The following is a 72089-nucleotide window of genomic DNA, read 5'->3' on the forward strand; positions in this document are numbered from 1 at the left end:
TCTCTCTCTCTCTCTCTCTCTCTCTCTGTCTATCTGTCTAACTATTTATGCACTACTCAAACTTATTCTGTTCCTGGGAGAACAATACATGATAACCTCCATTTAATAAGAGATCTCATCCACATCGCAAACAGCCAAAATGAAGACCTTGCACTCGTCAGCCTTGATCAGGAGAAGGCTTTCGACAGGGTAGAGCACGAGTACCTTTATGAAGTGCTAAAGGCATTCGGCTATGGCCCTCTCATCATTTAAACAGTGCAATTGTTATACAGAGATGCACTCTTCTGTTTAAAAATTAACAACAGGCTCACCCGCACTTTGCCATACTCCAGAGGGATCAAGCAAGGATGTCCTCTCTCTGGACAGTTATACACACTGGCCATAGAACTCTTCTTAAAAAGAGTACACGACACCATCATCTCCAAACGAACCAGCATAATAGAATCACTTCAAAAAAATAACCCTATCAGCATATGCTGATGACGTCACAGTAATAATCCGTAATGACAAAGAAACGACAGTAACCAAGGTAGCACACAGACTATGCACAAGCCTCAGAGTCCAAATTAAACTCTGCAAAAACCACTGGTTTGTGGTCAGGTAGATGGAAAGCCAGAACTGATTTTCCGATTGAATGTACCTGGTCAAATAAAGGACAAATATATTTAGGTGTACACCTTGGCAACACCAATATATACAATGCACTAAACTGGACACAGCTACACAACTGATTTAAACAAGTGCTAGGAAAATGGAACAACAGCATTCGTTCAATGTCTTCACGTAGAGGAAGAATCCTAATAATCAACCAGATGGCTGAGAGTGTGCTATGGCATACCCTCAAATTAGTAACACCCCCTGAAGACTTTTTCATCATATTAAAAAGGCAATGAAACGTTTCCTGTGGAACAATACTAACTGGACAACATACTCTGAACTCTGCAAGTCACTCAATAAGGGAGGTCAAGGCCTGATTTCCCTTGAAAACAAGATCACATCCTTCAGGATAATCCTTCTGCTAAAGACACTTCAGTCCAATCATGCTTATGTAACCACCTTCGATTACATCATGAAATCATCCACCCGAGGACTTACACTTTCAACAATTCTCCGAATGGCCAGTTCTGTGCCACCACCTCCTAAACTACCTCATTTTTACAAAGATGCTCTACAGCGGTGGAAAAATGCAGAACTTCATCACACACTGACAGGATCAACAGAATCAGCTGTACTAACAGAACCACTGTTTTCGAACAGAAACATAACAAGTCTCACAACTGGCCAGCCCTTCCTTTTCCATACATGGAACTGGGCAGGAATAAGAATCATAGGGGACCTCCTGACCCAGACGCTAAACTGGAAAACACTAACATGCCTACCATTAAAAACACCAAAATTGAAAGGCAATATCAATTGATGCACGTTGCCATTATAAAAGCCTTCCCAGATATTGCTGCGCCTCAGGGAATCCGTATTTCTTCTAGAAACTGCGGGGAGCCTACCTTTCATCTTGCATCATCTGAAGCCTCACTTCCAATTCTTCCCTCCAACTCCAACTACAAGAAAATATACCACTTCCTCATATCAGTGCCTCCAACTGCGGCCTTCGTATATTCATCCTTAACTCTCTCATTCACTAAGCTGCACATGCCACCCAGTTTTCAGTGGGATCTTCCATATAAATCCAGGTGTGCCAAACCAGATTCAGACATACAGGAGAGGCTATGGCATAACATCTTGCCAACTCCTACTAAGCTCCACAAATTTCAGCTAAGACAATCGGATCAGTGTCTATTCTGCGAAGTTTCAGGCACCTTGGAACACATATCTAATCTGTCCTGCAAACAAATCGATGATCACCTACGCCTGAATACATTCTCTAGCACCTGTAACTATGCACACAGCCAAGAAGACTACTGGAATTTAGTCCATACAGAAGAGAACAAACACAGAATATGCAATTTCCTCTTCATCTGCGCCAATGCCGTCATTTACGGTTTCTACCTTAAGCACACAAGAAATAACCAGCACCCATCCATCACTGAATCGGAACAAACCCTCATGTGTAACCTACGTCGGAAATTACAGAGAAGGCTTTCACTGGAATTTGATTATCACAAAGAAACAGGAACTGTCGCAAAATTCAGAGAGGAGTGGAATCCAACTGGTACCCTGCTCTGGATTGCCGACGACAATACACTTCAGTTGGAAAATAACTAAAAGTGATACTGAACTGTAATATTGACTCTTACTGAAAAGACACATCCTGCCTACCACTAATGTACTTTTTCCCCTCTTTTCTATTGTATATCTAAAAAGAAAATCTTTTTTTCTCTGTAATATACATTCTTATAATATGTAAATAGTCCTTTTTTGTTATCTATCTTCCAATGTATATTTTATCAAGTTTAATAAAATAAAAATATCTATGCACTACTCTCTGATATCTGTCAAGACAGCCATGCTTTAAACTATGGCTTATTATCATCCCTCTACTGCACTAATTCATCTGACAACTTACAGTGTAGTATTGGTCAAAAGCCTTTCCAAGTTCAGCAAAGCAGTTTAGTTACTGATATTCAACTCAATTTTCATTTGATTATAAAATGTAAGTAGATTAACAAGAGGTCATTCCATTATGAAACCATCAAATTAAAAATAAAATTGAAGATGTATAAATTTGCATTTTGATGAATGTTAGTTATTTGGTTACGCAATCCTTTAGATGGAAAGAAGTATTTTTTAAAAGATTTTTCCTGGCGGGTTTTAAAATTAATTACATCTAATTTCCAGTGGTCCAATTTTGATTGTGATTGTGATTGTGTGTGTGTGTGTGTGTGTGTGTGTGTGTGTGTGTGTGTGTGTGTGTGTGTGTGTGTGTGTGTGTGTGTGTGTGTGTGTGTGTGTGTGTGTGTGTGTGTGTGTGTGTGTGTGTGTGTGTGTGTGTGTGTGTGTGTGTGTGTGTGTGTGTGTGTGAAAAATTGCCCCATTCTGTTATTTTCAATCCTTCAGACATAAAGCGTCGAACGTCTAATCAAAAGAAGTATAATTTAATTTTTTTTCTATACAATTCACTTTATCTCATATTTTCAAGGTTTGTCAAACGCAAGCATGCAAAGGACTAGAAATGTCTCCGCAAACCCTGGTTTCGATTTCTGTTCTGGAAATATTGTGTGTCAAAATCTTTATGAGTATCCAAGTGAAGACAATGAACATGAAAACATGATGCTTACACAAAGACTTCAAAAAAAAAAAAGCAAAGAAAATTGATGATAGAAGAATCTACACATACGGGATAATGAATTAGAAATCTTTATGCAAATATACGTAAACGTCACTTACGCAGCGTATATGCAAAATACTTGGTCAAGTGGGTCACCACGTGTTGTTCTTCTAGACAACTATTTTAAGAATGTTGCTGGTCAGTAATCGTCAATAATGTTGATCACAATGGGAAAAAACAAAGGATCTTTCGGAGATCGATAAAAATGCTTACTGTGGGTGCTCGTCTGGCTGGAGCCAAGATTTTAAACACAGCAGAGCTGACTGGTTTTTCAAAAAGATGACATATCCTGATTGTTTACTCATTCGAAAAACCCGCATTGCTTGTTCAAAAAGGGTAACTGTGGTCGTAAGACAATGTCAACAACAAAATCACCGTGGTATGAAAAGGCTGGTATGAACAAACAGAACTTCCTATGTATTAGCAATTGACCGAAGCATTTAATGAAGGCTGTTCCCGACCCATGTCTACCGAACTATGCGCAAGAAATTGAAGATCGGTATTTGTAGTCGCATGCCAGTACGGAAACCACTGATTTAAATGAAAATTTATAATTCATTAGCAGGTATACGTATCACAACTATGTCCCAGTCAATGAGAAAACTGTTCTTTTGACTATTCTACTTTGAGAGCTTTGAAGTTTTTACAGTCAATGGAGCAGCAGAGATTATTTCACCACCACTCAAGGATTATCTGTTGTGTTTACGATGATAACTATTGAAAGTAAAATTTACTTATTTTGGAACGGCTCTTAAAATTAACAACAAAATAAAATGCATTTAAATGTAATAACTAGTACGCACTGATGTTTCCATCCTTAACAAGTGATGGCCAATTACTAAATATAATGGATGAGTAACTCTCACATTATCGTAGCTAAGTTACTGATATAAAAGTATCTACTTTTACATTATTGCTAATGACATAGAAACTTTCATCATCTGATCTGCTTACTTTCCCCCCATTCAGGAAGTCATATCTTGATAAGAGGATGTGTTAAATATTCTGAAAGATGCAACAAAAAACAGTTTCTTCAATGCCGAAAAAACTATCGGCGGAACCAAGTAAAATAAAACGGGATTTAACATCTCCCCAATAGTTTCTTCAATTTTAAAAGAGAGCTGAAGAGAGTGGGTAATTTTATTTATTTACGTTTTTTATTCTTTACTTGGAACACAACGAAAGAACTCTGGGATTAACAAAGTCCGATTTCGCATTCCTTTCAATATCTTTCACATTTCTAGCCAGCGCTTTGTACTGCTGAAACGAGTAACTTTTCGCTTTTTTTAAGTAGCTCCTGTTTAATGATGCTATTCATCTATAATGTTAATAATAATGGATGTCATGTAGGTCTGTGAAAAGAATGTTTCCATCCTTAGTCCCTGGCCGCCAGAAGAAATACCAGTATAAATTTAGTTCTAGTAGTTAAGTTAGTAGTTAAGTTAGGAACCACTCCAAGAAAGGATTAGAGGAACGTTTTTAAGACTTACTTGTAGCCGTTCCCGAGCTAATCGATCACTGGTAAGAGCTAGTAGGTTATTCTTCCGGAAACTGGGTTTTCTTAATCCCGCTAGTTAAGTAAATTGAATGTAGAACTCACACTACCACGAGGTGGCAGAAGTTATTTGCCGTACACTTTTCCTTGGGATGCTTATTATGATCACTGATGGCCCTGGGCAGCTATTTGTGATGGCTAAGAGCGGAGTTGGCTTGCTACCAGTCTTCAAAAATTAGGGTTAAACGGCCTCGCCAACTCCATTTGGAAAATAAAATGCTTTAGCAGATTTATTTTATTTATGTTCTACAAGATTTACTCTTTTTAGTCCTGGAAATGCTGTCTAGCATTTCTCCTTTCAAACGTCCTTTGAATATTTCCGGTCAGGTATCCACAATTTTCCTTGCAGTTTTTTATGGATAAAGTAGTTGCATTCGAAGCTTACCATAATTTGTATCTATTTACTCATTCAGATTTTTATAAGAGCACTGTCTGATCTCATTTCATGTGACTACTTTATGATCTCTCTCTCTCTCTCTCTCTCTCTCTCTCTCTCTCTCTCTCTAAAATTTAATATGAATGGCATTTCATTTGCAGTCATATTCAGTGATGGTAACACTTTTACATAGTGTCCAAGATAATTATCCCTCAAGAGAGATAATTATCTTTGACAATTCTATACATTCAGTTTTTTTTCTTCTTATAAACTGATAGTCTATGTCTCATAATAATTACTTAGTTGTTGATTACTACATTTGATCAATCATTTTCACTTGTATCCGCAAGCTTGTAACGATACCTTAAAGCAGTGTTTCCCAACCGTTTTGATGTCGCGGACCCCCTGTAGCGAATATTAATTCATCGCGGCCCCCATAAAATCCAAAATGGAAATTTTTTATATTTTACATATCATAAAGATGAAGTAATAAGTTACAATTTCATAACACTAAATGTGTCATTTATAACAATGCAATACTGTTATAAATCGAGATACTCGGAAGAATTTGAACATATCAATTAGGCCTAATATTATGAATTTAACACTCACCTAATGTGATGGCTGGTGCTGTTTTTCAGACGTAAATTTTCGCATGTCATGATCAAAACTGGATAATTTCAGACGTAGATCTGGTTCCACGTTAGCTCTGTTCCTATATTTATTTTTCATATATACAAGATGAGAAAATGTTGTCTCGCACAGATATGTAGTGGCAAATGGCAACAGATGCCTTACAGCCCTTTTGAATCACAGGACAGCTCGATAAGTTGTTCTCCTTCGACAGAAGGAAGTTCATATTCCGAGTCTAGAAAGAGAGTTTTCATCGAGTTGTTTTTTCAGGACAAAGCAGAAAATACAGACGTTGTTGAGACGCCAATGACCTCATATGTTCAATCATACTTTCAGCAACATTACTAGAAAGGAGTTGTTCAACGAAATCGCTCAGCGTGTGAAAGGAATTGTATTTTCCTTTATCGATACGGTTGCCCCACAAATTTAACTTCTTGATTATTGCCTCTATCCTGTCTTACACAGAAAACACGGTGACAGGTGTACCTTGAAGGCTCGAGTTAAGAGTATTCAAGATGTTAAAAATGTCGACCAAGTAAGCAAGAGATGAGAGCCATCTGAAATCATTTAAATAGTGTTCATCCATCTCGTCGATTCTTCTTTTCACAGTATTGTCAGATAACGATATTAGAGACACCTCGTTGACATATTTTTCACTAAACAAGTTCTTTGTTATCGCTTTTGTCGCAGGAAAAATTAAATCTTTCCCAATTGTAGGGGTTGTCCATTTCTAGCGATCAGAAGGGCAACTTCGTAAGAGACTAGAACAGCCTTTTCAATTTTTGTTCCACACATAATGTCCTTAACTAAATTCTGTTAACCACAAAGTTGCAGTTTTTTATTTTGAAAATATTCTATTGGCTTATTAACTGATTCGCCATGTTTTGTTTCAAGGTGGCGTCCCAACTTCGACGGTTTCATAGATTCATTCGATAACACTTCGCAACAAATATAACACACTTGGTCTGTCTTCGCTGTCTTTATTCAGAACGGAAAATCCAATTTGCAAATAGGATGGACAATATTTGCGTGATGTTTTGAGGGAAGGAACTTTATCTGCACTAGTACTATTTTCAACAACACTAGATCCACTCGGATTATCGTCTGTCTTGCGTTTCAACGATCCACCGATCCATATCTAAATAAGATCGTGAACAAACTGAAAACAGAAGTTTCGTTGTGAACTCAATTATTTGACTAAAAGCAGAAAAACTGAATATTAAACCGAGAAAAACACATTTGTATAATATTATAAAATTTATTTATAATATAAATTATAATATTATAAATCTCAAACCCAATATAATATTATAAATTATAATTTATTATATTAAATTAAATGTATAATAATTTATTAAATTAAATTACAAAGGGTTGGTTATTCACCTCTGCTTTATAAAGGAAAGAAGTAACGGTACCAATATTCGTATTAATTTTTACTTAAGTCATGGGCCTCAAGAGCCAGAGATATATATTGCAAATATCCCAGGTGTGAGCAACATGATAAGATAAAGTTTGTGAAAATAAACTATCAGTGTTTCCCACAGGTTGGGAAACACTGCCCTAAAGTATATTTTGTATTTTTTAGCTACTGTCACACAAAAACATTGCGACCTTATCTCCTTTTTCTTGAGTTTCTACCTTTGCTCAATTTTATTCTTCTGTCATGATCAATCCTTCCTCATATGACATCTCTAAAATGACACATATTTCTGCCTGACGTAAGTCAATACTTTTCTAGCAATTTGTACTGAATCGATTCAAAGGAGATTTAGTTGTTTCGAATTACACAGAGGCATTAAGCCTGAGGTCAGGTTGTTTGTTAATTGGGTGTGTGGGTTCTTCTGACTGATTTGCTTCTTTTGTGGGGTGAAACATCCTAGTTTCTTGGAAGAAAAACTTCAATGAAAAGCTCTTATAAAGATTCATCATGAATTCATTCATTAATGAATAATAATAATAATAATAATAATAATATTATTATTATTATTATTATTATTATTATTATTATTATTATTATTATTATTATTAATATTATGTCGAAGAAGTCTTACAAACGGTAAAAGACATTAAAACCAGCATTAACGCATTATCTGACAGGCAGCACAAATTGATAAAAGACGCATCGGAACTCCGTCAAGAATTTAATTCCCTGAAACTACAGTACGAAGTTTTAAACCAACAACAACAACAACATAAAGAAGACCTTGTCATAAATGGTCTTCCAGAAACCGAATCCACAGAAAATCTCAGAGACGTAGTTTTAAAGTTAGGCCATGCAATTGACATCCCCCTAGAGCATAATGATATTCAAACCATAAATCGGTTTCCCAGGAAGAACAGAAAACAAGGCTCACCACGACCTACACTAGTCATAGTTCGTCTGACAAGCAAGGCTACAAGAGACAATCTCATAAAAGCCAGTAGACTGAAAAAACCAGTAGTCAAGGATTTAAATGCATCGCAAGACAATACGCCAATCTTTTCTATCTGAGTATTTAACACCTTTCAATCAGAATCTTTTGTACCAAGCAAGAAAAGAAAAAACAGGAAAAAAATAATCAATTTTTATGGATCAAAGACGGCAAAATATTCCTGAGAAAGTCACAGACTTCAAAGTCTATACAAATAAAAAGCTCGGAAGATATAGACAGGTTGCCAGAGTGAAACAAAAGACTCCAACTTAGTTCAATAAGAAGATCTCAACACAACAAAAATGAATGTGAACCATCAGATAGATGTAATTACACCAGAATATATCAGTAATTGTACTTTCGAATCGCTTGATGCATGGAAACAAAACACAGTACAAGCGAGAGGTCTCTCAATCTTGCATATTAACATCAGAAGCATCCGAAAACATTGGTCATTGTTACAAGCTTATCTGAGGAATTACACTGATATTATTGATATATTGGTTCTTACAGAAGTATCCATAACTAATGACGAAGCGACTGCTTTCCAAATTCCAGGCTTCCAACAACATAGATCATGCCGCCAAACAAAAAGAGGAGGTGGAATATTAATATTTATCAAACAAAAATTAATAGCAAAAGAAACGGCCAATCAGTTTGAGCATGCTGAAACCCTTTGCCTCGAAATCACTAATACACAGCATCCCATAATACCAAATGCTATTTACAAGCCACCAAACCAAAACATGATAAAATTCTTGAACGAACTCAATTGCTGGCTTTCAAGCCAAGAAATATGCTCAACCGAACACCTAATGATAATTGGCGACATAAACATAAATAATGCAAACGAAAACCAGAACAACACTGTACAATACCTAGACACACTATCAATGTATAATCTAATACCAACAATAACATCATGTACTAGAGAAGAAATATTCGGAAATACTATCACTGCCTCCTGTCTAGATCATATAAACGTCCGAGCACCACCAAATAGTTACACTGCATCAGTCATAAAGTGCAAAGTGGCAGACCATTACTTCACCGCTCTAAACTTGCACACCAAGACAATATCCATGCAATGTCCCACAGAAAAAAAAAGCGACAGAAAACAATAATAGACGAAGAAATATTCAACCACGAAATAAGAAAAACAAACTGGGAACACCTGACATCAGATTCAGCAGATATCTTGTACAACAACATTAAACTCACACTGGAGGAAATATATAAGAAATACAAAGAAAATCCGAATTCGTTCAAAAACAACACAAAATCCTTGGATAACACAGAACTTAATCCTGGAAATACACAGAAAGGACGCTTTATGGAAAGAATTAAAGCGATATTCAAATAACACAGCTTTAAAAACTGAATATAAGATAACAAGGAATCGCCTTACAACATAAATCAGAAATGCAAAAAGAAGCTACTACAGAGACAAACTAACCCCTGCACAAAACAACATGAAACAAACCTGGCATCTGATCAATGAGATGCTAGATTTTGTTCCCACACCACCGCCTTCGAAACCATAAAGCACAGCTTGATGAAAGACGCAAAACCTATCCAACAACTAGCAAATGACTTTAACCAATACTTTGAAGACTCCATCTAAGAACTACACAGAAATATTCCCCCAATCACAAAACGAGACCCTCCACTTGGACCACAATCAAAACAGGTATTATGGTTCCCAACCATAAAAGAAGCAGAACTTCTCTTTGCTATAAATCAAATCAAACCAAAGGCTCAGGAATAGATGGTATCAGACCTAAAGATATAAAGCAACATGCAACTAGTTTAAGTCCTATCCTACTAAAACTAATAAATAAAATATTTAAAACAGGACAGATACCAAGTCTGCTAAAGACCGCCATAATCACACCCATATACAAACATAGAAAAAGAAATTTAATCAGCAATTACAGACCCATAGCAACATTACCAATTATCAATCAAATTATGGAGCGGATCATACTGAAGAAACTCACAGCATACACTGAGATCTTTCATATTATCCCCAAAACACAATATGGTTTTCAGAAAAATAAGGGAACAACATCTCTCTTGGAAGACTTTACAGACGTAATTAATACCGCCTTAGACAAAAACAAAATTGCCATGGTAGTCTTTATTGATCTAACTAAAGCATTCGATACACTTACACATCAAACCTTGTTAGAAAAGCTGAGGCATGTTGGAATAGACGGGCCTCTTCACAGGTGGTTTACAAACTACCTTCACAATAGAAAGCATATCACACATATCGGGTCAAACCGAAGCAGAGAGCTACCAGTAACCTGTGGAGTACCACAGGGAGCTGTACTCTCCCCAACTCTATTCAACATTTACACGCACGATATTAATCAGCTACCACTCAAAGGTAAGATATTCCAATACGCAGACGATACAGCAATAATATCCATCCATAATAACGCAAGCATAGCCCAAACAAATATGCAACATGACATAAATCTGATCATAGACTGGCTCACGAAAAACTCCATACACCTAAACTCAGAAAAGACAAAATTAATGATATTCAGAAATCCACTGACTCGACCAGTTGATAACAAATATATAACCATCCACCATCCACTTTCCAACATACAAAACACACAGAACAGCAAAACCACTACAATCACTCAGGTTGGAACAATACGATACCTTGGAGTTTACTTCGATGCAGATATGAACTGGAATAGCCACATAAACCATCTACACAACAAACTCCGAACAATAAGTGGCAAACTCTACAGGTTAACAGACATAGTTCCCATATGCCTAAAAATACTAATATACAAAGCACTATGCCAAAATATACTAAGATACGCTATAACAACGTATGCTTTCTGCGCACCCTACAAATTAAATAGTTTAATGTCGCTACAATACAAAATGACAAAACTGATCTTTTGGGAACAAAGAGAAAATCACGACCTTATAAACATTGCAATGGCAGAACACAAAATACTGACAGCAAAACATTTATGTTACTATGCAGCTTTACTAAAACATTATTTCGATGCCAACTACAGGACAGTCAGAAATACTTACCGTATAACAAGACCTCAGACTACTAATTATATCACATATAAATACAATAATCACTACGGAAAGGCCACGCGAAACTTCTACATCCCAGACATGATAAACAAATTACCTTTTGAATACAGAAACCTTACAAATTACAATAGCCTGAAAAGAGCTCTAAGGACATACTATGAACAAGAAACACGCACCCAAAATACCATACAAATTTAATGAAACACAATATATTCGTTCAGGCTTCCAGTTCAGCGACGCATCAATGCATTCCAAGTTATTGTGCGTGCGTGCGTGCGTGTGTGTGTGTGTGTGTGTGTGAGTGCGCGCGCGCGAATTTCTCAATCACAGATTTCGCAGCTTCCCAACACAGCAAAAAAAAAACCAATTCATAATAACCAACTGGTGTCATCCTCAGATAAGCTTACATATAAGCTTCGACGATGAAAGCAAAGAAATTAGTTCTCATCCAAGATGTATCATATGTAACCAAATGCATGTAATGTACGTATCACATGAAAACCAATGTATGTATTATATGTAAACCAATGCACGTAATGTAACACATGTAAACAAATGTAAGTAATGTATCATATGTAATCAAATGTATGTAATGTATATAATAACTGTAACAAATGTATGCAATGTAATAAAAAAATTAATTATTAACATTATTATATTAGTCATTCATTATACAGAAAATTCTATACAATCTTCATTGTTAATATTCGAAGAACATGTGTTGTAAATACATAATATAGAGGCAAAAATTGAAATTTTTAATTGAAATCTAATGTAGAAAATTAATCATATATGCAGCACTTAGTGCTGAATTTTGTAAACATTATAAATTAGAATGTCACTCAAGATGATCATTGTATATGTGTAAATATTTTAGAAATCAATAAAATTATATATTATAAATTAAAAAAAAACAAAACTTTTTTCTCTGAAAATTATACTTTCGGAAACGAAAAGTGGTTCGTTTTCAGAAATCAAAATGGAACTGGAATATTTCAATATAATATTCAGTCATAGTATTGACAGATTTGTACTGATTTCTGTTTCATGAAAATACTTTTTCATTTGAACATGAGTCAGCCGATTTCATACAACAGTGACAGAATTTTCCATCCCACAAAATAGGCAAACTAGCTAGAAGATTACACAGCCTGGTTGGTCGAGTGGAGAGCTTACTTCTTATCTAACCAACTGGTTGTGGGTTTGAATCCCGTCACGAGCATGGATGTTTATGAATTTCTTTAGGTTAATATAGTAGATTAATGAGTATAAGAGAACAATTCATCAATAGGTATATGATCACTGGATGTCCTAGAGACAGGGTTTGCAGGAATTCGTCAACCATGCAGCCGACTTTTTTCAAGATCGAGTCATAAAATATCAATGGGACAAAGTGGAGTGCGATTTCTCCGTCTCCTTCTCAGGTCGACCCAAGAAATTTAGATTTAGCCGAACGGTATGTCCATGCAGGAATGGATATTCCTTGGCGGATCTTTTTCCCATCTCCTCTAGGATCATATCCTCTTCAAAAAAGTCATACCTAAACCTTAACAAAGGAATTGTTCATTCTTGATTACTTTCGTCTTCTTAGACTGTCATAAGGAGGTTAATGCTAGGTCAAGTCTCCCCTCTCTCCCCCTCCCTCTCTCTCTCTCTCCTCCTCCTCCTCCTCTCCTCCAGTATTGTGTTCCTGGATGCATGTAGCCGTTTGCTTAGTTGTTTTTTCTTGGTTATTGCTTCGCATGATGTGTAATTAGCATATCCCATGCCATTGTAAACCATGGAGGTCTTGGGATTCCCTCTCTGCGATAGTTAGTGGCGAGATCACATTCATCCAAATTAAAGAAATTTCCCCTCTCCACTTTGGAATTATGTCTTGCTACTTCTAGGACTTCATTTATGAAGGAAGATTATCTGCATACCTCTGGATAGGTGTTTGATGGAAGGACATTCAATTACGACTTCTACGAAGGCTGGATTTAATATTCTTCCATGTAGTCGATGGAGATGCATTATAAGAATCCAAACATGTTTCCTCCCAACATCAATGGAGACATGGGACTCTCTTCTCCTCTGGATTTTCATATAGAGTATAGATTTAATCAAGACAACAGTCAATGCTCTGCCAACTCGAGCTCGTACAACTCGGGGAAGATATGCTGACAAGACGTGGAGCAGACTGTTAGAATATAGAAACTTTGTTGATGTCATGCAGTATTGTTACCACGCATGGAATACGCACAGAAAACACAATGCAACAGTGAGTGTTCCAAGGAATAGGTTAGATGACTTCAGTAGAACCCCATCGGACTAACAAGAGAAGAAATGAATTAGTCGTTATCGACGTACAAGTTACGGGTGCTGGGCGAGTACTCACGTCCAGTCAATCATTAGAAAGTTGCTTTCGAATCGCAGCTCTGGAGACACAGGATATCCTGTGAAAGGAACCATCACAGTTAAAGGACTTAGGCCCAAGACCTTTCGTTGAGAAGGTATTTTTTATAAAATAAAAATAATAAAAAATAAAAATAGAAACGTTGTACGTGAGATTTATATATATATCTTATATCCAAAGATTTTAATAAAATCTCTAGTTGTTTTGAGAACACTGTAGTCATAAAAATGTAAAAACTTCATTCATATTGTCAGATATAGTGTTTTCATATTTACAGTAAATCGAAGTGTTTAGTCTAAAGGCAATCATGAAAAAAGAAACGCAACGATAGATATGGTTGGGAGAGGAAGGGGGAAAGAACGACACTGATATACCCAAATAAACAAAACACACCGTGTTGTGAATAGAACTAAAGAAATAGCAACTATCAATTAGGATTGTAAAACGTTCATTAAAATTATAATCCGAAAAATAACAAATAAATTCACACATACTGAGATTTAGAAATGAATGTCTGAAAAGCAAATGGAGAATGTTCTTAGTAGAGACAAAATAACGTAATCTTGCATTAGCTGGCTATGTTATCTTGCTGTATATAATTCCACTGTGGACTGTCTGTGAACTGAAGGTTTTTGGGTAGTAATGATTTTATCTTTTGGTGAAAGACTACCATTTTGCTTACCGAGGACCGAAGTGAATAGAAAAAAGTTTTATGTCTGGTCTCTAGAAAGGGACTTGCAGTTTATCTAATTCTTAGTCCACCCATTGTACAAAAGTGTGCTGTGGGTTTATCAAACTTTCGCGGGTGAGATTCACATTTTCATTTTCTTCATTCAAAAATATTCATTTACGAATCTCCACTCTTCGTGTTGCTGACGTGATACAACATGTGCAATTGTACTGTGAACTAAGAAAAGCTTCAGTTAAAGGAGTAGCTTAAAACTTAGAAAGAAAGAAATATCGTGCATATATATTATATGAGTACTTCAAAGTGTTCACACACACACACAGAGAGAGAGAGAGAGAGAGAGAGAGAGAGAGAGAGAGCTGCACGGCTGGTATAGAAATGAACAGTTCTGACCGCTATTTAAATTTTTATTTTCTAGGTCAGAATATAAGAACCCATTCCCATTAAACTGAGTTTTTGTTGCTCGGTTTATGAGATGGAAAAATGAAAGATTTCCATATATCAAACTAGCACGTTGCATTTTTCTGGGCAGATGGCATTTGCGTATATTTTCAGAAGAGATAAATAAAGATAATCTTCATGCAAATATTTTATTGTCTGAGAAAGATAACGTACAGTAACCTTCTGAATTATAAAGCACTATCCTATTCTATGCTATTCTCTCAGCCATACGGCTGGTGGGGATAGCTATATGCTACCATACTAGGGAGATGAGTATGAGCAAGGTGGTTTCCCGTTGCTTTCTTTGCCGTGGTATATTTTATGACTGTAGCCGTGTGTGGGTTCACGGAACCGGTTTGCCTGTTTCGAGGGATGAAAAACCAGAGTTACCGGGATGACCTGCCACCTCCATATGAGACCGGTTAACTCACCATTAGTCGAAAGAGACCAGGTAAAGGTTCCTCCCGTCACTGACGAGAATCGAACTCAGGTCTTTATAATCAAAGGGCTTCGTATATACTGACTGAGCTACGGAGGCTCCCTAATAAGTATAGTTGCAGTCTTATATTGGATGGTGAAAGTCTTTTTTTTTTGATTGATGGAAAATTAAACAGTGGAAAATGTTACAAATGTAACGTTGAGAGGTATGAAATTTTAGCCGGATGCGATTGTGTCAGTTATTCAAATAGACTTACTGCTTCAGGATATCACTGCAGACCTACTAATTAAGCTGTCTCTTAGAACGAATTTTTCGTCATAATTTGGTATTATGTGTATCGTTCCCGCTTTCTCTGACAATCACGTACGTTATATCACGGACTTTCACTGTATTATGACGTAATCTATAGGTTTACACTAAAGATGGTGAAATTTTACAAATAAGCCCTGATCTCAATGGCCTACTAATGCAAGAGCCTATAGAAAGCTCATAACATTTAAAATTATCCATTTAATTGAGAACTTATTTCTGTTTTAAGAATTAAATGACACATTCCAAGATCTTGAAATATACGTGGGTGGTCTAAAAAATTCTCGGCCCAACAATAAAAAACGAATTTATAATTTCAAAATTATTTTTATTTTTCAACATATTTCCCTTAAGACTGATACATTTATTCCAGCGATGCTCCAGCGCCATTATCCCGTCCCTGTAGTGGTTCTCAGTAAGATCTCCAAAATATCCCTCATCAACTGCAATCACCTCTTGATTCGAAGAAAAACGCTGACCAGCGAGGAAGTGTTTTAGTTTTGGGAAGAGACAGAAGTGAGATGGAGCCAAATCTGGGGAACAGGGTGGATGTTCCAACAATTCATAGTGCAGATCCCATAATTTTCCCATTGCCAAAACACCTTTGTGGGCAGGTGCATTGTCCTGATGAAAGACGATTTTTTTTCTTCTTCAAACCGGATCTTTTCTCACGAAGTTTTTCGTCCGGTCTGGTTAAAAGATCGGAATAATATTCCCTAGTTATTGCTTTACCCTTTTAAAGATAATTAATAAACAAAATGCCTTTACATTCCCAAAACACAGATGCCATGACCTTTCCTGCTGATGGAACCGACTTGTCTTCTTTGGCGCTGAACAACCGGCTTCTGTCCACTGTTTTGACTGCTGTTTGGATTCTGGTCTGTAATGGTGAATCGAAATCTCATCCATAGTAATAAATCGGCGCACAAAAAAATCAGTTTTATTCTTGTTAGAACGCTCTGAGCACTGTTCAGAGATTTTCATGCGAGTGTATTTTTGATCTGCTGTGAGCAAGCGAGGCACCCATCTTGCGCAAAGCTTTTTCATTTGCAATTCTTCATGCAAAATATATCCTACACGTTCTTTTGAAATGCCTATGGTCTCAGCAATTTCACGCACTTTGACTCGCCGGTCATCCAATACCATATTGTGCACTTGATCAATGATTTCCTGGTGTTGTTACACTTTTTGGACGTCCTTCACGTGGATCATCTTCAAGGCTGGTACGGCCAAGTAGGTGCCCTCCCTTTAAACTCAAGTTTAAAGGGAGGGCACCTACTTGGCAACTCTCCGTCTCCACCATTCAACCTCATCCACCAACTGCATCATCTACACAAATGCCATCTACTCTCCACCACCACCACTAGTATTTTCACAGACAATTACAAACATCCATTCCCACGGCGGGATTCGAACCCACAGTCTTTTGGCTGGAGAGCGGATTCGCTACCACTCATCTAATCAGGCGGCCTGATATACCAACTTAGGGAAAAAAATCGTGCCGATAGTGTTGCCATGTATGGTCGAGGCCGACAACTTTTCAGCCCACCCTCGTAAATGAGTCTCTTTGTTCTAGTAGGATGAACTGATGACTTATAAATTATTTCTTCCTGATAGGATAGAGAAACACAAAATACTTTTCCATTAAGTTCAGCATGGAAATTGCTGCCTTCCACAAAAGGATTGTTTGTACTTTTCATTTTTGTTAATCATTGTCCGAGATTGTTTCGGCTTCATCAACTATGCGAATCACTGGCTGAAATATAATGTGCTAGGCAGCAGTTGTTCCTTGTGACAAATAACTTTATACCTCTTCATATGTTTTCACATATTCTAATTACGATTCAAATCTTGAGTAGGAAATTACAAATTTATGCAATCATTGTGTATCGATTTATCTGTTATGTGCAAAGAATATCACCTAAAAACACCAACCCTTATCATAGAATAGGTCACACACACTAAGACTAGGATATATGAGTTTGAAAGATCTTATAAAATGCAGTTGCAGGCAATTGCAATCAAGATTTCATTCACCTATACTACAATCCATAGACGAAAATTTGCTGCCATATATAACTTCATACCAGTACTGCTATTGGATATTTCCATGCCTGAATCGAATCCCCTTATTTAGAATATATTAAGCCACCTGGTGCGTGAAATTTAAATATCTGAATTCAAGTAAATACAATTGGAAATTCAAAATCATAATTTCTGATTGATAGGGCGGCCTGAGATGAGTGCATACATACAGTAGTCGATTCTTCCACATAGTGTATGGGGACTGATTTCTTGCTCTCCCAATATGTAAACGGCGAAACCTTGTCGATAACGAAGGGTCATCAAGTTCTTCAAGTATGGCTCTTATAAATGACTTGCACCATTTATATGTGCTATGATTGGTTATTTGAATTTACGGCTAAAACAACTCAGTCTACGAGGCTAGTGTTATTATGTCTGTTAATTGCGTGTGTTCTAATGGCCGGAGTTTCCGGGAGAAAAAATCCTGCCACCTCCGTATGAGACCGGCTATCTCACCTTCGGTTGAAAAGCTCTGATAAAGGTTCTTCGAGTCCTATACGGGTTCGAACCCAGGTCTTTCCAACAAAAGCGCATTGTCGAAACCAACTGAGCTACGGAGGCTACTTATGTGTTATGATGTGGTCCACAGGAAGAATACTTCTGATTGGAAATCCAAGTTCAAATTCATTCTATGACGAGAATAAATTTTAGATACATTTTGAAGTGAGTCTAAATTAGCCAGATCAGAGCAGCAGATAAATCTGCCTAATTTCTGCAATTAAATCATCATAAACGCTGGAAATTACAGACCTTGACGGCCCAAAGTGGCCAAGTGTCCTTAGCTTTCCTAACCTTAATTTATTAGGATAAGATGGTTTGTTTTATGTCCTATAATTAAGTCAACGTTCTATAAAGTGGAACAAACACAAAATGTTCTTTATACATGAAACCCCATTCCGCCCCGCAGACAGATAAAATACCCTAAGAAAAAACAACTGAGCGAGACAATGTACAAGACACAGCACGGCTTCAGTTACTTCTTCACTATTCAGACTTTTCGTCTTCCTCTTATACTAAATCATCGCAAAGAAATATTTTTTATTTCAGTTTCGAAGCTTGTGTTATTTTACACTCCAAAAACTATCATAAATGTTAAATAATTTTTGTTAGGTGACAAAGTATTAGGTCAAGTCTATTCATTATTTTTAAAAACATTCAAGCAAGTGTAAAGTGAAATGAAATGGTTTTAAAATATTTGATGAATTACTAATAGTTCAAAAACATTCTTAAAAGTCAATAAGCTTTTTAACATCTTCCCACCCATATATTCTAGTTTCACTAATCTATACACTCCCTTCTTCTACCCTTTCATCACGAATAATTTTATTCTATTGTTGTGGACTGAAATTATCCCACACCAGTACAGTAATATTCCATTTATTTAAGAAAAACCACACATTATCATGATGTATTAATTACTCTGAAGTTATAGTACAAAATATCATTATGAAGTAAAACATGTGAGACAGGAGTTATTACCAGCTTGTGTAAAAGTATGACGCACATTTCAAGAGCTGAGCTCTGACGCAACTTATAAGACTTCCTTCTCAGATAAATACGTTTTGAATCCAAGGTTTAGCCTCCTCCCTCCGCGTTCCATTCTTGGTACTTTATCTAAAGATTCTGTCCACGTGACAGCAAATATCCTATAAACAAAAGTAAAATGAACGCTTGCTTTAATTTAATTAGCCTAATTTAATATAACTACTCTTCGAAATCTCTGGAGAACTTGTAATTTAGTAGTGTATGATATATCCGCCTAACTTTCTTACGTCAATAATTGCATGTAAGTTGGCTTTTTTTATGGAGGAAGCACTGATTTAATTTTTTTTCGGTTTTTTAATTTTATTTTCTATTAAATTCACATATATATGGTCTTCCTCTCTGGCAGTTTGCTAGAGATATAATTTCAGGCTACATATTGCCTGAATGTACAATTCTTGGTACATATGTTGTTAAGAATTTATATTTCAATTTAATTGTAAATATAATTTGCTCTAAAGAAATTTTGTATAGCGTATATTTACAATTGAAATTGTCTCACGTTCTGTAATTAGTGTTGCAGCGCCCCACTGCGGCTACACTGATTTATATATAAGCCGGCGTTTCCCGTCAATCCTTCACCACGGATCTTGCAGCCATTGATAAAATGGACAAAGACACACTGAGAAAGCAGATAGAAAATATGAGATATCAAGCTCAGATGGAGAGGTGGCCACTATCGAAGTCAATCCAGGCGTAAGTAATATTGATTTTATTCATTTGATTTATATTACTTTTAACGGGATAAACGAGGTTAGCAGTTAATTGTTATGAACACACTAACCCTGCTGCAGTGAGTTTTTTTTTTTTTTTTTATGTATTTATTATCCACACGTACCAGAAAGAGCGCAACACTGCAGTTGCCTTGGCAACTGCGGCAGAGGCGACTACAGAGGTGGGTTGTAAATATTTATAATAGCGTGAGTGTTCGTCTCTGCGATACTATAGTAAAGAGAACGATAGCAGCGAGTCATGTTTCTATGAGTTATGCTTGTCAATTTGTAAATAAATTTTTGTACCATAAGAAATCGGATAAGTGTGGCGCAGTGACCTTGAATATATCGTTGCATAGTGATTTTGCTGTTCTTTCTTTCTCGCTGTCATTGCAGCTTTCATGAGTTTGTCTGCACTCGGGATTTTAATAATTAGGGGAAATTATAAGGTAATTTGTGATGAATTTTTCTTTCTCATTAAAAAGAACCTCGGTTTTAATTAACTTGTAATTTCGATTGAATACACATGATCACTTAAACCTTATATTTTTAATATTAGTTAGTTGAATCAATTAACTTAAAAGAAATGCTACATTAACTCTTAGAATTAATGTAGTTAATGAGAGTTAATGCTTCATTAACTCTACATTAATACTCATCAGTTTAAGGTAATTTTATTCATTAAATTCATCTCTCGGATTGTTAGTAAGTATATGCAGTAAGCTTTTTTTTTTATTTTTTGCATGATATGGTTTTCATGCTACATGAGATAGACCTCTTTAGCACCTTCTACTAAAGTGCTTCCTAATCAGTTTAGATTTGTCTCTTTAATAAATTGCTAGAATGGTTTTTCAGTAAAATGTTCAGCGTAAAATATATATAAAACTTAAAAAAATAAAAAAATCCTTAACCCACCCACGGTACAAAATGTTCTGTAGGTTTGCAAATAACCTTTCGTTGGTGGGAGCAGCATTAAAAAAAAAAAATCCAATAATTTTGGTATCGCACTCCTCAAGATAAAGGTTTTGTCAACTATGAAGTAGATCTGCAATTATTTATCTGAGCAGTTTAGTTATCCCCTTTTCATACTAATATTTTACATATACTAAATATATGCAATACAGTGTTAAGCTGCTCTACAATATACTGTACTGTGGTGGCACCTGTTCTCATACAATTATTTCAAAATTCAGTAATATGCTCTTTGTGTGTGTTACTTTCATGCCTGTTTCGATAGTTTTTTAGAAGAATAAAAAAAATCTTAAATTTTAAAACTTTTCATTTTAAACTTGTTCGTTTTATTAATACATAATATTATAAATTAATTTTAATATTAATTCAAAATTACCGTGCATTGAAGGAACCCCCCCCCCTTCACTAAATCTACCATGATCAGAGATGAGATCAAAAGCATTTCCTGCGTATTGAACTATATACACACACCATTGTGTGTTAACGAGAGCAACATATATCAGCTCCGTACTTAGGGGTGGGATGACTTCTCCTTGAGAAGAGTGTGCATCTCTGTAAAGATCAGTACACCAAAATGACGAATCGGGTACTAAATTTCAGTGGCATTTTAACATATTTGATCACTGATTGGATTGGTCTAAATTTCTGTTGCTAGCTGATTACCACACCAGCAGTACAAAGTCAATTAAAAGAAAGTAGGGTCTCCCCGATTTTGATGGAATCTCAGGTGGCATGGATTATGTTTTGCATATAAATTGTTTCTTAATAAACAGTTTATTTAAATTTATGAATTTTATTTAATTTTAGTCCCCGTTTAAGAAAATGTACCTGACGATAATATATAGTAATATCCTGACTTGGTTCTGAAATTATCACCGAAGTACCTGAAGTTATGAAGTTTCGGTGTAGTATATTTGCCACTTGCACTTGTTCTCAAGAAGGTTTCTCTTTTGTAGGAATCGCTGATTCTCAGGATGAAAATATCCCTTTCAGAAAACATCCTCTATTTCCGACTAGATAACTTAACTTAATTTAGTTTTCGGCAGACAAAAAGAAAATGTGATATCTGTTAACTATTATACCAAATATCTACTACGCCTACTCTTTTACAATTTTTATTGTATTGAATGAATAAGAACTGCCCTCTATTCCAAAAGTTTGGCGAACTAAATCGTAAAGTTTTTTGTTTTTATATATTTAAAAGCAGTCTTTCTGATTCACCAGAGTTGACTCAAACTTTTCTCGAGATTTTAAATATTACCGCAATGGGTTTATCAACAAAAAAGAAGGGAGTGAGGGAGAAAATGCAAGTTCTTTCAAGAAGAAAATTAGAATATTTAAGTTTTTCCTCTTTTTTTTTCCCTAGAGAATTGAATGTCATAATTTTCTTCTATTGTGAATGAGTGTCTTTTATCTGGAGTATTTACAATGGTATGAACTAATTCAAAATACACAAATAAAAAATTTTAATTAAGATATTTTTATTTCTCTTTATATTTTGTCAGTCGATAGCACGGCACTGGCAAGTACACATTCCAAATGTGATGCCTCTTTTCTCCATGCCCCATGTAAAGAATCAGAAAAGGGTGTCTAACTTTTGTGGTCACAAACTAATACCGCATTTGTTGTCAGATAGGTAATCAAAACATTCATCCCAAAGGATGATAAATTGAGGGTGCTAGATGTTGACATTGTTTGAACGATTTAGAAAGGCCCATGGTCCAGCCGGCCGAAAACTTCCAAACTGCAACTACCACTGGAGTGCTCTTTTGTTGTTGTGGCTCCAACGCACGAAAGGCTTCTGTAAACTTATATGCATTCGTACAGTAGGCGAGCTAAGGATATGTTTGGCAGCAAAATTGTGAAAATCAAGGGCACTGATCTTCACATTTCGTGTATAACAGTTTGACATGAGCTCCATCAAGAAAAGATGGCTTCGTGTTCAGCTAGTCGCATTCTACGATAGTATTAAATTTATGAGCAATGAAATAGATATTCACGTTCAGATGTTACTGAAAAACGATTTAAGGGTTACTCTTACATATTTTTCATGTTCATAGCAGTAACATATATAAAAATATTAGCAAAAGCATTTCGATTTCCGGCTTGCACTTGAATATCCTTTTTTTTTTATAGATATTGGATATGGAATATGTGGGTAAGCACGCGATTGCAAATATTCGAAATGTTAGGAAACATTTATCTGCAAGTTTGTTTACCTGGGTGCTGTGGTTAGGTGCGGGTATCTCGATTCTCTACGTTTTCTACCATCTAAAAATGGAAATCCATGTGCAATGGAAAGCTAAAGGATATACCACTGAACTGGTTCATTTGTCTTTTATGAAAATATCGAACGATCTACGCAAACAGAATCGCACTTCTAACTATAATAAATCTTAACCAACATGCAAAGTCACATTGATGGGAACTTAATGTAGGAATGTCCAATTGATGGAATTTTTCAATTATGGAAGGTAGGGAAAGGACGAGAGGGCATCCTTGGAAGCTGAGATTGAAGGGTGTGAGGGCTAGATTTTTCTCTCAGAGGGTGGTGCGTGGTTGGAATGCCTTTTGAATGTTGTGAGTACAAGCAATGTGAACGAATTCAAGAATAAGTATGATAGCTGGGTGTGTGTAGTATGTGGCCTCCCTCGATGAGTTTGACTCCCTGGAGGTCTGTTATTAATAATAAATTGCCATTATACAGGGTGGCCATAAAATAGCTTTCCCTCTTTGGAGGCATCTGTAGCTAAAACCAATAAACGGAATGAGATCAAATTTTATATTAAGACTTCAAGACATGGGGAGATGATTTCTGCGAAAAAAAAATTTAGTACCAAAAGTCGTCGATAGGGGAAATTTTGGCGCTGGAAAGCCGAAAACAAGCGGATAATTACATTCAAGGCAGATAAAATGGAATAATAACATTTCGAAGGTGTAAGCGACAACCGCGTCACTCATTCCAGCTGGATATGTGGCGCGTTAGAATAATAATAATTAAACTAAAACAACTTGCGAGAGAGACAGAAATTAATGTAGTGATTAAACTCGCAGGAAATGTTTTTATTCATCAGAATCGGGGTTCCCAGGACCACATACACGATTTTCTACACGACGTCTGTTACTGTCTCTTCTTGCACTGATTTCCGTTCTCTGCCAGGTCCAACTCCTAGTGATCCAGTTTCTTCAAACTTCTTAATCTTAGTGCTACAGCTGACATAGGATCTGTACGCAGGTTATGAAGCCTTCTAAATTCCCGAAGGGCAGCTACGGCGTTGCACTGTTTAAGGTAAAACAACTTAACAAGTAAAAGCACACTGAGGCAATGTAGGACGGTGAAAGAGTAAAGGAAACTCATCATTGGCCTATGGAAAGTTAAAAGGGGTCAGAGTGCCCCTTAAGTGAAGAGAAAGTAGGGAGAGGCGATGACAGTGGGGGTGAGGTGGGGGAAGGGGTAGAGGAATAGGGGAGGTAAGGAATGTGATGGGAGGGGGAAGAAGAAGAAAATAGGCCTCAGCTAATAATTCTCATCTAGCAAGCTCAGAGCTCTCAGATGTTTAACTCTTTCACCGCTGGCTTCACAGGTCTGCTGTATGACCTGGGAATGGGTTGGTCACCCGGGAGCCGATTACTCCCACGAGAGTAATCGGCTCCCGGGTGATCAACCCATTCCGGGTCGACCGCCTAGAACTGGCCTTCCCTGACCGGGTTCGCATCCAAATTACCCTCCGTGGAACACTTAAGACGAGAACCTCAAATAGATAACCACAGATATGATGCACTCCATTTTAGATGTTATAATAAAAGGAGCGTAAACTTGAACCCCCCCCCCCTTAAGGTACACAAGAGAAGAGGAGAGCACCAGATGTTCTTGAATTTCTGCCCACCTAGAGTCTGTTTTTTAACCATCATGAAACGTCATGTTGTCCCTTAGAAGCAATACAACACGACCCGGGAGATATCTGTCCAGCTCCGAAGATTGATGTTGTTAGCGTGTTTTTTCCTCACCTTCCAGATGTGATACTTGATTTCATTGATCACGAAGATTAGTAACCTCTGCCTGTTTGGTGGTGTTAACTGCAGGAAGATGACTTGATCCTGTGTTAAGAGTGGAATGTGGAGCACGTCACTCAGCCTCCTCCAGATGTTATGGGAGACTAGGTACTAATAAAAAGCGTGCTCCACATTGTCCACACTCGGGCAGAAGTCACAAAAGGGGTTCCTGCTATTATGAAACCGCCAGATGTTGTAATTGACTAGAAGGTACGCTATCCTCCATGCCAGATCCTTTCTCGTCGGGGAGCCACGGTGGCTTGCTAGGTGACCGAAGATGTTGTTATCGACGGCCCCTAGATCCGGAGCTTCGGTACAAAGATGGTCAAAGATGATGTTGCACCATTTTTTACTGCTCGGATGTTGGCGATGTCTATACCCGAAGAGCGGACTTGCTGTAAGATCTGGCAGAGCTGGTTGTAGTATTCTGGAACAATTTCCGCCTTAGACCCTTGGTGGAATGGAATACCAAAGCGAGGAAGCTTGAAACTCAAATAATACCGAACAAGATAACTGCTTAGATTGCAGTATCCTGTTCAGATGGAAAGCAGTATTACTCAGGTATCGTACTTTGAGAACTGGGAGGCCAAAGCCTCCTCCTCGCTTCCCTGGAAGTTGAAGGATCTTGGTTTCAACCTCCGGACGTAAGTTTCCCCAGAAGAACTTTAAGGGTTTCCTGTACAGCGGATTCGCTTGTTGTTCCGAGATGTTCATGTTGACGACATGCTGGTACGCTGGGGGCACAATGGTTTTTATCACTGTGACCCGGGAGGAAAGTGACAGCAGTCCGATTTTCCAGTCTTTGAGACTGTCGACGACCCTGTTTATGAGATTATCTTCGTCGACTTCATGCTGGGCCGTAAAGAGTACTCCTAAGATGGTAATGGGGTCTTCCTTAGGAACTAGGCCCAGGGGGGGATGTTATCCTGGTCCAAGACTCCATATGTCTTTAGCTGTGTTTTATCGGGATTGGGTGTTAATCCCGATATTTTGAACTTGTCAAGGATGTTAAAAAGGTTCCTAATGGAGTCATTGTCCCTAAGGGTGCCCACCACGTCATCCGCATAGGCTATTATCTTGGATTCCTCGGTGGTGAGCGGGAGTGGTATTCCTCTGACGGCACGAGAGCTGTTGACTGCCTGAGGAAGAGGCTCAAGGACCAGAGCAAAAAGAAGAGGACTGAGCGGGAATCCTTGCTCGACTCCTTTTTGATGGTAATAGGGTCAGATGAATATCCATTGATTTGGAGGTGAATAGAGCTGTTATTATAGCCCCCCCCCCTGAAGAATGGAAAGACGGCCACTACTGACACCGACTTCTTTAAGGATGTGAAACAAATACGAATGACGGACGCTGTCAAACGCTCGGTTGAAGTCTATTGAAAACAATGCCATTGGATGTTTCTTGATGAATTCCAGACGGAGCCGATCTCTAATGAGGTACAGATTAAATTCTATCGATCGGCCTGGGATTCCATACACTTGGGTGATGTTGATGTATTTCATCCCCAATTTGAGTCTGATTACTCTTGCCAGGATCTTGTAGTCTATGTTGGTGAGACTAATTGGCCGCCAGTTCTTCACCAGAGAAAGGTCCCTGTTGGCCTTAGGGATGGATACCGTATGGCACTCCACGAACTCGAGTAGCACGTTTCTGGTGGTAAGGAAGATGTTAAAAAGTGCCAGTAGAGCCGGGAGGATAAAGTCCAATGCCTCACGATAGAACTCTGCCCCCAAGTCCGTCTGGACCAGGCGCTTTCTTGGCTCGGCATTGCTTAAAGGCTGTTGTTATTTCGGCCGCCGTGAAGGGAGAATCCAACACTGCTTGGATGTACGCAGGGAGGGTAGGGATGTTCCAGGAGGAGAAGCCCGTAGAGGCACTGTTGTCTGAGTAGAGTTCACTGTCGTGCCTCTGGAAGGCTTGCAGAATGTCAGGAGTGTTGTTAAAGATGTTGCCGCCTTTCGTGATGGACAAGATGGTTCTCTCTCTGAATTTAGTGAAGCGCCTGTTGTAAAAGGTGGCCGACGGCCTGTCTTCCGAGCGCAGATATGTTCTTATCTTAAAGTTCCTTTCCTCCTTTTGCTTTTCAGAGTCTATATCGATGTTAATTTCCCGGATGATGTTATCACATAGTGTTCCTTGGCGTTGGCTGGCTATGAACCAGCTCCTTTCTTTGTAGAGGTCTCGGAGTCGAGATCTATGGAGGTAGGCACGTTCTAGGTCCCATTCAATCATTTTGTTCTTGAACTGCGCCCAGGTGCCCCAATCCCACCCCGCATGCGTCCAGGTGGAGCAGAAATGTTGAAGCTGGGCTGAGAATGGGGACGGGAAGTCTGATGGTAACTTCCAGGGGCCCGGACCAATTTCCACTTTTTCTACATGGTGGTACCTGAGCGCTATAAGTTTATGGTCAGATGTTGTTGCTGATGTTAACGTGCCTTACCGTCTCGACTCTAGAAAGGAGCGATAGGTAAAATCGGTCTAACCGAGTACCAACACCCTGGCCAACCATGTGTGGTCACGGGTGTGGGGATTAAGATGTCATCAAACATCCGTGAGCTGAGCATTCCAAAGCTGAACTTCCAAGTGTCTGTAGCCAGATGTTCTTGATGTTGGGTTCCTCCTACTTTATCTAGGACCGGGTTTGCCACACAGTTGAAGTCACCCATCATGATGATGTGATGAGCGCCATAGCGGTAGTTAAGTGTCTGGAAGAACGCTGGTCTTAAAGGTGCGTTAGCCGGGGGCGTAGATGTTGAGAAACCGGGTGGTACAGCCTCGGTACTTCCACTCTATGGAGAGAACTCTTCCTTCTGCATCCCTTTGGTTGTTGTGAAAGGCTCCCAGGAGGGGGGGGGTAGCATAAGTACCCCGACTCCGGCACTGAATGGTGTTGGGCCGAAGTTCCAATAGGATGTTAAGGGGTACTTTTGACTAAGTTCCTGCATGTCTCTCTAATGATAGAAATGAGTTTCCTGCAGGAACAATAGTCTGATGTTGTAGGCTAGCATCAATTTCCATACCGCCTCCTGTTTGATTGGTGATCGGAGGCGATGCAAAAGGCTAGTGGCATCATTGGATGTTTATACCCGGTCTAGATCTTCTATTTTGAGGTCTTTAACGAGTCTAAGCAGTGATGCCTAGGGAGAAGTGGAATATCCAGCCCCCTGCAGGGTTGCTTCAAGTTTCGAACAAGAGTTCGCAAAAACTTTGAACTCGTGTCTGTTGTTCTTTATCTTGAAGCTTGTTAGCTTGTCTTCGGAGGTCTTGTAGGTGTTAAATTGCGACCCAGTATATCTTTTTATTCTCTCCGTGATATCTTCTCTTGAAGGAGGGGGGGATGGGAATCAAGCTCCATCTCTGATTCTGAAGTATCTGTCGCCTTCCTTGTTTTAGATTTACGTTTTTTGTCCTTTTTAGGAGCCGATTCCTCTTTGCGTTTTGTCGCCTTTGATGTTTCTGGTGGTGGGGGCGGCATGTCAGTTATTTCTCCCTCTTCAAGGAGCATGTCTTCTGCAGGAGAGGGGTCGCTTGGAGCAGTATTGTCCTCGGCTTTACCGGCTGGTGTTGCTGCCGGTAAGACGACGGCTTCGACGGAAGTTTCCGGTTTCATCTGTTGTTTCCGGCTGTTCTTCTATTTCCGGAGCCGATGTCGCGGCAGAAGTAGCTACGGGGATGGCAGTTGTAGCTACTTTATGTATCTTTCCGAGGACCGTCTGCTTGAAGATTTTCTTCCCGGTGGTTTCGGGGAGTTGCGGAAGTCATCTTGTTCTTTAGTCATGGTAGGGGATAGTGTCAGTGGATCTATGGATGCCCCCTGCTCTTTTCGCGAATGTGCATAACGGGAAGCTGGTGATCCGATGTTCTGGATTGTTGCCTTTGCGGCAGGGGTTAGGGCACTGGCTGGATATGTGCCCTACACTGACACAATTAAAGCATTTGGCTGGCTCTGGGGCACTCTTTGCCCAGATGTTCGACCGAGCCGCAACGCAAGCATTGTCTTTGAACTCCGGGGTAGTTAACCATGACCCGTGCAGTACCGATGTTCACTAAGTTGGGCACGGGTAATTTCGTGTCCATGGTGAAGGTTACCTCCCCGGAAAACCAAGTGGGATCTTCTTTGGAAATGCTCCGCTTGATGTTGCTCATCTTTCCTCACCTAGCAAAGGCTTGTACCAGAAGGTCGTCACTGGCTTGGATGTACTCCATAGGAAACCTGTCGATTTTGAGCGTCCTCACTTGGCTCCCTACCATGACTGGTGTTGTATGGTTCCCTTGTACAGAGAAACCCTCTAAAAGTTTATCTCTCGAATCGATCTTTCACCACTACGAGGTACTTTCCATCCCCATATGGAGTGAAGGAGTAGATGTTCTGCATACCGATGGTTTCCTTGAGGATCTTAGTTAGTACTCTAGGTTCCTCCAAACCTGGCACTTCAACATCAAGTGTTCTCCTCCTGGGGGGGGGGGGGGCTTGAACAAATTTACTCATTTTGAACTTTGCGTTTATAAAAAAAAAAAGGAAACAGAATAGGCGCTAAGTCAGCCGACTTAGAGTGTTAGTACATAACACTCTAATAATCCTGCTCTAGTGGGGAAGAGAAAAAAATCTCCACTAGAGCCAGCAAGTTAGTAACAATTATTAGCAAAGGAACAGAAACTAAATAACAACTAACAGAAAATTCAACATTTGCGAAGGGAAAACAAACTTGAAAGCAGACCTGCTATCCCGCTACTGACGAGTACAATTCGTCAGTCATTCAAAATAAATTGGTTGAACGTTCCCAATCCCTTTTTTAAATGGAATTGGTGGCACTGCTGTCACGTACGCACAGTAAAATTTGCATGATCCTTTTTACCTGCGTTTACTGCAAATATTTGACTGCTTTCGGCTCCGCCAGCGGCAAAAATTTTTCCTATCGGTGACTTTTGATACTAAATCTTTTTTTTTTTTTCGCGAAAATCATCCCCCCCCCATCCATGCCTTCAAAAGTCTCAATACAAAATTTGGTCTCATTCCGTTTATTGGTTTTAGCTACAGATGCCTATAAAGAGGGGGAGTTATTTTGTGGCCACCCTGTACTTAAAATGCTAAACTCTGGATGAATGGAAAAAGGCGCTATAGAGCAACGAATCTCATTGGTCCCTCTTTTATATGAATCTGACAGACCGCAAGCACCTCACTGGTTCGAATTCCATCTAAGATGTGAGGAACAGTTAAGGATTTTCCAAACGAAGTTCAGTTAGCCTGTCTCGTATGAGCACAGGGCTTCTCTCCTGATCCGTACAGAGAATAGATGCAATTAACGTGGAGTAATTCCTACGAGTCCACATAATTCCAAACAGGAATCCTTTGTCCCCATTCAGACGTTTAATGATGCAATGTTGATATGAGGATACTCACGTAATATTGTCACCTCAGTATTCATCTTGACCTGCAATGATGTAACCTCTGCCAGAATCTTTCATATTACAGATAAGTTCAAAGTTGTCGAAGGAAAAAATATTGACTACAATCTTAAATAGCCATCTTCTGCTGGCATAATATTTAAATATAGTGGCAAACTTGGCCTTGAGTACGTCTTAAATACATTTATCATTTAAAATAAACCTGCAGATTGCTAAAAGCATCCAATAAAAATATAAATGATGGTCATACATGAGTTGAAGCATATTTCAAACTATACTTTATAAGGTGTACTTTAATCAAATTTATCCTCTTTTTTGACAGATGAATATTGGGTTATATGTTAGCACAATTTATCTTATGTCGAGAATTATATGGTGGTTTAAGAGATAATCCAAAAAAAACCTTTTGTGGTGGTGTATAAGCACTTATATTTCAAAAGTCATCTTTAGTAAAGAAATTCTAATGAGAATGAACAGAAATCCATGTATGTATAAAATGACACTGTTAACAAGACTTGACTTCAACATTTGAAAATTTTAGTGGACCTACTGTGAAGTAGGATCATTCTACCCTACGTTCTGAGAAATATCATTCGATATTTCATATGTGCAAAAATTAATGAACCTGAGCCGAGAAATTTTATACTTAATGAATAATGTTCTGTTGTTGAACAGACTTGGAACAAGTACCGATGAAATTAGGACACCTGAGATACAAAAGTGTGAGTACATAAGATTGTTCCTATAGTTAGTCAACAGTAAAATTGTATTAAATCACACGAAATAAATAGCTGATTCTTCAGCGATGACCAAAATTCATCTTTATGTGCATCCCGCGACAAAATGCTGTAAACATATTGTGAATAGCCTAAGGGTTCCATAATCCGGAAACCTTGTCTAAACCAAATATGGAACTTCTCGAGCAACTTCAGACCTCCAATAAGCATGACGGTGATGAATTCATCTACCGCCTAAAGACATTAATTTTTGTATCGCAGTGGAAACAATGGAGAATGGAGATGCAATTCACTTACAGGCCCAAAAATATGCACGAACTTCAGCATACCATCCTTACTTTCACATTATCTTGAAAATGAGTACAGCAAACTTCAAATAAACTATTTGTGCACGGTTTTATTAATTTTAATGTATAAAACCGGCTAACTCAGCTTTAACTGAACGTCCTGATGAAGTTTTTCTCGTCACAGACGGGGTTGGAAAGATCCAGATCTTTCCAACCAAAGTATCTCCTCGAAACCAGCTGAACTACAGAGCTCTATTAAGAATAGCAATGTCTAAATTTTTAAATAAAAAGACTTGCATTTTAAGACCTGAATAGAATATTAGTCTCAATTCTAAGAATGCTTTAAATGGCTGGACAGTAAAGTAAATTATCCTATTATTGAATTTAAATCCTTCTTATTTGAGATGTTCCAACAAGTAACTATGTGCGAAATTTTATGTACTTGTATAAGAACCATTTGCTGAACTTTTATTCACATATTGCTCAAATTTAAGTCCAACAGTTCTAATTAGTAGGCACATCTATTTAATAGAGTAACATCTCTCTAGCCGAAAAATCTCGTCAGAACAGCAACTCGAAGGGATGCCAGAGTTTTTTCGGGATATTGACCTGCGAAGACTAGGATTGCCTCCCACATTTCGTCTCGGATTGGACACTGGCAGGTCGCACAAGGATTTATATGCAACTTCCATTCGATTGGATGTAGCTTAAATTCCAGTTGAGGAGACCTGAGTTCACATCTAGGATGCGAAAAAGATTTTTCGCATCCTAGATGTGAACGTTATTTTTTTGTGAACGAGAAATCTTTTTCGAATCCTAGTCGACTCACTTTCAGTTGAAAGTGAGTCGACTGGGATGCGAAACACGGAGATGCCCGAGTTTGTCCTCCAGAAAACTAACTTTTTATCCCTCAAAACAACTGATGGCCCGAGACTACATGCAGTTAGCAGAAATAATACGCTGAACTCGGCTTTAGTTTTCTTGCCTGTAATCCCAAGAAACGTAACATAACTTCTCCCTGATCTAATGTTAATTTCGGTTGATTTTGTGACTGACAAGACGCATGAACTATGATAATCATCTTCATAGTCGTAGAACCATTCCCAAGCATTTCTATACTGCTAGAAATAAACGTGATCTAATATATCAACGCTGAGAATGAAGAGATTTAATATTGATAATACTCAGGCTGTGGCATTCGGTCGTTCTTCGACCGGCAGAGGGACTAACTTTTGTTAAGAAAACTGCAGACGACTATCAGTCTGCTGTGTACTACCACCTAACTAATGAGTCCATCAATTCATGCTATTATGTCCATATCCTGCCCCTGGTGTAGCGTGGAACATTTGCACCTTTTAGATACAAGAAAAAAATCTGGCTAGTTTTTTCTCGCGCTTCTGAAGTTGTTCATTGTTCCTGTATCCACAGGCGTAATTACATTATCATTTTTTAAAATGATAGTGTGCGGTCATTTCATGTTACAGTTCCGTCCCCTATAAAAAAAAAAAAAAAATTAAATACACTAGCATTAGTACCATGGTAGAACAAGGTTCTACATACAAGAAATTGAATTTTCAAGCCAATTCTGGCTTCAACAGTATAGTAGTCTCGCACCGAGCAATGAAAATCGTCTACTGTCTATGGATATCTCCCTGATTATTGGTGAATGCACGTTTCCAAAGACTTGCAATAGCCAGCAAGTCTGGACGAACTCTCATAACGCGCTCAGTTTAGATCCCGCTTTTGATCTTAACGGGTTGAACTGAGTGCACACTATCCATAATGAGTATCTGCTTATTCTCTTTTTGGAGAGGAAGATTGACTTTTGTTGATGTATCTTGTTAAACTAAGGATTTTTATTTTTCCTACCCAGGAACGGTTGTAAACTTATGCACATTCCTACCAAGAGTAGGATGAAAATTAGATAATCTGGAGAACATGTTCTAGCGACGAAACATGGATCTTTATTTCCAAAGCCGCTTCGAGTTTCCAATAAACTTGGGATCTCAGATCAAGCGATGAAAATTATCTAAATATGCAAGAGTTGGAAAGCGGAGACGCCATTCAGTTGGCTAAGCAGTTCTGAAAGTACTGGGAAAACAATCTCGTCAGAACAGCAACTCGAAGAGATGCCAGAGTAACAGTAGGGCGAACATTCGCCATTATTCCTTGTCCTTTAAAGACCTTAGCGTTGGAACACTCGTTACCCACTCCAGCAACGCATTCTACTTATTCACCCCCGTGGTCGTGCAAAATATCTCCTTTTCACTTAAATGACTTCATTCAAGATTTTGTTTTCGCTCCTTTGTACAGTATCCAAGGATGAATTAACGTTCTTCTGTTACCCTATGCTTTAATTCCCTGTATCCATATGGTAGGCTCCTCTCATCACTTATACATCTCAGTAATATCGCCTATTTCCCAAGCTCTGCAGACGGCATTCTCTTAATTTCTCATGTCATGAGACCAAACATTGAACTTATTTAAGTACTTCAGGCCTCCAATAAGCACTTTCCAAAACTTCCTTATCGACGATAGTGAATGACTCGATATCTGCACACAAATACAAATGTAGCCTGATATTTTTCACTGGGGGCATTCAGAACGTGTATTTTACCAATGGCCTAAGACGGCGCCTACTTCATTCTTCATTTAATGTGGAGAATTGTCTCAATGAAATATTACGTTATGTTCACTCAGCAGCAAATTTACTTTTCTCTTCTATATTTTTTCTGTATCACTTCTTCTTCTTTCTTCTATTACTTACAATGGAAATTTATTAAAGGATTTTTTCCATATTTATCGAGTAAGAAGTCATCTGAGAATGTTAATGTTTATGTAGAGATTTACATACAAGTACTGTATTTGTATTCAGTTAATTGTCTTGCTGTTTTCTTGGCTATCTAATATATTCCTGATGTTCTCCGTCCATGCACACTGGCATTCTGATTTGTAAATGAACGTTGTTCCTCTCTCATTGTTTGTAGTTCATGTCCAACTAATTGTACAACGCATATCACTCTTGTACCAGCATATTTTATTCTTTTTCATACACAAACTCCTGAAACATGCCTTCTAAATACATCTAATCTTCGATTTTTGAGAGATCATTTTTGGTATTAATTTTAATACTCGATTGCATGAAACCTTACCTCTTTCACTGGCACAGATTATAAGACTAAATGCTGATCTATAGATAAGTATTTATGTTCAAAATACAAAAGTAATTTATTGCTACAGGTGTTAATTTTCTCCAGTTTACAATACCCTTAACTTAAGTGATCTTCTTTTATCCCGTCTTCAATGCAAGAATTATAATATTGTTTGTAATTCTTGCAATGGAGATGGGTTATAACCCATCTCCATTGCAAGGGAATGGGAAAACATCTTATGCCTACTGTTGCAGGAATAAGTTGCTTCCTTTTCAGATTTATCTAAGAGGTCTTTGCACTAAAGTCTTGATCCACTCATGAGCACACTAATATCACTTATTTATAAGGGTTTCGGAGATTACACAAATTTAGCATATCACAGTAGTGCGTGGACCATATTTCATCCCACAAGTTCTGTACAATGGTTGAATGCCAGTCTAGCCACATCCAAAATTTCCATTTCGTCTTGAAGATATTCTCTTCAGTTGAGATAGGAACTCAAATTTACCCAAGATTTCGGCTTAAGTGCTGGGTTACCCATGATACGCTTTAATGGAATAATTACCAGAAAGAGAAATAATTAAACAGCAGGTTTAATCGTTTCCGTTAAGTTTATCATTTTCCTCATACTATGTTGCAGCAGTACCTTCAGTATGGCATAGCCACGTTAAGAGACTCTAGTTCTGGCAGAACCAGCCAGTTTTCTGAAGTCTGCAATCTCTGTATAGGACTACCTAATCATTTTCTCTTAAAGCAAGTTCCCGATGTGCCACAACATTCGAACCCGGATCTTTTCAAGGAAATATGAAGGAAGCATAATTTCTGCAGAGGTGCTGTATATACCTAGATAATTCTTCATCCTTCCAGGAATAAGTCCAAGAGAAACTGTTCTGGACCATTTAAATTTCACGCGATGATACATTCTGGTATACGGTATTCAAATATCTACTATACCCAAAATCTCAAATTCGAATCGAAAAGCGTGTAGAATGATTCATAGCTTCATGTCTGACTTTTAATGACCAGTCACAATATTATTTTATCTGCTTATGTATTATGCGTAGTTTGTCAGTTTCTTTTCATAGAAATCTTGCAAGTTTGGACTCTTGATAGGTCAGTTAAACCAAAATTTCAGTATTGACCTTCCGAACGCTTTCGAGTCCTTTGGTATTGGCTGCTTTCTGGGCCTTTCTACGCGTTATTTGGCTCTGAACTAGTATCTTCATTTCATCTGAATTTCACGTACAGTTTTTGTTTTGAGTACTTTACCAATGTCGCGAATGGATAGGGTGCTTATGATGACACCTATTTCGAAACTCCTCGGTCTCCACGTGCTGTTTCAACAAATGTACAGTTGATTCTAAGGGTATATATATATTTTTGACTTTATAAAGCAGTATAGGGAAGTAAGGAAGCATAAGATGAGGATAAGAGGAAAAATGCTTCATCCTAAAACGAGAGGAGCAACTAGACTCGATGCTTTGTGACTTTAGTTGCTAGCAGTTTTTTTAATTCTGTCAGATCACCTTCAGTTAACGTTTTTTTGTAGTAGGTATACAAAACATTACTTAATTTTATAGTATTTTATACAGTTTAAAAGACTGTATACTTTCATATACCTAAAAGTATCCGAAACGAACAAGAATTGAAAATGAATTTCAGAGATTCAGTCTAAGATAGTATAATGCCCTCAAAATTCATAACTATTCCAATACATTTTATAGTCTTCATAGTTACAAGTGGTAGCGAAGAATTCCTTAGGAAATCTAACTCATCTTTCCACCCTATATTAATAAGAGGAGCATTTATAAGGAGCTTTTCAACTGACGATGAGTTGCTTTGATTTCGAGATGGGTGGAATGGTTCACTCCCAGGTACTTAAAAGAATTTTTCAACCTGAAAAAAAGGTAAACCAGCCATTAAAACACAGTACTTCAGCATTACTTAAACAACCAAGTTCGCTAAATGTCAGTATAATGCTTCTAAATGAAGCAAGTTATTCTTTCACAAATCTTGTATTTATTCTTCTGCTACTTGCTTTGCTTCTTCGCCGATAGAAGCAAATTGTCGTAAAATATCAACACGCTATAACAAATGAAGTCTAACCGCCGAATAGAATTATAGCACGCTATTAATAACATCGTAATTACTGCTGGCATAATGCCAACCGACTTGCTTGTAACTGAACTATACTGTTGCATGATATTGGAATAGAACTATTCCATTTTGTACATTTTATCTTCACCTTTATTTCATTAGTAATAATCATCTTTCACGACAATAAGCATGTCGAGGTGGTATAGGGGCCGTATTTTACGCTGATCAATTCCCTTCGCTAAAAACTACGTCGAAAGCAATCTCAAGCGAGTATTCTCCCCTCCTCCTTAGAAGGGTTCTTTTATGCTCTTAAGCAGATACCTGCCTAAAAGAACAAGAAACATGCTCTTAGGTAAACACCCGCCAAGAGCATGTTTCTTTGTTTCTTCAGCCACATTTTTCAATTCTCAGAAGACACTCTTTGGCCTAACACGTAGACGTTTCGTATATTGATTCGGGTTTGATCAGAGTGAAATGCTACACCTTCTCAATAACTGGAAACGATGTTCATCTACCTGCATTATTATTTTATTTTATTTTTTTAATTACAGTTCGCAGCGCGTGCTTTTCGTAAAACCGGAAATGTAACTACCGCGATTGGCATTGTGGTCATGCAAGGAAGCGTTTATAACGTTGAGCATTTCTCCCGCAGAAGAATATCGATCACAGCTGTAACAACGCCAGCGAAAAGCCATTTTGCATTTATACTATTTTCATGATGCTAATTAGCTATGTTTCACGCTACAAATGCAGACAGGTTGGTACACTCCCGGATGTTGAGAAATGGATGATTTTAATCAACCTGAGCCAGTTCTTTGCACTCTGTAAATCAAACCTTTCCTTTTACTGAGTATTCAGTCGCCGCAGGTTAGTGAACCAAAATGCCAGTTATTAATGTATGATCCATGGGAGGATTAAACCATCGGGAATACTTAACTGATTTGAAATAATTTAGCTAAGAGTAATTCCAATGCATCATATAAAAACTAGTTTTGTGCAATTTCTAACTCCTGCGGTATTATTTTTTGTAACCCCCCCACACACACGAAAGATGTTCTCCACAATATGTACTACACTAGTTTCCTCCAAATGTTTTCTGGCTTAATATTTAGTTTTCTACGTTCATAAGTATTCCCCAGTTGGTTGGTTTGTTTTGCGAGAATAAAAATCCTTTAATTTGTGATAGCGGATTTCCATTTCGTATGAAACCGAATAACTTTCTTTAAAGATTTCGTAAAGGTTTTTCCCATCCCGGCTGAGAAGCTAATCCAGTTCTTTCATCTGCATGACCGGTTCTTTCATCTGCATTACAGACCAAAAGGATATGACAGAATAGCAGAAGACAGATGTTATTTTTAAACTAACCCAAAGTGCAATGAAAAATGATCAGTTATGTGAATATTTTGACGATGGTTTTAGAAGTGCAATCAATTTAGATATTAAATTATGGGGCGTATGGGATAGTCTGTTTTTTTTATTGGGGGGGAGGGGGTTGGACGGTCTGAAACTTCTAAATTCTTTAACTTAAAAAAAAAAACTGTCTTAACGAGATATCAGACGACCAGATGTTTTGGAACGAATTGCAAATTTAATTTTTTTTTTTTGTCGTTGTCTTCCCTGTGCATAAATTACTAGGGGAAGCCATGCAAGGGACGGTTTATTCCATTATGCTGTTATCGATCTTTAAGATCAAGCCAATACTTGATTGGTTCTTTTTTTAACAAATACATGCATGAAATCGCGAATAAAAATCTCCAGAAATTCAAATTACTTCTTAAACTTTGGTTTCAAAATCTTCTCCTTTAGAAGGACGTGACTTACTCGTACACTATTGTTTCTTTTTGCTCTTTAGTTAAGTGTCTAATGTGAAATTGTATCTTTAGCGAATGTTCCTGGAAATATTTAAAAAAATCCACAGTTTCATTCTATCTGGATTTATCTTTATTCGAACCAAACTTTTGTAATTTGCAAATATTTTCACGTTTCGTACTTCTTAAGATGTGCTGAAGAAGAGAATTGTAATGTAAATACGGAGAACGAGCCAAAGAAAAAAGCAAAACAGCTAAAGTAGATGTAATTTATTGCTCGTTGCAACTGCCAAGTTAACATCGTCCTCACAAAGTGTCAACGCTGATCTGCATCGGTAAACATGGAAATGGTCCAGCTGTCGTTTTGCTGCCAACAGTCGACGTGTTATTGGCGGCGAGAAAATATTTCGAGTTCCAGAGCCGAGTTTCGAAAGTACTGCGTTTGTACTAAAGAATATTGACAGACGTGTGACCAGTACGGCATTGTCTGACAAGTCGCCTCATTCGCAGTCTGACGGGATGGTATAGTGTTGGAGAACTTTTTTTTTCTTGTACAAACGCTAAAATAGCCGCTAGTAAATATTAGGAATCTCAAAAGCTATAAGTAGCTCCCCTAGGGATTTTTTTAAAATCGCATGCGTTTTCTCAAGGAAAGGCATTACTGCACGTTTCAAGAACCAGTATGTTCTCCCACACATGCTGAGGTAGTCTGATTTCGTAAGTTACTTGAAATAAATCTTGCAAGGCTAATAAAGAAAATATTAATTATGAAAACGATGATTAACAGAGAAACAAGGAAATATCACGGTAACTGATTCGATTGAAAAAATAAATTTCAATGGAAAATCGAGAGGGTGAAGGATTACATTGGTGCTATCGAAATCTATTTTACTAATTTCCTTTCTCCTTAAACTTATTTTCATCCGCTATTTTCAGTATGCTTTATTTTCTTCCTCCATATTGTTCTCTGTTCTATGAGACAGAAATTCATGATTTTAAAAGTCGATTTCTCCAATTTCCACTTACAACAACAACTTCGTATAGTCACTTAAATTTACCCATCATCGATGAGTTAATTAGCGATTCAATCCCTCACCATATTTTATAACAACGTACATCGGTGCAATTCAGAATTCTGGAACTGAAGTAAAAAAAAAGACTACGAATATTTTAGAAATCTAATTTTCTAAATGTTCATTTAGATTTCTAATGACTCGTTTGAATAGTTAAATTCCCGATATATATGAAACAGTTAAATTTTTCCCTTGAATTTTCACACACAATTAATCGCATTTAGCTTGGCTAGCACATCACATACAAGGATACCATGAGAGGACACAGACAATTGAAATGGTAACATATAGCAGTTTATATTTCCATGTGGAATATCCAAATAACTTGTTTTACTTTTGCCCCGACAGCATCTAGAGCAGAAGTGACCCGGCAGTGCATGTCAAAATTATGTCTGCCAAAAAAAAAAAAAAGCTGGAAGAAAAACCAATCGCAATTATGGTTCAAACAGGAAATCGTTGGACATAAAGCAAAACCTAACAATAATGAATATCAAGTTTCGAAAAATGAATTTATAATACTGTACATTGCGCTTAAATATTGTAAGAAATTTCCCGTCTTTAAAACTATTATTAATACGGTTCTGTATTATCTGTATACAGTGTAGTATAAAGATGACCTACAGAATTTATGAATTAAATAAGCAAACAATACAGCATGAAGGTTTGAAATAATTATGACGTGTACAAGCAGAGAAAACAAGTTTTTTTTTTATTTGTATAATAGAATTTCAAATCTGTATAGTAGTTAAAAGAAAATTTAAATTAAAAATGAGAACCCAACTTAAATTTTATAGCGTAATGGCTACTCCCAATCTGTGGAAAGAGCATTTACGTAGAATGGAAAGACTGAAGCTGGAATAAGCAAATACCTAATCGTTGATAACTAGCAAGTGCAGTAATACCCCGCTTCGCTTTACGACATCCGCTCATATGACGCTTTTCAATTGTGAACATTACCATTTGCGACTCCGCATTCGCTCATACGATCGTTTTTACTTACGACATCGTTGCTCACTACATATGTGTTTGGTGTTTCGCTGTGATTATAAACAGTTTTATTTTATTGCTAATGATGACAAATGAAATTCGAAGTAAGGGTGCTGTTCCAATGTAATGAATGACGCGTTATATAAATAAAAAAACTAAGTGAAATGCATGAAAAGTGCTACACTAGATACTACTACGTCATCCGTAAGCGTGGCATTCTTATTGCCGAAATCGAAAAACTTAATGGTGTGAAAGGGTCTCAACCATAGGTGGCAAAACACTATTGGCAATTTTCTTCTAAGTTGGTGCATCTGTCATAAGTATCCATGTGAAACTGCAAGCCATTCTATCAAGTAGTTTGTTTTATACAGCTGTCTGAAGCAAAAGTGTTGTCTGTATCCCTTGAAATGGATAAAATTTGATTATCGTGCGGTTATAAAATTCTTTGTAAAAGGTTTAACGCCAAAAGAACCTCATTCAAAGTTCATAAACATTTATGGGCACTCTTCTCCTTCGTTGTTGACAATTCAGAAATGGGCTGCCGAGTTTAAACCTGGCCTTGAAGATGATCCACGTGAAGGACGTCCAAAAAGTGTAACACCAGACATCATTGATAGAGTACACGATATGGTATTGAATGACTGGCGAGTAAAAGTGCGTGAAATTGCTGAGACTACAGGCATTTCAAAAGAACATGCAGGATATATTTTTCATGAAGAATTGCAAACGAAAAAGCTTGGCGCAAGATGGGTGCCTCGCTTGCTCACAGCAGATCAAAAACACTCGCATGAAAATCTCTGAACAGTGCTTGGAGCTTTTAACAAGAATAAAACTGATTTTGTGCGTCGATTTATTGCTATGGATGAGACTTGGATTCACCATTACACACCAGAATCCAAACAGCAGTCAAAACTGTGGAGGAAGCCAGTTCTTCAGCGCCAAAGAAGACAAAGTTGGTTCCATCAGCAGGAAAGGTCATGGCATCGGTGTTTTGGAATGCTGACGACTTTTTATTTATTAATTATCTTGAAAAGGTAAAACAATAACCGGGGAATATTATTCCAATCTTTTGACCAGACGAAAACATTCGTGAGCAAAGACCCGGTTTGAAGAAGGAAAAAATCATGTTTCATCAGGACAATACTCCAACCCAGAATGGTGTTTTGGCAATGGGAAAATTAAGGTATCTGCACTATGAATTGTTGGAACATCCACCCTACTCCCCAGATTTGGCTCCCTCTGATTTCTTTCTCTTCCCAAAACTAAAACTCTTCCTCGCTGGTCAGCGTTTTTCTTCGAATCAAGAGGTGATTGCATCTGTAGAGGGATATTTTTCAGATTTTACTGAATACCACTACACGGACGGGATAATGGCGCTAGAGCATCGCTGGAATAACTATTAGTTTGAAGGGATTTTATGTTGAAAAATAAAAATAATTTTGAAATTATAAATTCGTTTTTTTATTGTTAGGCTGAGAACTTTTTCAGATCACCCTCGTAGACTGACAAAAGTGCTTGACTTAAACTAACCTTCTCTTAAAGTTAGTTTTCATAATAACTTTTTTCTGTTTGCGCAACTGACGTAAAAATGCTTCATATACGTCATTTAGTCACATATGACTGCTTAAGAACGTTGAAGCCATTGCATGCGTCTACAAATGGGGGTTGGAGGAAGCAGTGATTCGCTATACGATGGAGGTATCGAGACTAAATGGTCTTATAGCTTGACCAGGGAATGCATGTATGGAGAAAAATTGGCAATTTCTGATCTAAGTGAATCTTTCATCTAACTTCGCAAAATGAAAAATTCAGACAATTTTTCAATTTTAAAAAATAAAATAGAAGGTTGTGTCAACCAATTCTTGTTTACTTCAAATTGGACCGGTTTACATTTCGAGATCAGATCATAAGCGGAATATATTTAAACAGAATCAACTTTTAAAAATCCATTTTTTAATAAAACGGTGTCTGTTATATCAGAATAACCATATGAAAAGTCATACGTATTTCAGTTCTTGGTGTAATAGTTTTTTCTACGTACAACAAAATTAATACGGACATAACATGTGACCTTAGCTACAAACTTCTTTTGATCTTTCTTAGGTAGTTGACTGTGTTAACGGTTGGAGGTTTTTTTAGAAAAAAATCTCCGTAGCGCACATTTATAAAAACAAGTTATGAACTGAATTTAGTTAGAATACACACGTTTAATATTTAACCCATTTACATTAAAACTTAATTCTTGCACATAACGTATGGAAATCGACTAATAACCAGAAATGAAATTTTGTATGACGAAAGACCTAAGTTATTACAATAATCACCTCCTTACAAACTCAAGTTGTATCATTTCCTAGCTACGACTTACTTATTCATAAGAGCGCTTTATTTTGTGCTGACTTGGTCTTTCTAAATGTAGAATAGTTACCAAAGACGCTTTAGTCTTCAACGATGAACAGAAACTAGCCCTTGCTATGGTAGCAGAAAAATGTGCGACATCGTCGTTTAAGCTGCAGTTATTTGTTGCTATAATTAATGGTGCGTTGCAGAAGTGTTTCTGAAAAACTTTCTCATGAATGTGTGGATATTATACATTTTTAAAATTCTAGAAAATTTCAATGCTAAGGAAATTTTTCCACAATCGAATGCTGTGTAATTAAAATGTGAATGTCGCTTTTTCAAATTCAATAATAGTTCTGAAGGCAACTGTTAGAACGAGGTCATTAATTAGCTACATATAGAGGATGAAAGAATGTTTTACTATCGAAGTTCTCTAAATAAACGAAGTAGAAATGAAATGCAAAAAATGTTACGATTGAGCATGCGTTGTTTCAAAGACTTGACTCGGTTATTCACCCTCTGCTTCCCTCAATAATAAAAACTTAATCTGAAGTCGTTCAACCGGACAAAAATCTTTTATTCAGCTCCTTGAGATAAGTTTAATAGCCTGGCGCTTTGCTTAATATGAAAACGAGGGGAACAATGCTAGCCGATAGAAAAGGTTTTTCTGACAACGCCGCTTTCTTTCATTTAGTTTTCTAAATGTTAATTTTTTTTTTTTCAGTAAGATGTATGCCGACTATTTTCTGAGCTACTGAATCATACGAGAGCCAGCTGCTTTTCTTTATGCTTTTTATAACTTAATTACAAGTCTAAAAAGGAAATGGAATAAAGTTCGTTTTGTTAAGCTTAATATTCTCTTTTGAATGTTGTATTCCATTGAGCGGTTCACTGTTCGAGGTTCTTGTCATAAACCTGCTATCACTTTTTTGATCGCAGCATTACAAAGGAAACTTAAAAGCATCTTTTTTTTAAAGGTCCGTTTAGAAAGCAGCAGTTCAGATAATCAACAAATATGTAATTCCATCTTTTCGGACGATGGGAGGGGGGGGGGGAGACCTAACAAATGGAATAAAGTGGCAGAGGTCAGTAAACCATTTACAAATAACTTCCTTCCATCAAATATTTTAAATTGTTTTTAATGTTATAATTTGGATTAAGAACTCGACAGAATCACTAAATTGGGTTACTTTTTTCTCATTGTCGCAGCTAAACTGAGATTTTGGTGGACTCGGATTATCGCCTTGTATATATAAACTCAGTGGACCATGAATTCACTGATGTAAACTTGCTAAAACAAGTTTAATGGTTTCATTAATATGAACGTTTTTCTGATTTGAAAAATGATTTCACATGTCTTAATTTACAAAAAAAAATCTCGCAAATGAAAATTTAAAACAAAGCCGGTGATCAATTCTGTGAGACAGTCACGACAATTTGGATCCATCACACAGGGCATTGCAATGATTTGTTTTTATAGAGGAGGAGGAGGGTGTCATTCTTTCAAGTAGTAACACATCTTTGTTCTCTAGGACATTATCTGAGAGGGCTAGCAGTAATTTTGCACGCACAAATGTCGCCTATCAGGCGTTTAGTTGGGTTATTAATTACGGCAGAGGGCAACTAAGGCTATAAAGCCAGTGTGTTATTCTGGCCGGCTTGTCTATTTTGTAGAATGAAAAATTCGGGTTTCCGAAAGAAGACCCTGCCTCTTCCGTATTGAGATGTATGGCTCAGTCAGTTGATCATCCGCTATGCTGGAAATTTGTTTTGTTCCGTATAGATTTTCATAATTTGTTTTTGATCTTAGTGATCCACATTGTCGTGCTGGAAGCCCAGTATTCGAGGATACTCCGAAATAAACCACTTTCAGATTATCGCATTTAATTTTCTCATAAAAATTATCCCAATGAAACCAAAACTGAGTTTGTCCTGGAATTCAACCTATACTATATTAAATTCCGGCCAACAGGGAACAGTCATTATAATGCATAATTTCGAGAAAACTGTGTATGATGTCTATGTAATAACGACTCTTCAAGATTTTTAATGAAAAAATGTGAAAGATTCTCTTGTAAATATCTCAACCTTACTTTTAGTAATTCATCATTGATAATGAGCGAGTATCGCTATGTTTACGATTTAAAACCTGACATTTCTGGGGTCTTCATGATGATGCAGTCATAGAGATGCCCCCTTTTGATTAAACTGAGTTAGAATTCTATCTGCGGTGCAATGAATGCTTAATATTTTCGATTTGAGGCATGTTAACCTTAGCACAAATATTTGCTTTCTGGATAGAAGAATAGGAATTCGCACTTGGTATTGTTTTGTGCATATTTTATCTTAAGATCAGTATATGACGCACTTGCTAGTCTTTATTTCCCTCCTCGTTTCGATTATTTGCAATCTTTGGCGCTGATTTTTTTTTCTTACTATAGTTTTGCAGGGTCAGAGCAACATAACGCATCACAAACTTTGATCTACAATTAAACCGAATAGTCTTGACAATAAACATGATCGAAGACGACAGCGATGTCGTCCATTAAGTGAAAATTCAGCGTGACCATTACTTTTTTTTTTGCTTGGCCATGTGCTTAGCGTATCCAATTAGCAGGCTGTGGATTCGAATCCGGCCGTGAGCATGGATGTCTTCAGGTGACAGATTTATTTCATAGCCCTATGGAACACCAACTTTGCTTATTGGAGATCTGAAGACTCTAGTTTCCGGATTATCTAACCCTTCGCCCACCCATGATACTAATATGCTATATATAGTTTATAAAGTTCCCATGTATTTGTTTCAAATGAGCTAAGACCCTTTCGTGTGGGTGGGATTAACATTGAACACTTTCGGGTAGTGTTTACTCAATTCCTATTGCATTCTGAAGTAATTTATCGAATTAGTGTTGTCCATCCTAAGTGAAAAGTCTGAAATAATTTTCCCTCTACAAACTGACCAGAAACTCGATCGATAGACATAAGTTAAACTGGATTAGCCGTTCTATTGTAGCAGAAATTTAAATTTACAACAGCTGAGTTGGAGGAAACGCGAGAATTTTATCAACTGCATACTTATTTATATATCTCGAGAATTAATGGGAATTATTTTTATAGAAATTTGAATCGGGTATTAGCTTAATATTCACATATCAAGAACTGAACGTTTAAGGAGATAACTTACAGTTAATCTTCGAATATTTTTTTCGATTATTTTAGATATACAAGTACTCGGATTTCAGGTTTGGTAGTGATTTTTCAATATGTAAAAACTAACTTTTACAAGTGTAATCATTAAATTGATATTTTAATCGTAATTTTAGTAAATTTTCCATGTATCTTCCAGGTTACGAGAGTATGTCGAGGAGAACGAGAGAAATGATCCACTTATAAATGCCCCGGATAAGAAAAGCAATCCTTGGGCTGAGAAAGGGAAATGCTTGATTATGTAAATCTGTCATGACTACAGACAGAAACAAGAATAGCTCAATACAAAAATCATGTGTCCTTTTGATTAGTGGTGGTGTGTCTACGTCAACAGAGAAAGATAAGGGACCAAAACCCTTCATGCAACCAACGAAACACTCAAAGCAGAAGTGAAGGCAAAAGATGACTAAAGAAAACTTGTTCTCGGAATGTTTTTGTAGAACTGGCTCATCAATCTCTTTTGCTCTCTGTGTTAGTAATACAAAACCACTCTCACTTTAATACTAAATGGTGTTTCTCATTGTCCGCTTTTTCAAAGGTAAAGTATGTAATTAGTCGGACGTCCTATGTTAACGAGTTTTCTTTTCTTAAATTTTACATTCATGGCATTTCCGTAAATTTCTAGCTTATTAAATTGTCGTTACTTTACAGTTATGTGTTTTACTGAAAACATTTTGGTACCAAGTACATAATTTACGTACTTTTCTCAATAAATTTTTGCATGTGATCGTCTGCAATGTCTTATTTGATCCAACTAATTTCAAACACTATTGACACAAGACGGCCACAAAAATTATCCGTGAAAATTAAATATTTGCACAAATATGAAATTTCAATATACAAACCTTATCAGATTTCTAAGTACATTAATTATTGATTGTGAATTAGAAAAAACCTTGATATTAATTAATCATCAATGTAAGAATCCCTGAGGAAATGGCATTTTTGTTTTCCGTAGTTTCTAGGCCTCTAGAAGAAAAACCGTTCTAAGTCCGATTCCACTCGCCGACTTGTGGCACGGAAAAGGAGGGTATGCTCAGTTTTTTCGTCCCGCAAACCAAATCGACCTTGGAGCTCGCTATTCCAAACAATAATAGGATTGAGGACCACGAGTTAATAGCAATTATTCGCTGTGCTCGTCTTCTTGAATGCCCTTTAGATCACTGATAGTCTTGGGCCAGTTACGAGTGTAGGCTAAGGATGGAGACTGACTGGCCATCAACTTCAAAAAAAAAAGTGCTAAAGCAGCCTCATCTATTCGCTTTGTGGAAATAAAAGGTGTTTCGCGGATTTCTTAAAGGAGTATCATTCTCTCGCTGTAACATTTAGAATGATTCTACAAATTCTCAGTGGAGTCAATTTTTTTTCGTTAGATATCTGCCACATAAAATTACAGCCTGTAAAAATGTAACATTTTTTGTGAATTCCACCCGCAAAAAGTTGTAAATCTATTGTGCATCAGTACTGTTGGAAGGGGGAGGGGGAAGATCGACTAATTATATGAATAATTGCGTTACGTCTTAACAATACGTAACACAACTTCTGTTTTTTAAAGGAATTTTGAAATTTCAGACATTTTTGGCATATTAATTATGACTTTAAAAAAAACTCTTTTCGTCGAAAAAGAGCGAAAAGAAAAGGCGTTCTTAAATTTTCTCATTCCCACATACGAGAGGCTTCAGAACACATACAGGTGATGATTTGGTTTTAATGGCGCAAGGATCATACTACGCTATAACAGAAGTTATAGCAGTACATAACGTAAAACAAAACAATCACAAACATCCTTGCCCGCAAATGGATTCGAATTGCGACCTACTGGGTGGAGAGCTGCTACGCTAACCACTTAAGCAATCATGCCATCACACTCTACAGATATATTATGGTTGTTTGTCGACTAATATGTAAAGATTAGCCTGCCAGGCAGAATCTTCTTCCAGACTAGAAGTGTTTTGAATAAGTGTATCAGAAAAAGTTTTCTTCACTGCGTGATATTGAACTGGACTCCTTTAAATATTTTTTACAATACAAAAATAAGGACAGCGAAGAATAAACTGCTAGGGATAAGGGAAGCTAGAATAGAACTCATAAATACGAATAATTATGAAAAAGAGTTTGACAAAATGTAAACATAGTAGAAAAAACAGTGGTTAGCCTTAGTCCTTTCTAATCTTGTTGGTAATGTGAAGACTGACTATTGTTAGCATGAAGGAGATGATAAAATTTAAATCGATTGATTGTAATATGAAATGTGCTTTTCCTTGATTCATGTCTGGATAGAATCTAGACACGTTTTCTTAGTAAACGATGAGCACAGCAAACGGTTTAACTAGGATATGGCTATCAAAAAAAGCAGTTCTGGGGAAGATGGAATTCCAATACACTAGTTAATGTTGCAATTTCCTTATCTGGAGAAACTCCAGAAAGTGATTACAAATTTGGGAGGGGGGATAAATTGTTAAAATTCGTTTTTTTTTTATTAAATTGTTAAGAATTTTTATACTATTTTGGGGTACGCTGAATTGTTCACATTAACAATTCAGCGTACCCCAATCTATACAAAACTCCGCCTTGCATTACACTACACAAAAGCTAAGTTTGTGTAGTGTAATTGGAGAACAAAAATCAAATCGAGCGCTTGAAAGATACTTAATATTAAGGGTTTGTTTCATTCTCATTTAATCTGGAGAGCTGGCACGCTAACCATTTAACCTCATCCATTCACAGAATATTTCCACAGCCCTTAATGCTTTTATATATTTCGGTATAAATCTCATTTTAATTCCTATTTAATTGGTGTACATTTTATCGATTGTTCACCCCTAACATTATTAATGTTAGGAGTCGCACCAAAGCTCGAAAAACAAACGCGCTGAAGTGTTTTCATAAATTATTTTTCAAATAGCCAGGAATGAAAAGCCATGCACCAACTATTCAGATTTCGCAGAAAATGATTTTCACTTTTACCGGAAAAACAATGAAATTAATCTGTTCCTTCCCGAAACCGACATTACTTTAATTATTTTCATAAAATCCCGTTGATAGAACTCAGTTCTGTATTATGGCCATGAATCATATACCTGCTCTCCAACCAACAGGCTGCTGCTTGGAATACCAGCGTGGAAGTTTGTGAGTGACCTGAGGTGGAGATGAATTTCGTCGGCCTGTATAAGATCACTTCCCCACTTACTGGAGGTCAGAACTGGCTTAAAGTCTCCCATTTGTGGTAGTCTCTAATGCAGGATTTTCGGGTTATGTAAAACTTTTTAAAAAAAATATAATATTAAAACATTTTTAAAATATCCTTTGAGTACGAATCGCATAAAAATTAAGGGAATTCTTACAAAATATCTATTGGTTAAAAAAAAAAAAAACTACAAGGTTGGACTGCACTCTTTCAGCCTTGTAAACTTAGTTATTCACTTCATTATTTCAACCGCTTGCGCGCATTGTCTGCAGCCTACTACATGAAAGGCAGCAAGAACTTGGCTGACGCCAACTCCATCTGGTGTTCCTAATCCAAATGGTATGTATTCCTCAGTATGATCTACGATGTTTTTGCATGTGTCATTTCTTTTTTCAGTGGCTGTAGGAACTGAAATGTCTCTACCTAAAATAAATAATCCACACAAAGGAACTTAGTGTCTTTGTCCAAATGTTTTGTTAAATAAAAAAAATGCAAAACTGCAATAATTAATGGATTATAGAAAACATTCAGAATAAAGTCATCTATTTGCATTTGTCCCCTAGCGATAACATTTTTAGAATGCTTTGTCGAATACTGGATTTGATCAAAAATATCACGAGCAGTTTTTGTAGATGAAAACCACTAGGTTAATGAGTAATCCTAGATGAAGGTTCTGTTACTAGTTTTAACTGGAAAATATATATATCAAGCACTTACACGAAAATGCTTGATCTAATTCAAAACCATATATATATATATATATATATATATATAAATATAATAATCACAAGATGCAGCATATATTTCATTGATATTCTTCAGATTTTTTTCTATAAAAATATCTGACTTTAATATTAGACCATTTTAAATATTATACAAATTTGATTTATTAACATACTTAATAGAACGTTCTCTTAGGATATTCTTTTTAAAGTTTATCTATTAATAAAAATTCTAAACGGATACTTACCGTAATAATTATGGTCTTCATAAGCATAAAATTAAATTTAACAACTGTAGCTGTACAATTCGATAGAAAACAAAAATACAATTTTTTTTAAGCAGACGAAAAAAAATTTCTTGGCTTATTTCAAGCGGGAAAGTAAAACAGTTATATAATTGTAATATAATAGGCCTTTTTAGATAATGAGTACATCTAAAATGGTTGATCGAATTTTGCAGTCTAGATCAAAATGGAATTTGAAGATGAAGTTTAACAAATAAGGCGCCCTCTTAATGTTGGTTTCGTCTGCACAATTTGCGTAGAAAATGATTGGAATGTAAACCGAGGATTCTGATGATAATGCTAAACGAAATGTTTAGGAATTCATTTCTATTTGAAAGACCGATGCTACAGTAAGACAAATTAGATAGGAATGTTTCATCTGCAGTGAAGTGAACCTTTCGTTTAATTAGTCATCTTCTGGTGCGACAACTGAATAAACAGAGCAACTAGAAAGTCATTAATATTTCTATTTCGCGATGCGTTTAAGGCGCACCCAGAGAATTCTGTAAATTTGTGTTGCATAACTGGGAATTCTTCCATTCCATGCTTGAAATCTTAGTTATATAAGAGAGCTGCTATGTTATTTCGTAATATCCAGCATTTTGATGCTTCAGAGTGACTAAAAAGCAAATTAAATTTCTTAAGAATGTTAATGAATGGTGTCCCAATCCATTGAGCCACGTGGAGAAATTCTCAGGAACTTTTTTTTTTAGTTAAAGTACGTGTTGTGAGAATAATCATGGGTGACATGACAGCTTAGAAATATGAAAAACACTACAGTGGTTTACTCACGGGCTGCCACTATTCATGGGTTCAGAATTCCATCCCACTAACTGTAGAAAACCAGACTGCTTACTATGAAAGACAAAGTTATAAATAGAAAGAATACATGTTTAGAAATGAGTACTGTATATATATCTCATTTTATTTCTGAATAGTTTCGCCCTTTGCACATTAATTCATTTTTACACATTCCTGCTTAGAACTGAAATCTGAATATTTATGTATAAAAGAGTGGGTTCTTACAAAGGAAATTATAAGTCCCAGAAAGGGTAGTGTACATGGTTAGGAATTCCTTACACGATCTGAAGTCGTTCAGGTGGCAAAGAAAGTGGGCGCTGTTTGTGTGGATTATTGTTTTGGATTTACGGCCGAAGCAACTCAGGCTGTGAGGCCAGTGTATTATGGATGTTAATTGCGCGTCTTCTTATGGCCGGTTTTGCGAGATGAAAAATCGGAGATTCAGGAAGGAGAAACTCTGCCACTTCCGTATGAGTTGTTTCTGTAGATGATTTTCATCATACTTGACGAAGTTCATGTAAACCTGACATCGCATGCTCAATGGGTTTCGATGGATATTCCGCTGTTTTCGTTAGTATTTTTAGATATTATGTTACACCTCTCGGAGTCCAAGGACTCATCGAGAGAGGGCACCTTCTCCAAACTCAATCCACTAATTACAACGAACCGCAACTGCCTTCATCCACACCAACGCCATCTACCACCACTAGTATTTTCAAACATCAATGCTCACTGCGGGATTCAAACCCGTAGCCTTTTGGCTGGAGATCGGATACGCTAACCACTCGGCCAACCAGGCCAAGTGGTTAGCGTATTTACAGAAAAGCTAGTCAACCGAGGCAGCAAACTATCGCATATGCCTCACATCAGATTTATGAAATTTTACTTTTAAATATATGTTAAAGATACAAAGCTATTTTAAACCTCGTTTTTACTCCATTTCCCAAGTAAGCAAACAGACAAATACGTAAAGTTTGCGCCTGCACGTAATGCAAGTCTAAGTGATCCGTAAAGTAGTACAAGTCGAGGCAACTCGTGGTAAAGTCGGAATAAGCTCTGATCACTATTCTTAATATTTACCCTTAATGCAAAGCCCATCTCCTTGAGGAGATTATGATATGCATTAAAGGCAGGGGGGGGGGGCCACTACCCAGACAGGTTTCGACCTTTATTGAGGTCTCATCAGTGGGAGTCAGACTTATATACCAAGAAATATCAAGGTTAAGTAATACTCTGTATTTCTTAACCTTGGTATTTCTAAGCCTCGCTCCCACTGATGAGACCTCAATAAAGGTCGAAACCGGTCTGGGTAGTGGCCCCCTGCCTTTAATGCACAGTTTCGACCTTTATTGATCAGAATAGTGATCAGAGCTTATTCCGACTTTACCACGAGTTGCCTCGACTTGTACTACTTTACGGGTCACTTAGACTTCCATTACGTGCAGGCGCAAACTTGACTTATTTGTCTGTTTGCTTACTTAGGAAATGGAGTAAAAACCAGGTTTAAAATAGCTTGGTATCTTTAACATATATTATACCCAAGGTAAAAAAAAATTTCTCTCTCTCTCTCTCTCTCTCTCTCTCTCTCTATATATATATATATATATATATATATATATATTTATAAAAATAAATTTAACTGACTAGAACCCGAGAAAGTATAACAAAAACCTTTAATACATCACAACTAGTTTCATCGGTGATCCGACTTCTTCAGGTGAGAAATAAAAACATAAGACATAAAATAACACGGTAAAAAATGAACTTTACAGCTTAATAAAAAGCAGAATAATAACAGTCATATTTGAATAGGTGACCGCGTGCTACCGTTGGCATGAGTAGAATGTGTGCGACAGCTAATTTTTGAGCGCCAGTACTGGATTACTGCGCTATGGGAATCGGGTAAATTGTAGCTAAGATTATTGTTTAAATGTGAAGGGTCCAGAACTATTTCTTTTGATTCGATGATTCTTCTTTCGAATTCATCCTTGCAAATATATAAATTAGTAGTGCGTTCCCAATCAACTTGATGTGGCTGTTCTTCAAGGTTAGAGTTTGCCGAGAAAAGGACATGACTGGAAAGGGCGCTCGCTCGTGCTCTACTGTAGGAGATGTCACGTCTATGTTCCTCAAGACGAAGTGAAACAGATTTGTCTGTCTGGCCAAAATAAGGTCGACCACAGTTGCACAAAACTTTATAAACACCAGGAAAATGCAGATGGTTGTGTTTTGGTTTTGGTCGACTCAGAAAAGAACGAAGTTTTGGCAGCGTAGTATAGTCGGTCTTTATGTTGAATTTTTTCAGAATCTTAGCTAGTTTTGGGGTAAGAGTGCTGATAAAAGGCAACTGTATATGAGTGATTGGGTTGGAGTCATCTTCTTGTCGAGGATGTTGGCGTGGTCTCAAGCGTTTAGTGATGTTACGAGACGAATATCCATTATTTAAGAAGGTGTTTTTCAGGAAGTTAAGCTCTGTTTGAAGGTCTTCTTCTGTGGAAATGAGACATCTTGCTCGATGGGCGAGGGTGGAGATGATGCCCAGTTTCTGAGGTGGGAAGTGATGAGAAGAACCATGTAAATATCTATCAGTGTGGGTGGTTTTTCGAAAAATTGAAAATTTAAGACAGTCAGGAAATCTACTGATCTTTAGATCCAAGAAGGGGAGAACGCCGTTAACCTCTAGTTCAGATGTGAATTTAATGTTTTGATGTTGGTTATTTAAATGGTTTAGGAAGTTTTGCAGTTCCTCTAAACTATGTCCCCAAATAAGGAAGACGTCATCGATGTAACGTAACCACAGTTTAGGTTTCAAAGTAGCTGAGGAAATAGCTTTCTCTTCAAAATCTTCTAGAAAAAAATTAGCTAAGACTGGAGATAGAGGGCTGCCCATAGCTAAACCGCTAGTTTGTTTGTATATTTTCTCTTCGTAGCAGAAATAGCCGGAATTGATGCAGTGAGTTAGAAGAGCGAACACTTTTTTAGAAACCTTGTCCTTAAGAAGACTCAGAACTTCATCTGTAGGAAGAAGTATTTTTGTATATTTGTATATTTTGTTTGTATATTTTAGTTTGTATATTTTCTGCTACGAAGAGAAAATATACAAACAAACTAGCGGTTTAGCTATGGGCAGCCCTCTATCTCCAGTCTTAGCTAATTTTTTTCTAGAAGATTTTGAAGAGAAAGCTATTTCCTCAGCTACTTTGAAACCTAAACTGTGGTTACGTTACATCGATGACGTCTTCCTTATTTGGGGACATAGTTTAGAGGAACTGCAAAACTTCCTAAACCATTTAAATAACCAACATCAAAACATTAAATTCACATCTGAACTAGAGGTTAACGGCGTTCTCCCCTTCTTGGATCTAAAGATCAGTAGATTTCCTGACTGTCTTAAATTTTCAATTTTTCGAAAAACCACCCACACTGATAGATATTTACATGGTTCTTTCTCATCACTTCCCACCTCAGAAACTGGGCATCATCTCCACCCTCGCCCATCGAGCAAGATGTCTCATTTCCACAGAAGAAGACCTTCAAACAGAGCTTAACTTCCTGAAAAACACCTTCTTAAATAATGGATATTCGTCTCGTAACATCACTAAACGCTTGAGACCACGCCAACATCCTCGACAAGAAGATGACTCCAACCCAATCACTCATATACAGTTGCCTTTTATCAGCACTCTTACCCCAAAACTAGCTAAGATTCTGAAAAAATTCAACATAAAGACCGACTATACTACGCTGCCAAAACTTCGTTCTTTTCTGAGTCGACCAAAACCAAAACACAACCATCTGCATTTTCCTGGTGTTTATAAAGTTTTGTGCAACTGTGGTCGACCTTATTTTGGCCAGACAGACAAATCTGTTTCACTTCGTCTTGAGGAACATAGACGTGACATCTCCTACAGTAGAGCACGAGCGAGCGCCCTTTCCAGTCATGTCCTTTTCTCGGCAAACTCTAACCTTGAAGAACAGCCACATCAAGTTGATTGGGAACGCACTACTAATTTATATATTTGCAAGGATGAATTCGAAAGAAGAATCATCGAATCAAAAGAAATAGTTCTGGACCCTTCACATTTAAACAATAATCTTAGCTACAATTTACCCGATTCCCATAGCGCAGTAATCCAGTACTGGCGCTCAAAAATTAGCTGTCGCACACATTCTACTCATGCCAACGGTAGCACGCGGTCACCTATTCAAATATGACTGTTATTATTCTGCTTTTTATTAAGCTGTAAAGTTCATTTTTTACCGTGTTATTTTATGTCTTATGTTTTTATTTCTCACCTGAAGAAGTCGGATCACCGATGAAACTAGTTGTGATGTATTAAAGGTTTTTGTTATACTTTCTCGGGTTCTAGTCAGTTAAATTTATTTTTATAAATGTATACATCCCGAGTAAATCCTAATTTCAACAAATATATATATATATATATATATATATATATATAATATTCCTTCATCAGAACTTGAATGTTAAGCATATAAAACTAACCTGCCAAGCGCCCTCAGTTTTCGTAATCTTCATTTAATATTATATATATTTGATAAAGTGGTTAGTTTTATACCTGTAATTTGCATGCGTGTGTATTCTGGCTGGTTTGCCTGTGTTGAGGAATAAAAAAAAAGTTTTGTTTTGGATTCATTTTGAAGACGGAGGGAATCCTCCACCTGAGTATGAAACCGGCTCACTCACTTTCAGCTCAAAAGTCTCCATAAAAGTTCTTCGTGTCCTAGACAAGACTGAACCCAAGGCTTTCCAAACAAGAAACATAGTTGATACTAACATTGACCTACTGAGGCTCTAAATCACATATAGGCAACCCCCGTTCCGGATCCGGCCCTCTACTTCTTTTGATCCGGCTCTAATCCATTTCAGCGAAGTTTCTCTGATTCATGGTGGGAGAAAACATGGTGCTCTACTAACTCACATTAAGCTGACGTATAATGACTTGGGCAAAACACCCTATGTTTACTCCAATCAAGGTCTCTTTCTCACTTTGACTAGCGGCGTGTCTGAACGTGTTACAACGTGTCAGTTCGGTATATGCGTTGGTGTTGTGTTCTGTTCAGTGCCTGAGGTGTAGAAGACAGTTTTGTTTGACAGTTCTGAATATCTTATAAATTTGGGACAATGTCAAGGGCCATTGCAAAAAAAGAAATAAATTTGGGACAATGTCAGGGGCCATTGCAAAAAAAGAAAAGTAGATTCAGAGAATCGTCAATTTCAAGACAACTGGACGGAGGTTGTTATTTTATTCTGAATAAAGGTTTGCCTGTATGTTTGCTGTGTAACGAATCCGTATTCGTCAACAAAGAATAAAACTTGAAGAGACACTTTACTTCGAGGCATGCGGATCACCCTAACACTGATGGAAAACTACGAAAAGATGAAATACAGAAGTTGAAGAAGAACTTGGATACCCAGCAGCAAATGTTTAACAAGCAAAGAACGACCACAGCATTGTCAGAGCCAGCTTTGTGGTAAGCGAAAAAATCGCTAAGCATTCTAAGTTCATTTGGCGAAGGAGAATTTATCAAAGAATGTCTGCTGGATGTTGCAAGTATAATATGTCCTGAAAAGAAAAAAGACTAAGAGAATATTCGTTTGTCGAGACGTACTCTTGTCCGGCTGATAGAAATTATGGCTGATGATATCAAAAAAAGTTTAAAAGAGAAGATTGCCAATTGGAAGCATTTTCAATTGCTTTGGATGACAGCACCGCTGCCTCCGATACAGCACAACTAGCAATATTTATTCTAGGAGTTGATGCAGATTTCAACATCACAGAAGAATTATTGGCGCTTCGGACGTTAAAAGGAATAACTACTGGTGGAGATATATTTGAAACAGTCAATACAGTCTTCGAGAGATTTGGGTTAAATGGAGTTCACTATCTGGTATATGCACTGATGGAGCCCCTGCAATGGTTGGTGCACAGAAGGGATTTATTGGAATAGTTCATGGAAGAGCAATAGAACTACAGATCCATCTGGAAAATTTAACAAATTTTCACTGCATTATCCACTAACAAAATCTGTGTGCAAAATCGATTAAATTCACAAATGTTATGGAAGTTGTAGCAGCCAGTGTTAACTTTATTAAGTCACGTGCACTTAATCATCGCCAATATAAGGAGTATTTGGCAGACCTATTTTCCGATTATGAAGATGTGTCTTATTATTGTAAAGGTAAAATGTTAAAACGATTTTATGATCTGAGACAAGACATTGCCGATTTTATGGACATAAAAGGAAACGCAATTAACCAAGTAAAAGATGATGAGTGGGTGTGTGATTTAGCATTCCTTGTAGATGTCACTAGATACCTAAACGAATTGAATCTTAAATTGCAAAAACAAGGACAATTGGTTCATGAACTGCATGGACATGTCGAAGCTTTTTGTAAAAAACTAAGATTGTAGGAAAGTCAGATAAGAGCTAAAAATTGTTATTTTCTTACTCTAGCAACTCATAAAAATATCCCTTATAGTTGTTATGGCGTTGAACTGAAGGCACTAATAGAGCAATTTGATACAAGGTTTGCCGACTTCAAAAACAAAGACTCCCCATTCGCTATATTTGGTCGTCCGATGGATGCTGATGTAAACAATATGCCAGAAAACTTACAGATGGAACTCATTGAGCTTCAGGCGGATTTAGTGCTAAAATCATAATTTAGCAACATTGCTTTGACGGATTTTTATAAAATTTATTTGGTGGAAGAAAAATATACAAATTTACGCGCCTTTTCAAGAAAAATCATTTGTCTTTTCGGCCGCACATACATGTGTGAACAGTTTTTTTTTTGAGGATGAAATTCAATAAATCAAAAATTCAGACAAGAATAACGGACGAAAACTTCGAAAATTCTATGCGATTATCCTTAAGTAATTTTTTTTTAAATAACGAAACCTGTGGTGTGATCAAAATTAAAAGAAACACACGTATTAACCATAGTGAAAATTATTTAATTGTAAATATTTCATCCTGAGTATCTTAGGACATCATCAGTACAGTAGTTTAAAACAATAATAGGAATAACATACAGTTAGGGCGCATAATTACAATAGAATCTCATTAAACGTGCGTAACGTGTTACAGAAAAAAAATTATTTAACACAATTTTGTATGACAATTTCCCATACTTTAAGAATAGAAAGAACGTCGTTGCGGTTTAGGTTTGGTCTGTGTAGTAGGGCTTCAGAACTTTCTTTGTATAAATGTTCATGTTTATATAAAGATCTATGTAAAAGTTTAGACTTTTCCCAATGGATCCTATGGTTTGGATTTTCAATTCCGTGTTGAGAGAGGCCAGATTTCTGCGGTTTAAACAGACGAATGTGGTCTTGATGTTCCGAGATGCGTTTCTGAACAGACCTACCTGTCTGTCCAAAGTAAGGAAATTTGCATGAGCATGGAATCTCATAAACGCCAGGCAACATCAAATGTGAGAGTTTGTCCTTAGGAGAAGGTAACAAGTTGTAAATTTGGTTGATAGGTTTGTAAGTAGTGGCAAAATTTTATTTCGTCATAATTTTAGAAAGACGTTCGGAGATGCCTTTGATGTAAGGTATGGGAATTCTATTGACATCTTCCTGTCTAGTTTGATGTGTAGAGAAGTGACTGATGATTTTTTGAGTTGTTTTAGGATTATATCCATTTAAGATGGCTGTATTTTTGATTGCTTCTAATTCCTGGTTTAAAGATTCTTCAGAGGAGCAGAATTTGTGTGCTCTGGAAACTAGTGACTTTCTGTGTTCTTATGACACTACATTCTATTAGAGATTAGTAGTTCAGGGTTTTGGAACATGTGAACGAAATGTTTACAGATATCGATATATCCTACACCAGCTACTTAGGTGGTGCTTTTTTGGAATTGTCAGTTATTGTTTAATTTGAGCTTAATGTACTGAAGATGCCTGTGACAAACAGGCAAAAATTATACTATTAAATAATCTTTGTATGTGAGTTTTTTCCGTAATTAATTTTGTATCGATATGTCTACTCATGATATACCTCTTTTAAAACTTATTGTTTACAAATATCTCGAACAATGTCCATAGTTAGCATTAGACAATTTTCTAAAATATTAATTACAGGATATCACTTTCCCCACTTTTTTTCCCTTTTCTTTCCCTAATGGAATATTATGTGTTAAGTTTTGAAAAAAAAGTTTCGATTGTCTGTCACATGTTTTTAAACTTTTATTGGAAAACACAACAACAATAGCACACATGTTTGTTTATTAAGTTACAAATGTATATTTTATATTGCTCAAATATTAAATCATCAAATGCTTACAGTCACATTTTAATTCCAAAGTTCGTAACTTACTTATGTAACCTGAAATTTATTTATTTTTCTTTCTTTTTTATTAGAAGGATTTTTACATTACAAGGATTTTTTTCATTCCTAACTAAACAAAAATAAAGACATTAAACTTAACATGCGTCTGAAAGCAGAGTTACCATATTTCTTGAAAACAATATGCAACAATGTCAACCATCAAAAAAAAAAAGAAAGAAAAATTGTAAAGAAAAATAAAATGTTTACTTCAAATAAATATTTATGATCACAGCAAGCAACAAATTCATCAGCTTTTCAAAGTTTTGAAATTCATACCCACATTGTTTTCATCATTTGGTATCATTTAAAAGAAGAACGGGTCTGACTATAAAGTACTAAGTGATTCCTTGTTATCTGCATGATACAATACCTTTTTATTTTCTACAGCAATCTTTTAAAGAATTTTAGTAATGTGATGGGCTAAAATATCTGGTGTCTCTCTGTAAAATAATCAAATTGTAACAGTCGTATTGTTCGAATTTGGTAGACTGTTTTTCTAGTCTGGTGAAACTTTCTTAAATAACGAAACCTGTGGTGCGTTCATAATTAGAAGAAACACACGTATAAACCACAGTGAAAATTATTTAATTGTAAATATTTCATCCTAAGTATCTTAGGACATCATCAGTACAGTATTTAAACAAAATTTGGAATAACATAGTTAGGGCACATGATTACAATAGAATCTCATGAAAACGTGCATAACGTGCTAAAGTAGTAAAAAAAAAATGTTAATTATTTAACACAATTTTGTATGATAATTTCCCATACTTTAGGAATAGTAAGAACGTCATTATGGTTTAGGTTTGGTCTGTGTAGTAGGGCTTCAGAACTTTCTTTGTATAAACGTTCATGTTTAAATAAAGATCTATGTAAAAGTTTAGCCTTTTCCCAATGGATCCTATGGTTTGGATTTTCAATTCCGTTTAAGAAGATGAATGTGGTCTTGATGTTCCGAGATGCGTTTCTGAACAGACCTACCTGTCTGTCCAAAGTAAGATAATTTGCATGAGCATGGAATCTCATAAACACCAGGTAACATGAAGGGTGAGAATTTGTCCTTAGAAGAAGGTAATAAGTTGTAAATTTGGTTGATAGGTTTGTAAGTAATGACAAAATTGTATTTCTTCATAATTTTAGAAAGACGTTCTGAGGTAGGTAGGTCTGTTCAGAAACGCATCTCGGAACATCAAGACCACATTCGTCTTCTTAAACCGCAGAAATCTGGCCTCTCTCAACACGGAATTGAAAATCCAAACCATAGGATCCATTGGGAAAAGGCTAAACTTTTACATAGATCTTTATTTAAACATGAACGTTTATACAAAGAAAGTTCTGAAGCCCTACTACACAGACCAAACCTAAACCGCAATGACGTTCTTACTATTCCTAAAGTATGGGAAATTATCATACAAAATTGTGTTAAATAATTAACATTTTTTTTACTACTTTTAGCACGTTTTCATGAGATTCTATTGTAATCATGTGCCCTAACTGTATGTTATTCCTAATTTTGTTTAAATACTGTACTGATGATGTCCTAAGATACTTGGGATGAAATACAGGGTGTTCGGGATAAATTTGACATATTTATAATTAATTATATTTTTCCGTAAGTTACATGTATTAACACACACTTCTCTTCATTTAAAAGTTTGGACCCTTCTTCATTCATATACAAGATGTCAGAAAGGATGGATAGCTGGAACCCACCTGAATCATGGAAGAGAATAACTTGTATCATGATGATTCGTGCCCGCCATCAAAATAAGGATATTACGACTGCTGCCCAATGCTCCCTGAATACAGTAAAAACAATCAGGCATGAACTAGAGACTTGCAATGGTGACTACGAGGATGTAGCAAGAAGAAAGATCCCTAGCAGACGATCTGATTGCGTTCGTACAGCAGAATTCCTCGCAAATCTGCAGGAACAGGTGTTGAAGAACCCTGGCATTGGAATTCGGGCTTTGTTCGTGGAGTTGCTAACTGTAGTCAAGCCCTGGATAACAAGGGTAGCCAATGGTAGGCCGTATGTATGGCAGCAGGATTCGGCCCCTTGCCACACCTCTGGGAAAAGTCAAAAATGGTTGTCTGAAAATTTCTACGACTTCACCAGTCCAAATGTTTGGCCTCCAAACTCCCCAGACCTTAACCCCATGGATTATTTTGTATGGGGCGCAGTTGAAAAAGACACCAATCGCACTTCCAGTAATACAAAAGCCCAGTTAATGGATAAAATTAAAACAGTTTTTGCGGCCCTTCCCAGGGAGACTGTAGCATCAGCTTGTTCGAGGGTTCCGAAGCAGAATTGAAGCTGTGATCGATGCTAATGGTGGTTATTTTGAGTAAATCTTGTTGATAGTATTGTAATTAACTCTGCGTGTAATGTTTTTTTGTCAATTCATTAAATTTAATAGATACAAAGAAGATTTTCTTTTTCCTTACGAAACTGTCAAATTTATCCCGAACACCCTGTATTTACAATTAAATAATTTTCACTGTGGTTTATATGTGTGTTTCTTCTAATTAATTAGTCTGGTGAAGTTATCTACAGATATAGGAACAAAATTGTCATTTTTCAGTTCATTTGTACTTTATTCAAAATTACAATGCCGTTATTTGCTATGGTCTCTGTTTTTAATTCGCCCATCACTAGAATGTATGGGTGTTAAAGTTGTGAAATAAGTTTCGGCTTGCACTCAAGTCACTTAATTTTAAATTTTATCGTCTACAGTAGTGTGAAAAGGAAAAAAATCTTCTGCAGGAGAGAGGGATGAGGGGGTTAGAGCATGGGTTGGGGGAGCATTGCAGGGAAGACCACTCTCACCCTCTCATTACTCTTTCACCTCCACCACCTAATGCTATTTACTTTTTTTCCATCCCAACAATTTCGGACGTATGTGTCAGAGAACTAGTCACATGGTCTTACATCCTGAGCGCACATATTCTGGAGGAGAGTATGGTGTGGGATTAGGGGATGGGTGGGGGAGCATTGCAGGGAAGACCACCACCATCCTCTCGCCTACCCTTTCAGCTCCACCACCTAATGCTATTTTTCCCCATACCAACAATTTCGGACATATGAGTGAGAGAACTAGTCACATTCTCTAACATCAAAAACACTGTTTGAGGATAAAATACTTAACATAATAAGGACAAATAATATAGAATACACTTTGAGCCACAGAGATAAGGTTTGCCAAATTATATCACAAAGTAAGATAATCTGACATCAACATCATATCCAACAGCATGCGGAAACATGTCTGTGAGTCATCTGCACGAAAGTTTCATTTTGGAAGGAACGGTCAGTGTTAAGGGTCAGGTAAACAGTACTATAAGGAAAACAATCGAATTGAGTGGCTTTTCAGTTATTTCAATTTGTTCATCCAGTGCAGCTATCATATTGTGTTCGGATGTTTTGTGTCCAGTAAAGTAAAATAATGAGTGAACCACAAAAGGCTTTAAATATTTTAGGTAATTACACGTTTCTCATTTTTTCTCTGTAAATAATAATATTTCAGCAAATTAAAATATGCATTTATAAACTTAAATGAACAAAGATGTGTGTTGTTGTTGTGTTTTCCACAATGAAATTTTTACACATTTATTCTGTTTAGAATTTGATAAAATAAATTCATAACTTTATATATCTTAACGCAATTCTGTTCGTGAAAGGGAACATACTGTGCCAGATAACACAAATACAAATTTTGGGAATTAAGAAGACAGGGTAAATTAATGTTCATACAAGGTAACAAGAAGAAATAGACAGAAAACATTTATGATGTTTTCAAAATAAAGAGAAGGTACATTTTCTTTTCTTTTCACACATCTGTACATGATGAAACTTTAAAATCAAATGAGTGCGAGTCGAAACTTCTTTTCGCAACTTTACCACCCATACTATTTTAGTGTATGGAAATTAAAAACAGAGGTCATAGCAAATAACAGAATTGTAGTTTTGTGAATAAAGTACAAATGAAGTGAAAAGTGACAATTTTGTTACTATATTTGTAGATAGCGCCACCAGACTAGAAGAAAACACTCATACCAAATACTAACAGCATGACTGTTAGAATTTGGTTATTTTACAGAGAGACAGTATATATTTTAGCCCCATCACATTACTAAAACTCTTTAAAAGATTGCTGTAGAAAATAAAAAGGTATTGTAGCATGCAGATAACAAGGAATCAACATGCATATATCAAATAATGCTTGCCATTGGAAGAAAAAAGCAAAAAACATTAACGAACTTCATAGGCAGACCCGTTCTTCTTTTAAATGATACCAAATGATGAAAACAATATGGGTATGAATTTCAAAACTTTGAAAAGCTGATGAATTTGTTGCTTGCTGTGATCATAAATATTTATTTAAAGGTAAACATTTTATTTTTATTAACAATTTTTCGTTCTTTCTTTCTTTCTTTTTTTTTGATGGTTGACATTGTTGCATATTGTTTTCAAGAAGTATGGTAACCCTGCTTTCAGACACATGTGAAGTTTAATGTCTTTATTTTTGTTTAGTTAGGAATGCGAAAAATGTAATGTAAAAAATCCTTCTAATGATAAAGAAAGAAAATTAAATAAATTTCAGTTACATAAGTTACGAGCTTTGGAATTAAAATGCGACTGTAATCATTTGATGATTTAATATTTGAGCAATATAAAATATACATTTGTAACTTAACGAACAAACGTGTGCTGTTGTTGTTGCGTTTTCCAATAAAAGTTAGAAAGCATGTGACAGGTAATCAAAACTTTTTTTTAATTTTTTTCAAAACTTTACACAAAATATTCCATTAGGGGAACAAAAGAAAAAAAAAGTGGGGAAACTGATATCCTGTAATTAACATTTTAGAAAATTGGCTAATGCTAACTATTGACATTGTTTGAGATATCTCTAAACATTTCATTCACATGTTCGAAAACCCCGAGCTACTAATCTCTAATACAATGTTGGTGTCATAAGAACACAGAAAGACCATGAAAAACATCGAATCGGAGATAATTGAGTCATGAAAAGACACGTTGCACGTTTACCTGAACATGTGATATAGTGTAAAGTTTAAATGAACTAATGTTCCCACACTCAGAACGAGCACTGAAAACAAATGACCGGATATAAGTCACTCAGTTATCTACAAACAAGATTAATGAAATTAAAAGTGTGGGTGGGAAAATAATGCACACACACACACACACACACACACACACACACACACACACACACACACACACACACACACACACACACACACACACACACACAGTTTATTTATTTATTTATTTTACTCAGTTTTTCTGGTTATAATATGTAGTTAACTGAATTTTAGAAGTAAAAACAATCAATCATTTGAATTAAAAAAAGAACCATATAAAAAAAAGCATTGAGAGATGGGAAATTACCGATCGCTGGCAGATATATTAGTCAGGATAAGACAGTTTGAGCTAACACTCACCACCATGGGAATAAAAACATAGTATGACGCCAATGTGAAAGCATTAACGGACTACCAAACAGACAGAAAATCTAAGGGAACAAAAGTCAGACAGCTTTTCAGGTTATTTACAGAAATTTCGTTCTTTCAAGCTTGTGTGTGTGTGTGTATGTGTGTGTGTGTGTTGTGGTGTGGATATATGCTTTAATTCAACTAATTTTGGAATATCTATTCGCATTAAGAAGAGTCATTCTGGAAAGGCTGTAAGTAAATTTAAATTATCATTAGAATTTCTAGACTACATACAAAAGTTCTCAGTAAGCAAAGAAACTCCAGACGTGTGTGAAAAAAAAACAAAAAACATAACCATGAGGGAAGGGAAAACGAAATGCCCCAGTAACCAATAATGAAAAAAGAGTCAACTGCACTTCAGATCTTGTGTTTGTGTGTTTTTTGCTGTGAATATATGTTTCAAATCAGCAATTTTGAATATTCAGAAAACCCTCGATATTTCCAAGATGTCCCATTCTGGAAAGAAATGTAAGTAATAGCTGTGAAATAAATGTGTAAACTTAAAAGAACAAACAGTGTCGTTGATGTGTTATGCATATTTAAATAAGATCACTTTTGAAATCACAGTGAATGCACACACGATTTGTTTATTTATTTATTTATTGAACTTTAAGATCTTAATTTTAGACAAATCAAAATATTCGGATGAATTATGAATAAAATATGAATATATAATAAAATATGTCTGAGCTATAGAAAAAAAGGTGTGTGTTTGAGGGACACCAGCATATAATTAAATTATTCAGAAAAGCCTAAACGCTGCCACCACTAGACTCTAAGAATTCCCATAGTTTTTAGAATATGAATATAGAATAAAAGATGTATGAGCTATGGGAAAAAAAGTGTGTGTTTAAGGGACACCAGCATATAATTAAATTATTCAGAAAACCTAAATACTGCCACCACTAGACTCTACTATACTCTAAGAATTCCCATAGTCTTTTAACAGGAAAGAAATACCCTAAACTGTATTGGAAAATTAGTACAGCCATCTATGGACAACCAAAGGCAAAACATGACAACAATGATGGATGTGTCACCCTGGGAAAACTCCAAGATATCTTATCTCAAAAACATCGCCCACAATTCTATAGACAAACCAAAACACCATGTGATATCACAGAGATACATATGTTCCCCAGAAATTTCCAAACACATAATGTTAATATATACTCCCACAATGCTATACGCGAACCCAACACACTACGTGATATCCCTGACAGAAGGGCGGCCTCAGCGAAATTCCAAACTTTATCTTATCACTATCCATCACCCATAATGTCATTTACTTATCTACAACTCATAACAATACACATCCAAGACACTGACGTCGCTACCCCCACATTCACCCTACCCCTATTTTGTTCATTGTATCCCACCAATCACAACACAAATCCTTATCGACTAATATCTTCCTGTTCCATTCAAAACAATAACGTCACTTATTTACAAATAACAATTATGTCACTTATTTACAAATAACAATTATGTCACTTATTTACTACTAACAAATGACCTCACTTATCTTCATCTGATAATAACAAACATTCACGTCACGATTCCTCATCTTATCTTGATCTTGATCTGGTGAGAAGTGTCCCACCAATCACGGCACAAATCCTTATCCACTAATATATCTCCCTTTTCCAATCAAAACAACGTCACTTATTTTCAACTAACAAATGACGTTACTTATCTGCATCTGAAAACAACACAACCACGTCACGATTCGTTATCTTATCTTGATCTTGATCTGGTCAGAAGTGCCCCACCAATCACAACACGAATCCTTATCTCTACCATCACCCATAATTCCATACGCAAACAAAACACAAGAACTGAACCCATTGACACATATGCCCCCAGGGAATTTTCAAACCTTCGAAACCCATGACGTCACACCCACAATGACGTCATCAAATGAACACCCAATCACGTCACGATTCCTTATCTTATCTTGATCTGGTCAGAAGTGACTACACTACTACTAGGGCAGTTCAGGTGCTTTTGCGGAATTACACGACCATCAACAGGCGTTTCTCTCTCTCTCACACACAAATGACACTTAAAAACCCTACCGGAACAGACACAACATGATGGATACACACTCTTATTATTGTTTTACTGTGGAACATTAATTTTGATTCGGCTGACCATGCCGTCTCTTTCTATCATTGATCAATAACACAATCTAAAATCTTCGATGCTCAGGTGGGTGATAATGTGAATGGGCTACAGCTATTTATGATAAAATCTTTAGTGATTACTGCACTTCGATTATCTGCAGGTCCTTGTCATTCATTTATTTTCCATACAGAATTATCCTTGCTGCGTTATGTTTGTTTCTTGTCATTTGCAGTCGATGCCTTAGACACTTCACAGGCAAACTAGCTAAAGTCGCTATCACCTTCCAAGAGATATCCCAAATAAGCCGGAACTACAATGAAACCCTTCTCTCGAAGTCACCAATATTGTGCGTTTCTTCCGTGCTTTTCGTGGTATGCCAGACTGCTTCAGTGTAAGCTTTTTTATTGTGCACTGCACAATATTGACGAAGTAACAGTTAGTTCTACATGATCGTCGAATTCTCCAATTCTTTATCTAGGTAATGTATGTTTTGAGGGAAAGAAACATCATTCGGTTGACAGTACATATCTAAACAGAAGGTTTGTAAACATCCACATAATGGTTCGTTAACATTCGCCAATTACTGCTGATAAAGCCTTCTTTTTTTTTAATAATATCCCATGAAGACTTTCTGAGAGAGAGAGAGAGTAAGGGCATTAAAAATAACTTTATTACTAGAAAGAAAGCGATAATTATTTCGGTATTTCATACCTAGGAATATGAAAGTGAATAGTTGAAGAATCACTGTTAGTGGTAGCTAATCGAAAGTCTGGGCTACAAAGTATCCCACCATAGCATTTGGAATGGTTAGATGACTAAACCTAAAGAAAATAAATGAATCAGATAAAGAAAAATGCGAAACCATTGAAATTAAACACCCGACCATGGAAACGACGACATAAATTTTGAGACCGATCCGATCATAACTGAAATAAAATTTTAAGAAAAACCCACTGAAACTCACTTTAAAATAATGTAAATTATTCTCCATGATGGTAATTAGTCAATGACAGAAATAAATCTAAATAAATTCCTTTAAATGCTCGTGCGCATGCACTAATAGGACATTCATCTGCCAAAGATTTACGCAATAGTAGTGCTGATAGTATGAAATTCGCACTCATTAACTAATAAGTGCGAATATCCACTTTCCCCTAATGGAAAAAGTGGATATTCGTGCTATCATTACTTATATCAAGGAACAAAAATTTCCAAAAAAAAAAAAAAGAGAGAAGAAGAATCTTTTTCAATAAGCGGAATCTGTACTATACTCTCAAAAAGTATTTGCACATCCCTCCCAATACACAAACGATGCAAAGAGAATGTGCGCAATGAATAACCGTGTGTATTTAGAACTCTGTATGAAACATCTGATTTATCAGCCACTTGCTAACAGAGATCAAAACGGATATTGTCTGATGTGATATGTACTACGGTATACTGAACCTTCTCAGCCAAATTTATCCGTACTGATAAAACAGAAAATGCCACAAAAGTTAAGAAATGAAGTCGTCTAGGCTAAGCGATAAATATTTGTTTAAAGAAAGTGTTGATATCGCTCTGAAAAACAGCATATTAGATCGCAGTTCCAAATATCAATAGGATGGAAGTACCTATCTTCTTAACTATCATTTCAACAGGTACTTGTTTGGTTTTCATGTTGGTGATGTATCCTTCAATAGTGTTATGTGGAATAGTAGGTCCTCAATGAATTTGTAGATGGCATCCTGCAAGACCTGTAAATGTAGACTTGCACAAGGTCCAGAACTTCGTCCTAATAATGAAATGTAAAGCTGAAGGTATCATAATAGGCAGTTGATTTTTAGTATGACACAACGGGACGGCTTGCATTCGGATTGAAAACTTTCAGTGCTATAAATATTTGAAATTGTTTTCGTTGTTCACAATTACTTCCGAAAGTAAAGCTATGAGGCGAATATTTGTAACTGCGTGCATTTTTTCTGCCTGTTTGCTGTTTCTTGGAATGAAAAAAAAAAATCAGCTTTTCTAGGAGGAAAAATCCTACCACCTTCGTATGAGACCGTCTGACTCACTTTGAACTGAAAATATTTTGATAATATTCACATTATCTAAATTTGGATTACTAGATGGAAGCTGTACTGACAATTCTTACAGATGGGTTATTTATATTCCAGCATGATCATACTGCATCCCAAAGCCTTATTCAAAGTAAGCAAAATTCAGAAAGTTGTCCGAACCTCTCAGAGGCTTGATTTCAAAACCTTTAGAGATGAGATGGAAAAGTAAATCAGGAAACCAATTTTCAAAATACTGAGATCAAATGGCGCTCAGTTTTTGTTATTTGCTTTCCTGAAATGTTGGTGTTATCGCCAGTTATCATCTAGATCAGTTTTCTTCTACTATGTTTAGAGTACAATGAAGCCAAAATCATTGCTTTAACTTATGGGATTCTGAGTAAACTCTTGCATTAATCCTCCCTTGTCTTTTATCATATTCTCGCAATGTACATCACGAGGTAACTATTAAAAATAAATTATACAATTGTTTAACTTTCCATCCTGTGAAACTTGGATTAGTCCTTCTGGACGATCTACCTCTTTGGTCAATAATACCACACAATCGTTTTCTCTCCTGTAACTTTTCTCACGAGATAAAATATTCTTGGGTCGTTGCAGAGCTCCGTCAATGAGCAAAAATGTAGCTTGCAAACCGACGAAAATTATAATACTCAGCGCTTTGGATCGCTTGATTTACCGACAGTAGCTGGAAGCCAGTTTCTTGGTGATGAGTTGAACACGATATTACAACTTATGGTTTCAACGAAAATCCTCAGAATTCAGCCTTTTATTTCAGACATTAGCATAGTTCAATGCACTATATGAGGTAAGTCCCTGTTTCTAAATGAAAAGCGGTTTCTCTTGTGAATTTGTAAGTAGACATTTTAGAGAAAAATGCGAAGTTCGTGGTCAAAAAGTTTGTTTGCTTAGATTTTTAAGACAAAATATTTTTATTACATACATTCTAGTTTACATTAAAAGTTCTTCACTATTTCGGACTTGTTAAACAAGTCTTCCTGTTGCCATTATTGATGACTGTACACTGTTTATAACTTGAACCGCGGTTACGTTCTCAGCAATCCTACATATTCTTCTTTATTGTGTAATTCTTTCTGAAATAAACACGCATCACACCTGTCATGCCGTGCCATAAGCAATGCAGTTACTCTGGCAAAGGTTATCTGATCTGATCATAACTCCGAAGCTCCATAATTATATCATCTATATGGAAAAGACTAAGATACCGATGCTGTGTGCCCGAATGTCATACTAACCTTTCTAATACTGCCTCTCCGATCTACAGATGCTTACTGTTATCAAAGCAGCCGCACAGACGAAATAGATGGGCACTGGCAAGTACAAAACTCATTCATTAGTGACGATTACGTTCAAGTAAAGCTGGCTCAAATAGCTGTTGGAGAGAGGAAGTAACAAAGTGAGCATAGAGCACGTGGAGGCGAAGATTGTCTAAAGAATGCACTCTGCGTCAACTCCTATTAGAATCAAAGTTACAAAGAGAATAGAAGCTAAGAATGCGATTTAAACATTTAGCTCAAGATGAACAGCAGCTTTACTTCTGACCTTTAACAAGCGATAAATTCATAAACACTGTTATTTAGACGAACTAACATTACATCAGCGGACAAGATAATGGAAGGATTTCACAAGTTACAAGTAACGCTTTTACATATATTAACACATACTAAGAAAATTACGGTTGTTTACAAATGTGAATAAACAGCATACCTCAATAGTTAAGGCTCTCCAGTAAAGTCCACACGAGAATTACAGTTAAGCTGAAAGATAAGCCGTGCATTTAACTTGGAACTACTTCATTTACGACAGATTGAAATGATTTTCCATAAGAGTATCTGTAAATATCATTGAATTATGGAATAATGGATTCCTCAAACAAAATAATGAGATTATCGGTATTCTCGGATATAATGAATTACATTACACTCCTGACTAGAAACATAACTAGCCTCCGATGTTTAGTATTGGCTCTAGAGACTACTTATTTCCTAAATTCTGTTACAACATATGCGTCTCTATTCCTTGAAAGACACAAGCTTCACGTTTGGTACAAAATACGACACTCCCTATGGCGTACTAGAAGGATTTGCTGAGATCCAGGAGAGAGAGTGTCCCTTAATATTTGGAAGGCGTTGACAAAAAAAAAAAAAAAGTATTGCGCGAATCTTACGTACTAAATTTACTTCCATTTATTTTTCGCATCTTATTTGATGAAAGAAAATAAATCTGGGTTACAAATAAAGGAAAGCAGGAAGTGTGTAGTCTTCCTTGTACTTTGCACATCAAGGAATTATTTTTCTTTAAATTATTTTTTTTTATATTTTAGTAACCTATAAAAACTAATGTAAAGCATCTCTTTCCGGGCTTAAAGTTAAGAATATTAGTAAACTAGCCCCATTTCCCATTTTGGAATAAGACTGGTTTAGAATTCGACATCTTTTATATATATATATATATATATATATATATAAATTTACTTCTGTGAAACGTCATAATGAATATTTGTACATGATGTAGAAATGTGTTCATAAATATAATGTATTTGTACTTTCCAAATATGAATAAAACGTTTTCTGTTGAATTTCTCTATATCTGTGTCTAGAGGGATTCAAAAATACTATTATAAACGAGGCTGGATTTTTATACTATAACACTGGAAGGTCTTTTAAATCGAACTGTGTGGATTGCCTTCCTTTATCTTTTGATGCGCACGAAACGAATGCTTTAAAAGCAAAAATAAAAAATAAAAATATAAAAAAAATAGTACACGACTTTAGTTTTTCACTCATTTTTACAATGGGCGTGGTCTGTATCAAGAATAAGTATTCATTACTTTTTACCCTCCTTTTCGCTAACGTCTCGTTGCCGAACTGTAAGATCTCCAGATTCCGAAAAAATAGTTACAAAGTTAAAAGTAATGATTTATATTTTTGAAATTTTGAGAT

At 36.6% G+C, this 72089-nt stretch overlaps 1 protein-coding gene across 1 annotated transcript; it reads left to right on the forward strand.

Moving 5' to 3' along the window:
• The first annotated feature begins 19775 nt into the window (after positions 1-19775).
• On the forward strand, positions 19776-46802 carry LOC150109070 (guanine nucleotide-binding protein subunit gamma-e-like). The gene is made up of 2 exons (XM_090405312.1): positions 19776-19931; positions 46210-46802. The coding sequence occupies exons 1-2, from the start codon at positions 19843-19845 to the stop codon at positions 46313-46315; spliced, it is 195 nt and encodes a 64-aa protein (XP_090261438.1). The 5' UTR covers positions 19776-19842; the 3' UTR covers positions 46316-46802.
• The last annotated feature ends 25287 nt before the right edge of the window (positions 46803-72089 follow it).

This window comes from Typopeltis vanoorti, chromosome 2, assembly GCF_054136105.1.
Source record: "Typopeltis vanoorti isolate ZY-2024b chromosome 2, IOZ_Tvanoo_1.0, whole genome shotgun sequence".
Classification (NCBI taxonomy): domain Eukaryota; kingdom Metazoa; phylum Arthropoda; class Arachnida; order Uropygi; family Thelyphonidae; genus Typopeltis; species Typopeltis vanoorti.

What these genes read in the sequence shown, in the direction of transcription:
- LOC150109070 (XM_090405312.1), top strand. Translation starts at nt 19,843, where the DNA reads ATGGACAAAGACACACTGAGAAAGCAGATAGAAAATATGAGATATCAA. An exon ending in CTATCGAAGTCAATCCAGGC is followed by an intron (nt 19,932 to 46,209) that starts GTAAGTAATATT and finishes TGTATCTTCCAG; the next exon opens with GTTACGAGAGTATGTCGAGG.